The 53,595-nt window shown below is 39.5% G+C and overlaps 3 protein-coding genes and 3 long non-coding RNA genes across 24 annotated transcripts; 2 read left to right on the top strand and 4 right to left on the bottom strand.

The window, feature by feature from the left end:
• Positions 1-2,713: 2,713 nt before the first annotated feature.
• mlh1 (mutL homolog 1, colon cancer, nonpolyposis type 2 (E. coli)) lies at positions 2,714-7,196 on the top strand. Its single transcript, XM_077729521.1, has 19 exons — positions 2,714-2,932; positions 3,008-3,098; positions 3,329-3,427; positions 3,496-3,569; positions 3,650-3,722; positions 3,829-3,920; positions 3,991-4,033; positions 4,100-4,188; positions 4,255-4,367; positions 4,435-4,528; positions 4,612-4,765; positions 4,886-5,193; positions 5,311-5,471; positions 5,559-5,667; positions 5,750-5,813; positions 5,883-6,047; positions 6,121-6,213; positions 6,296-6,406; positions 6,474-7,196. Exons 1-19 carry the CDS (start codon positions 2,826-2,828, stop codon positions 6,627-6,629), a joined length of 2,196 nt encoding a protein of 731 aa, XP_077585647.1. The 5' UTR covers positions 2,714-2,825; the 3' UTR covers positions 6,630-7,196.
• Positions 7,197-7,245: 49 nt separating this feature from the next.
• Positions 7,246-9,782, top strand: LOC144205550 (uncharacterized). 3 transcript variants are annotated; one of them, XR_013328123.1, is made up of 5 exons: positions 7,246-7,609; positions 7,779-7,864; positions 9,193-9,243; positions 9,312-9,386; positions 9,444-9,782. It is a non-coding gene; the product is annotated as an uncharacterized LOC144205550 (long non-coding RNA). The 3 variants fall into 3 exon arrangements; XR_013328122.1 differs by having other exon boundaries at positions 7,247-7,609; positions 9,193-9,248; positions 9,594-9,782; XR_013328121.1 differs by having other exon boundaries at positions 7,248-7,609; positions 9,193-9,248.
• An 816-nt stretch (positions 9,783-10,598) lies between these two features.
• On the bottom strand, positions 10,599-12,329 carry LOC144205264 (uncharacterized). Its single transcript, XR_013328040.1, has 3 exons — positions 12,177-12,329; positions 10,781-10,840; positions 10,599-10,699 (listed from the first exon to the last, which is right to left on the bottom strand). It is a non-coding gene; the product is annotated as an uncharacterized LOC144205264 (long non-coding RNA).
• A 727-nt stretch (positions 12,330-13,056) lies between these two features.
• On the bottom strand, positions 13,057-27,233 carry lrrfip2 (leucine rich repeat (in FLII) interacting protein 2). Of its 13 annotated transcripts, XM_077729506.1 has the most exons (27): positions 27,028-27,233; positions 26,043-26,192; positions 23,099-23,185; positions 22,452-22,517; positions 21,847-21,903; positions 21,705-21,743; positions 21,496-21,567; positions 21,077-21,124; positions 20,926-20,994; positions 20,697-20,780; positions 20,366-20,425; positions 19,483-19,536; positions 19,319-19,366; positions 19,028-19,099; positions 18,768-18,881; positions 18,372-18,413; positions 18,075-18,206; positions 17,631-17,702; positions 16,845-17,015; positions 16,667-16,759; positions 16,243-16,335; positions 15,217-15,318; positions 14,799-14,931; positions 14,469-14,639; positions 14,308-14,387; positions 14,125-14,229; positions 13,057-13,966 (listed from the first exon to the last, which is right to left on the bottom strand). In XM_077729506.1, the coding sequence occupies exons 2-27, from the start codon at positions 26,130-26,132 to the stop codon at positions 13,856-13,858; spliced, it is 2,265 nt and encodes a 754-aa protein (XP_077585632.1). In that variant the 5' UTR covers positions 26,133-26,192; positions 27,028-27,233; the 3' UTR covers positions 13,057-13,855. The 13 variants fall into 13 exon arrangements, with proteins under 13 accessions (XP_077585632.1, XP_077585634.1, XP_077585636.1 ...); XM_077729508.1 differs by lacking the exon at positions 21,496-21,567; XM_077729510.1 differs by lacking the exon at positions 16,243-16,335 and having other exon boundaries at positions 27,028-27,232.
• A 497-nt stretch (positions 27,234-27,730) lies between these two features.
• On the bottom strand, positions 27,731-37,686 carry LOC144205462 (uncharacterized). Of its 5 annotated transcripts, XR_013328097.1 has the most exons (8): positions 37,537-37,686; positions 37,045-37,468; positions 36,101-36,304; positions 34,734-34,777; positions 34,543-34,646; positions 30,096-30,236; positions 29,785-29,908; positions 27,731-28,795 (listed from the first exon to the last, which is right to left on the bottom strand). It is a non-coding gene; the product is annotated as an uncharacterized LOC144205462 (long non-coding RNA). The 5 variants fall into 5 exon arrangements; XR_013328095.1 differs by lacking the exon at positions 29,785-29,908; XR_013328098.1 differs by lacking the exon at positions 29,785-29,908 and having other exon boundaries at positions 34,543-34,641.
• Positions 37,687-40,551: 2,865 nt separating this feature from the next.
• On the bottom strand, positions 40,552-44,932 carry dact2 (dishevelled-binding antagonist of beta-catenin 2). Its single transcript, XM_077730436.1, has 5 exons — positions 44,823-44,932; positions 44,413-44,686; positions 43,269-43,401; positions 42,888-43,178; positions 40,552-42,690 (listed from the first exon to the last, which is right to left on the bottom strand). The coding sequence occupies exons 2-5, from the start codon at positions 44,683-44,685 to the stop codon at positions 40,856-40,858; spliced, it is 2,532 nt and encodes an 843-aa protein (XP_077586562.1). The 5' UTR covers position 44,686; positions 44,823-44,932; the 3' UTR covers positions 40,552-40,855.
• Between the last annotated feature and the right edge of the window lie 8,663 nt (positions 44,933-53,595).

Below are 53,595 nucleotides of genomic sequence, written 5' to 3'. Positions count from 1 at the left end.
AGAGATACCTGTTTCAATGTTTTTTGTAATGTTTGTAGCTATTTAAAATGCATTATTATAATAAAATGGAGTATGTACAGCAGTTTCAAAAACGTCAACGGCTGTACATTGACAGTAGTACGTTAGTTCCACAGCAAAATCCAAACAATGTGCTTTTTCTACCCCATAAAGTGAATTGAGAAGAGAGGCCGTTTCCATGGGATGCTTTAGCGGACACTAATGAATGTCTTTGTATAAAGCAATTCGTTTACAAGACGGGAAGATCAAACCACCAAAGTGGGCGGCATTGAAGCACTTTTAAAACTGTACAATTCCCGTAAACCCACTAATTCACAGCAGTATATGTACAAAATGAAACATAAGACACTAGCATGGAAACCCTTACTTGTCCTAAAAACATTCATAACAATGGCCATTGCCAGAATATCATATAAACCAATGACAATGCATCATCTTAACTTAAACATCTTGAAAGTTGGAATCCAAAGTAAGAACTTGACTGTGTGTTTTGTTTAAACCGTAGAAGGAGAAATGTTTTGATATTGTCTGTGAGGTTTGCTCCAAAGTCCAATCCTAAAATAGCAAAGCCTTGTGATGGACGATGATGTAACTAAGTCAAGGAAGTGATGCAAGTTATCAGATGAAGTGGGGATTTGAAGACAATCCCCCATTGTTTCTGTAGAATCACCACCCAAACCACACAGAAGAGCTATGCATAGGGGCATACTGACTAAAATTAATGTTCAAACCGCTCAGATTGTTGTTACATTAGACTATGATGATTTGAGGATTAGAAAAAAATGTTGATGGTACGATGGTTTGTTTGGCATGTAGGGTATACTACCATCGCATACAAATTGATTAAAAGGTCATTTTTTCAATTGTTTAATAGCAGTAGGCAGAGTTAGGTATAAACCCAAAATCTTAAATTCAATTGAACTTTCAAAAGTATTTGAAGAAGAGGAAACATCTACCTAACACAACTACAGTCATTTGGAGTGACCATAACAAATTCCACACGTGGTTGCATTTCCACAAAGCAGTATTTGGATTTCAGAGAAATAAACTATCTTACTGTCAGTGTGTTTGATATGATTGACTCGATAAAATACCCTTAGCCCCTGTAAATTATTAAAAAATAAAAATAAAACTAGATCACCCTTTGTGGGCTGTAGTTAGTACACAATGCATGTTAACCTTGTACCAATCATTGTATTGTTAAATACCAGGTTGTCTTTAAGCCCCAGGTTACCCATCTCTTGGAGCTAAATTTAATTCTAAATAATTTATGTTTGATAATGCAATATTTATGTATGTGCATATTTTTAAGTACTTGTCATCACACGTGGCGGTCGGCCAAAGGTGTGGCTTTTGTAAGTTCAAGTACACACAATGTAAAGAAAGAAACTAGTTTAAACAATGTTTACAAAAATACAAGGTTTGCCTGAGCCCCTGTGCCCTTCTTAAACTACTTCCATTCATTCAAATATAAATGAACACTACATTGATAAAGAAAGACTGGCTGATTCACCTTTCAGGAATAGCTATGATGTCTTCTTGCATTTTCCTTAATATTCTTCTATTGTATTGTTTTCCTGTTTTCTGGAATGTTTCTTCCTGCACTACGTCAAACACAGGATTAGGATACACATCATTTCCTTCCATTACACATTTGATTACTAAATCTGCTGCCATACATTGTGACTGCAACAAGTTGTCATAGAATTCCAAGATGAACAAAGCAGGCAACTCATCACAATGGAAATTAATTTAATCTGTTACAGTTCAAATTGGTTCCTTTCATACTTCTAGTGACCTTTCAGGTTATGTTGCGCACCTGCATCCCGGCAAAGGCTTGTTTATTGACAAGATTGAAACCAAGGCTCAAAAAGCAGCGGAGCAAGCTGCAGAAGTTGTGGCATGTGCCAAGTTGGCTCTTAAAGCCATCGACTGGAATCCTTATACTGTTACTGCGAAATTGAGACAGTGCTTGTGTAGAGGCTGACTTGGAATGTACTAAGATCATAAATGGCAATGCACTTGAGGCAAGATGGTAATGACTGCAGTTTAGGCAACAGAGCTGAAAAAATTGGCATTCTTTAATCAGAGCAATTTTTAATTTGTCTACATTACATACATTTGCCCCAGATATGCATACGTATGAATTGTGAAAAAGCTCTATAGGGCATGTGCTGAGTCTACAGTGCTGTTGACTTAGCTTCATTTCTTTTTAATTTCATTTTAGATTTCCAATAATATCTATTATTATAATATATTCAATTATATTTAGGTCCAAAGCAGGAATAACTAATATGGGTTGTCTTTTGTGCTCAAAATTCAGCATGCATTAAAAATGTAATGATGGAATTGTGCACATTGTTGACGTGAATTCATACTACATATATAACTATGATGAATGCTCAGTGTAATTTTATTTAGCATTTGTATTTCTTCATTATGACCCATTCTGATTTTCTGCACGCACTATATTTTCAAAGATCGTTTGTATATAGTAACATATCCACTCCGGCACGTCTCAGGGCAACTAACCAAGGTACCTGTTGTGCAAACAAGTTTAAATATATTCATTTAAATTACTTAATAAAAATATTATGATTGGAAAAAATAAAAAATGAATGTGAAAAAATGCAGTATTAAATAAAAAACATTATTGCGACGAATGGTGAGAGTGACACGTCTTCGGTTGCATTCAGCTAGTCACCTACTACGCGAGTTCCTGTTTCCTTATTGAAATATACTCTTGTCAACACAACAACAGCATGGTGACTAGAATTAGCTGATTATTATTAAATCCGCCGTTAGTAATGGCAGGCTTCATTCGGAAGCTCGAAGAAGTAGTTGTCAATCGTATCGCCGCGGGAGAGGTCATACAACGCCCATCTAACGCTGTTAAAGAACTGATCGAAAACTGGTAGGTAAAAACAAAATCAACAAAAATAAACATGCCACTAAGTAAATGACTACATCGTGTGTTTAAATGTTGCAGTCTGGATGCACAGTCCACCAACATTCAAGTAACAGTGAAAGATGGAGGAATGAAGTTGCTCCAGATCCAGGACAACGGGACGGGTATTCGGGTAGGACATTTGGCGGCTTGATCATGCCATGGTTGCCCACATTTTTCATGCTCAAACTGCTTAAACAATCTTCAACCGAATTCCTTTTATTGGACTTATTTCACCTCCAGCAAAAGATAAAATTGCACCAAATATTTGTGCATTGTGGCCAGTATCTCACTGACAGAGTAGATAAGTTAAAAATGTGTGACAATATAAAAGCTGATATTATTTTCATATTTCTGTTGCAGAAAGAAGATATGGAAATAGTTTGTGAGCGTTTCACCACAAGCAAGCTGCAGACATTTGAGGATCTTTCTGCCATTGCGACTTATGGCTTCAGAGGAGAGGTAAGCGCATACACTAATGTACACAAATGTAAACAATATGCACAAATTCTTGGTGTCTGTGTTTGCAGGCCCTTGCCAGTATAAGTCACATTGCCCATGTAACTATAACCACAAAGACAGCTGATGCCCAATGCGCTTACAGGTACAGTCAAATGTGAAATAAGCAAAGCTTTGCTAGATGTACCACAATGAGGGTGCATCTCTAATTCTGGTTTCTTGCAGAGCCAATTACAGTGATGGTATACTAAAAGGCCCATCGAAACCCTGCGCTGGTAACCAGGGAACACAAGTACTGGTGTGTTATGCACTATGACATCTAACCATTTTGATGCTGTCTGTCCATAGGAAGCAAAATGGTTAAATGAACATCATTTTGAACAGGTTACCTGTCTATGTTACAGGTGGAGGATCTCTTCTACAATGTGCCCACCCGGAAGAGATCTTTCAAAAGCTCTAGCGATGAGTACTCCAGAATTGTGGAGGTGGTGAGCAGGTACTGTTGACACCGCTGCTAAAGTTCCATGTTTTATAGGATTTCAAGCCATGCTGACTTTGTTTTGTAGGTATGCCATACACAATTCAGGAAAAAGCTTCTCTGTCAAAAAGGTTAGAGAACAGCTCAATTTTTAGGAGTTTTTTTCTGTCCTCTGACATCTTGTTCTCCTCATCCAGCAAGGAGAAACTATAGCAGATGTGAGGACTTTACCCAATGCGTCAGTGGTGGATAATATTCGAGGGGTGTTCGGTAATGCAGTCAGCAGGTACGAAAGTGGTTGTTGCACTTAGTCACCATGGCGCTGACTTTTCTGTTTTTGTTTTTTTTACAGGGAGCTGATTGAAGTTGGTTGTGAGGACCAGAAGCTGGCCTTCAAGATAAAGGGCTACATTTCCAACGCGAACTACTCCGTCAAGAAATGCATCATGGTCCTCTTCATCAACCGTATGTACAAAATGAGCTTTACTGGAAATGTTGCTCACTCATGAACAGTTTGGGATTGAACATTTAGACCGTCTGGTGGAGTCTAGTTCTCTGAGGAAAGCAATGGAGACCGTTTATGCTGCCTATTTGCCTAAGAACACACATCCTTTTCTATATCTCAGGTAACATCAAAGATTGATCTTTTTAAGATGGTGGTAAAAAGAGTAGGATAGATTCACATTATTTTTTTTCCTGTTCTGTATAGTTTAGAGATCGCCCCTAAGAACATAGACGTCAACGTACACCCCACCAAGCACGAGGTGCATTTCCTGCACGAGGACAGCATAATTGAATCCGTTCAGAAGCACATTGAGGCAAAACTGTTGGGCTCTAACTCCTCCCGAACTTACTTCACTCAGGTACTACTTGTTGCACCTTTTATGAGACTATTTTGTTCATATCTGTATCTCAATATTTCTTTTCCTCCCTATATTTGCACTGCTCCTTCCCTGACTCTTTCTGTCCTAACCATTGTGTAGACATTGCTTCCTGGCCTGTCAGCGTGTGGCGCAGCTGACGTAAAGCCGTCCATCGGCATGTCCGAGTCGGCCGATCGTGTCTACGCACATCAGATGGTGAGAACCGACTGTCGTGTTCAGAAGCTGGACGCCTTCCTCCAGCCCAAGGAAAAGTTGCTTCCTGAGCCAGAAATTGCTGGACCCAGTGGCGCAGATTCCGAGGCTAAAACTGTCGAGCCAGACGACATGGACATGTGGGAGGTAATGGAGCAGATGGACGCGGAGCTGCCGGAAAGCGAGGATGACGAACAAGTGCAAGATATTCAAAGGTGACTTGGTTATGACAGCTTGCTATTGATTTGTATGTAACATTCATGCATTGCTACTGCCCTCAACTGGCTTAAGAAAATTCTGCATGAGCCTTAAAGTGGTGAACATGTCACCAGGGAGCATTCCAGGAAAGAGCAAAACGAGGTGGAAGAGGTGGAGAAGACAGAAGTGGCCAAAGAGGGGAAGGTGACGGCCCCAGCCACGCCCAAAAGACACATGACTAAACTGAGGAGCATTAAAGAGCTAAGAAGCGAGATTAGTGACAAAGCACACAAAGGTGCAAATTTGTGACAACTTTCATTACAGATACAACAAATTCAATAATACCCAAGACCTCAATGATCATTTTCCTTTGACCTTAAAGGCCTTCAGGAGATGCTGCAGAATCACTCGTTTGTGGGCTGTGTCAACCCTGAGTGGACTCTGATCCAACATCACACTAAACTTTACATTCTCAACACAACTGCACTCAGGTATGATACACTCAACAACAAAGTGGATGCTAACATTCTTACCTTCTGTATTTCGTCAATGTCATTTTCCTTCTCGTCACAGTCAGGAGCTCTTCTACCAAATCCTCATCTATGACTTTGGCAACTTTGGTATATACAGACTTTCCGTAAGTAAGACTTGACCATATTGTGACCAAAATTTGCTTGGAATGGACCTTTCTTTTGCTGTATTCTAGACTGCAACTCCTATTTATGACTTGGCCATGGTAGCTCTGGGGTCTGAGGAAAGTGGTTGGACTGAGGAGGATGGACCTAAAGAAGGCTTGGCACAGTACATAGTAGATTTTCTGAAAAAGAAAGCAGAGATGCTGGGGGAATATTTCTCCTTGGAGATAGATCAGGTAGATTTAAATATACTACTACTATCTTTACTGCCATTTACTTGACCTTCAACCTTCTGTGTGTGCACTGTAGGAAGGCAATTTAAAAGGCCTACCATTGTTGTTGGACAACTACACTCCTGCCATTGAAGGTCTGCCCATGTTTATCCTTCGCCTGGCAACAGAGGTAATAGACGTTGGTTTCCATTTGTCACGTATCCTGGTAGCGACGTCGTGTCTTACATGGAGTTGGTGCGGCACACTTCTAGGTGAACTGGGACAGTGAAAAAGATTGCTTTCGAGACTTCAGCAAAGAGTGCAGCATGTTCTACTCTATTAGGAAGCAATACATACTGGAAGATGAGCCTGGAAAGACGCAGGTTAGATCATGCAAAATGTTAAGTGTCTTATAAGGACAGTGGGATGATTATTTTTCTTTCATGTCAGGATTCAGAAGTGAACTCGTGGCGATGGAATGTTGAGCATGTCCTCTGCAAGGCTTTCCGTTCGCTCATCAGTCCTCCCAAACACATAAGTGAGGATGGCACAGTGTTGCAGATTGCCAATTTACCGGATCTATACAAAGTGTTTGAGAGATGTTAGATTACTGGTTGAACCACTCATCTCACATGCTGATGATATATATTTTTTTTCATGGAAGTCTTTGTTGTAAATAAATGACTGCTTTTTAACAATGTTTTGTATCCTTATATATTGTCAATTACATACCTGTCAACTTGTATGTTTTACATGTATTTTATACGTTTTTTTTTACCATTTCAAATCATGTACGCCGTACACTGACTTTTGTACGGGGATTTTTTTTTTTTTAAATCGCCAATATTTATGAAAACCGAGCTCAACTGAAGGATGACATGCACATGCGTAGATATAGAGTAAATATTGTGGAAGCAAGCATGGAGGAGCCACATAGTAAGAAACGAGTTACCGCGAGCAAACATGCGTTGTACGGTGTTTGTACGTTTTTTTGGAGGTTTGTACAGGGAATCATAATCATTTATATGGGCAGTTATCGGCAGAGGTTGACAGGTATGAAGTATCATTTAAATGTCTAGAAGTAAAAAACAAACACCAAAGTGCATGTCATCACAATGTTCATAATGTGCAATACTACTGTATTTTAAAGGATTAAAGGCCAACCAAAAAGCATTTACAGTTTCCCCCACATACGTTAGGAGGAATACAATGTATTTTTTGAAGTATGAAAGCCCAATCAACACGTATTTACAGCCCCGCCCTCGTCCCAGCCATTGACCAATGCATGTTATTATGAAAACAATGTATTTTTCTTTGAAGTATTAAAGTCCAACCAAAAAGCATTTACAGCTCCTCCACACAAACATATACTGACTAATGCACGTTATTATGAAAAAAAAATGTATGTGTCCTTTTTTAATAGGCGTGGCCGAGGCCAGAGTTCAAATAGACGACGTCAGACGCCAGACAGGTGATGATTCCGGAAGGAAGACGGCCGTGCGTGCGTGCACTGCACAGCAGCTCAAAAGTGACAATTTGCCGACGAAATCCTGCCAAACTTCTCACGGGACGATGCTGCACATTTGGTACTTTGTCATTTGGGGATTTCGAACCTCCAGTTCGTCTGAAGAGTGATTTTTGACGCGATGTAGCCCCATGTGTGTGCAGACGGCAAAATGTTTGCAAACAAATGGGCTACATTGCTTTACCGATCGCTCACTGTTTAAAACGAAATCATTCCTTTGTGTGTTTCAGCCCCTCAACGAGCACCGACTGCTGGGAAACAACAAGAATGTGGCCAAAACGACCAGAAAGAAGCAGCTTGTCGACGCCATAACAAAGTGAGTCTTTTTTTAAATAGTTGCGATTTTCTCGATCCGTGTAATCTTTAAACGCCAGCGTTCGGTGTTCAGGGCTTTGCGCAATTGGCTCAATTTTCATCATGATACTTTCATTTTTTTAAAATAACAAAAAACTGTGGATAAGTCACCCACACAAGTCATTAGTGGATGTGTTAGGAGTATACAGTAAGCCCTCGATTATCGCGGTTAATGTAGCCCAGATATGGCTGCGATAAATGATAAACTGTAAAGTAGGCTCATCCCTATTGAAGTAAATTTAAAAAAAAATACTTTAGTGGCAAGTGAAGGAGTAACTTCTGCTTGTGAGTTTCTATGTGGCTTTTCACATCTTTCTGAACTTAGAAAAAAAATCTGCCATGTAGTTGAACTGACCATAAATAAATTATAAACTTTCAGCCCTTTAACTTTTTTAAAGACCTCAGGGCTTGGACCTTTTTTCATATTAGTTTTAAATGTGGTTTCGACAAAACAGATTTATTTAATAATAGTGCAGGTGTCATTTTTGACTCATTTAAACATAATGAGAAAAACTGAAGCTCTTTGTATATTTACTTTTTAAGAATGGATTTGAAATAATTGACTGAAAACTTGAGGCAGAAGTAGGATTTATTTTAACCTTGTAGGGCCCTGTCCAGTGTTTTCAAATTTCCCACCACATGATCAAGATCCTGATATATTTTCAGTCTCTACAGCAGACTGTCTAATATTGCCTTTTAATGTTTTATAGAAAAAAGCTAAATGTAGGAGGTAGTTTTGTCAAATTTTGATGTTTGGCACTAGTCTGTACTTTAATCTATTGTACCTTCTTGCCTATGTTGAGATTGGTTCTGCCAGAGCCTATCTTGACATAGGCAGAAAATCTGCTCCCCTTGGCTGGAATTCTGGAAGAAAAAAAAACATTTCCAAGGTCTTGCCTTTTAATTTGAAAAAAAACCTCATAGATTTGTTCTGCCTGAGCATATCTATGAGTTTTTTTTTCAAAATAAAAGGTAAGACCTTGTGAATGTTTTTATTTTTCAGAATTCCACCCAAGGGGGACCAGGTTTCATGTCTGAGCCTATCTCCACCTAGGCAGGAAACCTGAAAAATAAAACCATTTCCAAGGTCTTGCCTTTTATTTTGGAAACTCGTAGATTTGTTCTGCCTGAGCATATCTGAGTTTTTTTTCAAAATAAAAGGTAGGACCTTGTGAATGTTTTATTTTTCAGAATTCCACCCAAGGGGGACTAGGTTTCATGCCTTTCAAAATAAAAGGTGAGCCCTTCTCAATGTTTTTATTTAACTGACCCCTTTTTTTTGTTTTTCAGAATCCACCAGAGGGGACCTGGTTTCTGCCTATGAACAGATAGCCTCAGGAGGTTAAGTAAGAACCAATCTATGAAGTTTTTCAAAATAAAAGGTGAGCCCTTCTCATTTTATTTTCCAGAATTCCACCAGGGGGCAGAATGCATTTTTCTAATGATGCTGGAGCACCAGTCTATGAAGTTTTTCAAAATAAAAGGTGAGCCCTTCTCATTTCTTTTTTATTTAACTCTGTACTAACCCCCCTTTTTTTCAGTTTTCCAGAAATCCACCAGGGGGTGGAGAAGATTCGATTTTTTACGATGCTGGAGCACCAATGGGAACAGTCTGTGAAGTTTTTCAAAATAAAAGGTGAGCCCCTCTCATTGCTTTTTTAACTAACTGTACTAACCCCCCCTTTTTTCAGTTTTCGAATCTTCTCCACCAGGGGGTGGAGAAGATTCGATTTTTTACGATGCTGTAACACCAGCGGGAACCTATCTACAAACTTTTTCAAAATAAAAGCTGATTTCCTGTTTTTCCAGATTTTCTGCTGGTGACTAGAGGAATTACTTCATTTTATTCAAGTTTTTCAAAATAAAAGCTTTGAAATGTATAGATGTGTTGGTCTTTATCTAACAAAAAATGCAAGTCACAATCAGAGTTGAAAATTTTATTTACAAGTAAATATTTGAAGTTTAGAAAAATTTGTAGATTAACAAAAAACAGCAAAACACTTAGAAAATAAAATGACAAAAAAACAGGGGATAAACACTTAGAAAAAAAATGACGAAAAAAAAGGGGATAAACACTTAGAAAAAAAATGATGAAAAAAAAGGGGATAAACACTTAGAAAAAAAATGACAAAAAAAACAGGGGGGATAAACACTTAGAAAAAAAATGACAAAAAAACAGGGGGGATAAACACTTAGAAAAAAAATGACAAAAAAAACAGGGGGGATAAACACTTAGAAAAAAAATGACAAAAAAAACAGGGGGGATAAACACTTAGAAAAAAAAATGACAAAAAAACAGGGGGGATAAACACTTAGAAAAAAAATGACAAAAAAACAGGGGGGATAAACACTTAGAAAAAAAATGACAAAAAAACAGGGGGGATAAATACTGAAAATGAATATTTAAAAGGTGGATAAACACTTAGAAGATAAATCTCTGACAAAAGCAGGGGGGATAAATCCTTAGTAATTAAATCTTTAAAAAAGGGTGGATAAATACTTATAAAATTAAATTTGAAAAAAAGCAGGGGGGATCAACACTTGGATGATAAATCTTTGAAAAAATTGTGGGGAGGGTAAACACTTATAAAATTAGAAGGAAAAAAAACTTTTCTTGCTCCAATATTAAATGGCAACCCTCTTACCTTAAAGATCTAGTCAAAAAGCTGTGGAAATGAATGGCCAGTGAAATGTCATCATGATTTAGGCTTTTATTTAATTTGGATTTTCAGAAATACAGAGACACCAAATGATGCAAGAGAGACATCTTCAAGTGGGCAACCAAGATACCTCAGGCCTGTTGCGTGCAAGAAAAATAGCAAAAGTTAGAATATATAGACTGGAGATTCAACTTTCTTTTTGTGAGGGTAAGTTTTACCTTGACCAGTCCCAGTCTCCCCTTCAGTGATCTCGGCACACAGAAAGCTGCATCTTGGTGCTCAACAGAGAAAAATTGTACACACAAAAAAGCACAAGTTAGCATATATACAGCCTGGAGAATCAACATGTAGGCTTAGTTTTTTTTTTTTTTTTTAATGGGAAGTAGTTTTTATCTTGCTGCTTAACAGTGAAAACTTGATTTAACCAAGGCATTTGGGGGTTGCCAACCAATTACAGCATAGAGAAATCTGACAAGAATTTTAATAAACCATCAAGATAAAGAATGAAAATAAGTTAGCGAGTGCTATTTCCCCTTTTCCAGACAAGGCGATTAAATATACAGACTTAGGTTAACAGCTAAGACAAGGGTGTCAAACTCGGGTCGGTTCGCGGGCCACAATAAGGTCAACTTGATTTCACGTGAGCTGTACTATTTTTGAAAGTTAGATATTTTTTTTCTATTTAAATCGGATTTAAAAAAACTGCATCAAAATCCCTAAATATTCAGTTTTTTAATAGAACTCAAACAAATGTTTGAGCTTTTTTTCTTCATGAGGGAAAATATCTTGTAATAATTTGTTTTTCATTTCAAAAGAAAACAAAATATTTTGGGGAAAATGTTCAATATTAGCATGCTAAACAATTTTTAAAATAAATTTATTTTTAGATTTTACAATATGCTTTTTTAAATTTAAAAACACAAAAAGTAAAAAATGGATTAAAAAATTATTGATTTTAAAAAGGGGAAGACGAGGTAATATAATATACATGTATAATCTTCATTTAAATTTGATCCTAACAGAAAGTCAGCACTCATGAGTTACTTTCTCCGGCCGCACAAAATGACACGGTGGGACAGATTTGGCCCGCGGACCACAACTTTGACACCAGTGAGCTAGGAGAAAGTTGGCTTAAATTCTGTATACGTGATTTTGTTTGTAAAAACAGAACAATTACAAATCGGGAACGGGTGTTTAGCAATCAGAATGAAAACGATTACATACAAAACAAAAAGAACCAAGTCGTGCCCCTGGATGTCATTCTGGTGTGAACACTTACCCAGGAAACTGTCGCATGATGTCTTGCATTGTTTGATTAAATTTAAAGTCTTGCTACACGACTCAATAATGAAGAGAAAACGGACTCAATAATAGAGAGAAAACGGAGAACATGCTTTTTAAGTCAAATCGTGACACTAACACTAAGGCTGACTAGTAACTTGTGGCACGAAGCCGGTCGAGAAAAGAAGCCCATACTTAAATTGTCGACGGTGTGTTAAACCTGGCATTAAACTAAGAGATTTGTTGGCGTTTTGGCCTCAATTAATTGCTGAAAAATCTCCCGATCGCGTGATTAAAAACGCATTTAGGCCAGGGAATTGCTCGACTCCATACCTATTTGGCGTCCATCATCAGCGTGGGGAAAAAGCGTTCCAAAAAGGAAATGTCACTGCGCATGCACTCAATTATCTCCTCCACGTCAACAATAGGCGTAACCACGCCGATATTGTCCCGTCACATTGAGGCGTAACCACGCCCATATTGTCCCGTCACATTGAAAGAGGAAAAGATGGGGAGTTGCTTACCGCGCTCCTAAGAGGTGGTTTCTCCTCCCACGGTACGGTTTTTAGGGGGTTTGTACGGGGAATCATAATCATTTATAAGGGCAGTTAACGGCAGAGGTTGACAGGTATGCAATCAACACAAAAATATACTGCAACCTACAGTGCTGATACCTGTCAAATCCATGATGTAGAACAGCCACCAGATGTCCCTAAACCAGCAAACAAAAGCCGTGATGAATCTCATGATTACAAACAGTGGCGAAATATTTTTTTAAAGTTACCTCATTGGCTGCCATTGTGACAAATATCCAATACATGTGAATGAGTAGATGAAAGTGAACATTGACACTGAATGCTGTCATTAACAGAGACATTTCTTAAGAAATAATTAAAAATGATGACAGAAAATGACACATTCTAACATCCACAAATTAAACTAGCCATTTTTATTCTATGAATGAAACCTAAAACACCACTACGCTCCATTTTTTTAAAACCACAATCCCCACCCCAAAAACATCGCAAGCAGAGTAGATGGAACTTACTTGTTCATTCCTGGGCTGTAATGCCAAAAGTGTTGTCATTCTTCATCTGTTCCAAATTTCCAAACGACAGGGGAAAAAAACCTGGATATATTTACTTCAACACTTAGAAAATACCTCTCAACCTAACAAAAATGGACCGAAGCAAAGAGATGCATAAAACACAACTCTGTAAATTACACATTTATCTTCAAGAATTCTTAAATATTTGACAAAAAAGTGAAGCAAACTGCAGCAGTTGGCTGGCTATATTTTTCCATCTGCACCTCTTTAAATACATATTGTACCACCAGTTAAAATCATTATTGTTCGATGGAGAAGGCACTTGACTTGTGTGAGGAAAGCTGGAAGGAAGGTGCAGGGCAGGGGGTGCCGTGACAGTCCTATAAAAGCATCATATTACTCATTCGTGCAACCTACACCTTCCCCAGACTACACAATTTGTTAGGGTCGAAATACATGTCAAATAACATGTCAGACATTGTGTTACGATGTCAAAGAGCATCTTAAAATTGACAAGTGCCACACAAAAGACCAGAGCCTGCCTGGCTAACCTTTCTGCGACGTGGCTGTCGGCCTAAAAATGGAGTAATCTGAGTCAGGCATTAGTCAAAAACAAGCAGAAATGAACAACTGATCACTCACCCTGAATGAACTAAAATTATGTGAATAAAAGATTGCAGGATCAAAATGAAACTAAAAAAAATCCTCACATGAATCTCCCATTAATGTTATACTTAATATATTTCAGTCCTGACAATGGGTGGCTGGAATAAACCAAAAACTTTTGGTTTGCAAATAAAGCAGAGCGCTGCTCATTATTTTGTCCAGCGTGGAGATGTTGCAAGTTTTCAATGGAGCTACACGTGTTAATGTTGGAACACAGAATGCACGTCCGCTTCAGTCCAGGGGGCTACAGCGGCGCGACTTTAAGGGCTTTTGTGGTAATGCCGACTGCCTTCACCCCTCACTGTTGAGAGAGGAGAGCGTTCCTGTTGGCCTTCATTTTTTCCAGCCGCTTTACGAGGTGGTTGTTGGTCATTTCCATCTCTTCGATTTTGTCCAGAGACGTGCGCAACTGCAGAGGTAAAACATAAGGATGATTAGGTACAATTGTATTTATTCTTCTCCATGAGTCTTTGAGAAGAATTTGTTTTCAAACGTTTTAGAACGTTTACCTCCTTAAACGGTATCCAATGACTTAAATGAGTCTCCTTATAATTTTTTAGTTCGTACCTCTCGCTGAAGTTTGCGTTTGTCCGCTTTAAGTTCATCTTCTATCTTCTCAGAGTTGTCTGCCGACATCTTGTACCTGGACACTTGCCCTTCAAGTCTATTTATCTAAAGCAGGCAGCAAAGGAAACAAATTTAGTCCCGTTTACATTGCAAAAGTACTGAACTGCAGCAAACCTTACTTACATTTTGTTCCATCGTACCCATTTCTTGCTCTGCCTTTGAAAGCTTGAATTTGTATTCACTAATCTGTCTGTTAGTATCTCCTATAGAGAATAACATCAGTTTGGAAATGAGGAAAAACAAGTGCGCCAAATGATGATCCATTAAGGAAACAGATGACTTACTCTGCATTTCAATAAAGTGTAAGTCGGTACCGTTCTCCATCCTCTCGCCATCCGTGAACACACTGTCCATCTTTGAGTGTTTTTGTCGCTCTTCCTCCAGTTGATTCTTCAACTTTCTGATCTGAGCCAAAAGCTCATCCTTTTCCTCAGCTAACTTTAGTAGCCTCACATCTGGAATGTAGAGGAAAAGAAATAAAACTCACTGTAGTCAGTTTGAAAAGGTTTACATTTAAGCCAAGTGGCACGCCGAGTTACTTTGTTCTGTTTACAAATGGTTGCCAGCAAGAGCAACACCAGGACAAACATAAAAATGCCATTTGTAAGACTCACCCAGCGGACCGTCTCCCACTGACTCCAGAATTTGGGCGGCTTCTTGCGAGACCACTGTGATCCCTGTTGACACGGGCTCGTGGTTTATATCTCCGTTTGGTGTGCCATCTGGGATGATGACTAGCCCATGTGTCTGGCAGGAAATAAGTAAGACTAAATATTAGCTGAATTGTATCCCAACATAATAATACTACCCAGACTAAAGTTAAAATGAAGACAAGTTCCAAAACTACTGTAAATGACTCACTGAGCTGTAGTAAATCTTGCAAATTTTTCACAATCTATTTCCCCATGGACCAGAATATATATTTTTTACCTTTACCAGTAGTTTTTAATAAACCCAACATTTCATTTTCTCCTGAAACAATTCTAAAAGCATGTCTCAGCTTTTTTAAAATCACACTGCAGGACAACCTACCTCTCCTAATTTGGCCTTTCCCTTGAGGTCAGCAAGCTCATGTCTGAGCTCGTCCCTCTCATTCCTAATGCAATCAAAGTACTCTTTCTGCCTCTCTAGAGCCTGGCCACACAGATGACAGAAGACAAGAATGGACAAGAGGCAGTCAAGTTGGACACTGGACAGACATGCACCAGCACATGTTTGAAGTGCGTCATACACAGACAGGCATGCGTTGCGCATGCCAAACCAACAGTGAAAAGGAGAAAGACAGCTAGTGGAAAGAAAAGGCAAAGCAAAAAGGATGAATGACAAAAGGTGTAGAAAAGGAAACAATGACACACCATGACCTTTCGAAACTATCCACACGTGAGGTGCCACCTCATGATTGCTGTCATCCCTCCTAGACTGCAGTGTATGTCTAACACAGTCAATGGTACCAAAAGATGGAGGTTCAATGCCGGTAGTCTCAGTTAAAATGATTATTGTTGTCAATGCCATTAGTTAAATTACATCAAATTTAAATTGTTATAGGTGACCATTATTTTTCTATTATCAATCTATTATTTTATTTATTCATTTAAAAATATATATAATAATAATTGAGCCTTGGCATCCATATATTTGGACATTACATATACTAAGCACAAACTTTATGGAGTTAAGCATTTTGAATTCACCAATATAGTCACTTGCTCTAAAAAAGGATGACATTTCAAACTTATTCACGCATAAAATGCAAACATCATGCTATATTAAAAACTTAAAAGACTCATTTGCATCAGCAGACAATTTGTGGATGTTTCCATAACTCCAGCTATCATGTTTTTAATGCTGCAGGGCTACTTTCACCATGAAATGAACTTGTTGAATCGCAGCTAAAAACCTTGTTAGTCTGACATGCACAAACCACTACATGTGAGAGTGCTGTCAACTGTAAACACATTCCATTTCACCGGAGAACTTGAGAGTCATAAGATAGAAGTGGTTTAACCATCTTTTGCCTCTCAGTCTGAGACTGGATCTTATGTATGTGGGACCTCCTACCCCAATCTTTTTGTCCTTCCAGTTTATCGTTTCCTGCAGGTCAAACACCTCTCTGGTGAGAACATCTAACTTAGTCTGCGAACGCTGGTTCTCCTGGAGATGCGATGAACGGTGACAAGAACGCCAAAGTACAAAATAGGAAAGAAACATTCAATGGAAGACACAATAGGCAATAACACACAAACATAAGTGGAAGAAGAATGTGCTTTTTTTCCACAGCGGTAAGGAAGAAGGAATGTGTAGATAAGTGAATAAATATACATGACTTTAAGGGAGGCCAGTATCAATCAATCCTTATCAAGTTACTGCACTGAGTGTCACCAGGCGCCTGCAGAGAACTACTGCTAGCTAGCACCCTCATTGTGGTGACAGAATTGTAAAGAATGCAGTCGGTCACATGTGAACACAGAAAACGTTGACATACCTCAATTAGTTCATCTCGTTGGCGGATTCCCTCTTTCAGTTCTTCTTGTTTATGCTGCAGGACAGTACATGTGTGCTTTTGCCTTTCTAATTCCTGAAAGGAATGAGAGGATTTTTGAAACAATGCACCAAAATTGACTTTTGACCCTAAATTTGACAGTTTTTTTTTTTTTTTGCACCTTTGATTTTTCTTGTAGTTCCCGCTTCATCTCTGACATTTGCTCCTCCATCTCTTCTATGACATCTTTTAATGTATCCACTTGATAAATGAGGTTGCCTTTGTCATTGTCCAGTTGTGCATTCGATACCATTGCTTTCTTGTACTTTTCTTCCACTTCGGTGAGTGATTCCTGACATTAATTGGAGCATGTTAATGTCACAGCACACTACTGAAGCACTATATGAAACCCTCAGTCAAACAACATTTTATTTGTGCGATGCAATGATAATTCATATCAAGGTTCTTTCAACCTTTTGCTGTAAATTGAATTGAAGTTGTCAGCAAATGAGGCTTCAAATTGATTGGATGTAAATAGCTGTCATTGAGTTAACATCTGCTGCAAAAGCACCTGAAAGAGACGTGCTACTGGTAAACAATGAAAAACAATGCAAACTAATCTATTTTCAAATACTAGATGTCCCTAGAATGGGCATAGTCAGCCAAAGAGGCAGAAATTCAAAACATCTCTGACATCATTCAGCAAATAGGGCATGCCACTTGCTACTTTTCCCCCAGAAATGAGGGAGTGTCCTCATTTGCGGCCATAGACAGTAACTTGGACAAAACGGGTAGTGTGGGAAGATCATGCAAAATAAAAGTCATTGCAATTCAGACAGGGAAGAGGCAAATAAACACGCGACCATGCCGTCTGGGGGATACGAGAGAGTCGACAGGGAGTTAGTTAGTGACGCCATACTGCTCCCGGATGACAAGAAAAGGCATGCCGTGAGTCAAGCCCCTCTACCTTCAGCTCTTTAAGCCCTTGCATGTATCGCCCTTCTACATCCTGAATCTGGTCCTTTAGTTCATAGATATCCTGTGGAACAGACGAAGGGAATGGTTGAACTGGGGGCATAAGGGAGGAAGGGGATGTTCAAGGAAGATAACAAGGCACACGTGCTGCCATCTCTAGAAGACATTCAGGCTGGAATACAGCATACCAGCACGCCCGCATAAAAAGAATAGCTTTAAAAGGTCACACCTCTGGGCATCCAGGAAAAACTAGTCGATGCTTAGAAGGGCAGAGAGAGGTAAAAAAAAGATGCAATGCTTTGGAGATTTGCATAATAGACCATTTATGAAAAGCACAAATCTTTGTTTTATCCTCAAAATCCGATTTTGTTGGAGATTTCTTTCCCTGCGGTCATATATTTGACCCAAGATAGCAAGCGCTGTTTGTTTGCCTTACCCTAAGTTCGCTCAGACTGGTGTCGGGCTCATATATGCTCCCAGCATCTGCGCTACCCCGTCGGGATGAAGTTCCTCCCAGTGATGCTAAAGTTGCAGCTGACAGTCCAGGAGTAGCACATCGAGAAGAAGGCTGAAAGCACAACGTAAAAGGTGATCAGTTAAAAGCACATACTACTAATATGCAAGTCAACTCAATCTGCGGCCAGTATTGCCTAAATGGAATGGACGCCCATTGCCGTCAATGGCAGCCGTAGAGTCCAATAAGTCCACTATAAATAGTTAAGGATAGACTTACCCGGCTGTAATCCGAATACTGCTTGTCAGATTTCTCATCCAGCTGAAAAAAAAAGAAATATTTTTATGTTACAAGAGGAGATCATTTTTAGAAGAAATCATGCTGGTTGCATTTCTCCACTCTGAAAATTGGGGAAATTAGTCCAGGTGAATCAAGACAGGTAGTGCTGCACGTCCACAAATTCTAAATAATAATTAAAAACCCACTACAGTTATTATTCTATTTAACATGCCACACACCAATGCATGATCGCTAAAAATTTCCGTCCTAAAACTTTGAGTCAAAAGACTGCCAAACCATAAACTGTGAGGAATCTTCAGAAAAAAAAATGTTAATGTCAAACCATGCATCAAATGAAGCAATTCCATCATAACTTTGCATTGCCAAGTGACTTACAGCATCCAGATCTGGAATGCTCAAATCATCCAAATCCGACACAATACTGCCCCTTCTGTTGGAACGGCTGAAATAATCAGCTGCAGACTCACTTATGTCAGAGAAGTCAGACGACTACTTTCGAGAGGGACAGAGGATGGAAAACCAAGACAGAGTTGGTTGAATACACATTGAAAACAAATCAGCTAGAGTTGACATTATCGTCCATGGCAAGTGAATGAAAAATCTAGACGCAGCACAGTCTTGTCCCTAAAGCTCACCGCGCTGTCCCTGCGGCCTCGCTTGAAGCGTTCTTGGGATACGCTGCTCACAGTGTCATCATCTGAGGAGCACTGACGCATGGGAATATTCATACAAGAAGACACCATGACATGAATAGTGAAAATTCACACTTTTGTAGGATGACAATCAGCCAATAAGAGCTTTGACTTATTTCTAATAGAAAACTCAATGATAATAATACTGTCTTTAAAATGATTAGGTACCAAAGGGCCATTTTTTGTGTCATGTTAAAGGACATCATGCGATTGGACACTGATTAGAGTGCTCACCACAGGGCTGCTGCGAGTGGAACTGGAGTACCAGCTATATTCAGAAGGCTGTGTGAAAAGGGGTGACGGAGGTGGCAGGAAAACAAAATTAAAGATAAGAGGAGCAGAACTGGAGTTAGCTAGGCTGTTTGTAATGGTGATCATTTTGCATTAACAAGACTTACTGCTCTTGAAGCCACACTTGAGACATAAAGAGGGGGGTCGTCATAAATAGAGGCCTGAGGGCACACATTGGAGACAATGTGGGACTCAGCAAAAAAAGTGTGCAGAGTTGTGTAGTTGTTAGGAAAGTGAGGGTCATGCAAGTACACAGGAGGTACTACTCAGTGCATTGTATTTCATAATTAGGTTGAGCCATTTACTTGTATCACAAATACAAATTACTGCTTGATCGTTAGAGTAAATCTCTGTAAATAGAAAATAATGAATGGAAATGTCAATAACAAATGTGAGCGCATTCCACCAAAATGAAAACTTTAATTCAAATTAAGGTGAAATAACTGTTTTCCGAGTATGTATAGTTAAAAAAAATGCATATTCTGTATATATTCAAAATGTAAGATCAGATTACAACCTCAGAAACTTTTACTTCAAAAATTGTGATTAAGCATGATTTTCTTAAGCAGACTGCAAAATTAATAAAACAGCAGCCACTATAATAACAGAAAGAAAGAACTGATTTGATTAGAATTTTGCACCCAAATGAGTCTCATCTTTGGGTACTTTTTCCAATTCCCCTAAACTTAAATTTCATAAAATGCCTGTACTATTTTGTCCAAAATGTATATGTTTAAAACTGAAAGTCATGATTGAAGAGAATCCTAGTTAAAGGAGATATACGATCTTTTGGCGCGATCGCACACACCTCATGGTGTTAAGCCATAAATTAGTGGCCTTTGCCTACAGTTGAGATTGTCCATGACCTAAAAATAAACAATCTGAGTCACACTACCAAGGCATCCTAACGCATGTAGCCCCACAAGAGAGGGGGGAAGGTCCACTCCTGAAGTAAATGCATGCAGTGAGAGATAGTGTCCAGAAACTGACCATGCTATAGCTACGTGACAGCCCTGTGCCAGTGGTGGGAGTGGAGGAAGAAGTGGTGGCCTGTCAAAGATTAGGGCAACGGGGGAAATGTCAGTTGATGTCAGGAGAATTACTTAAGAGCAAAGTTACACGGAAACAGGATGCATGATTTGCTGAACTGACAAATTTTCCACATAGTTTACAGCCAAAGGCTGCTTTAATGCTATTCGAGCTTTACACTTACAACAACACATAATTCACCCAAGTAATTTTAGCGCATTCCCATCGTTGGCTAATGTTTTACTAAATGGATTTTATATTGAGAAAGAAATATGAGCTAGAAGGGACAGACCCGTGGCACATAGGAGAAAGTGGTAGGAGGAGGTTTGGTCTTCGTAAGGCTGCTATATTTCTTTTGATCGTGGTAGAGTCCAGTCTGAGGGAGGTGGGGTAACATAACATACATCCCCAAAAAGTAAGAAAAAGTTAGGTATAGTTTAATTACCAGCAATCACCAATATGTAGTGTTAATGATACTCAATGGGATGAGTTTGGTTTTGCTCAAATTAAATACTACTGACCAACAAATCTTTCCTGGACGAGCTCGATGAAGACTTTTTATAGCCATGTAGATCATTGTATACAGAACTCTGTTCCACCCAGGAAAGGATTCATAATTTCAATGAGTCTAGAGGTTTGTTCAATAATGTATGACATTGCCAGAATACATACAGTGGAACGTGAACTCTTGAGAGTGGAGCTATTCTTCATAGCATCAGACTAAAGAGAGAAAGGAAGCATGGAGAAACAAACTAAATGTTAAAAAAGAGGTTGAAAAATGTAATGAACCCAAACAAGGCCAATCAATTCTTCAAGCAACACATTCTCAACACACCATTTTCACAACGAACTGCTACTTTCCTGAGGTGAAGTATTTTGTAAAATAAATAAAATACTAAAAGGACAAAACTTTACTTTAGGTCAGTCATAATTAAACTTCCAATTGAATAACTTTAGAATAAAATGTCTAAATGAAATATGAAATTAGGAAACTGTCATGCATAGCCATTCTTTATCTACAGCTTCCACAAAGCTGTATACATAGATAAAACACACACTAACACACATGCACAGATGCAATTCGCACGCACCAAGATGTCTTTTCTACGAGAACTGGATCGACTTTTGTTAGAGTCCAAGTCACGGAGCGCTGATGAGGTTGACTTCAAATGCAATTAAGAAATATGACCATAAATTCCAAAAATATAGGTATTTTACTAATCTTTTGTTTAAAATGATCTGACAAACTATGTTCTATCCAGAAATACCACATAGTAAATGCAACGATGCATGTACGCACTCTGTAACTGCGGACAGACATGACATCATCATCCAGGCCCTGTTGATATTGAAAAAAAAAAAAAGCTGAGATGATGAAAAGAAAGGCAAGCAAGAGAGAGAAGAAAAAGGAAGTAGAAAAGCAGGGGGGGAAATATACACACCCGATGAAGGCTGCTTGATCTACTACTACTAGTGGCTCTAGCTTTTTCTGAGTCAGCCTGGAGTCAAAAAAGAAAGTTGGTAAGGATAACAGAATACAAAAAGCTCAATTAAAGGGGTTGGTAAGCAACAAACAAACCAAATATAGAAATGCTTATTTTCACATGGAGATTTATCAGACTGGGAAATATAGTGGCAAGCGTAGGGTATTAACTGGAGCTGTCACAATCTGATACTCAAATCAGTTTGAAGCGGATTTAGTCACAAGATCAGATCATATCCACTATTCACATGTGCTTTGGGCATTGTCGCACATTTCGGCTTCTGCAAATCAAACATGTCCGTTCTGTGGGACTACAACTTCTCTTTATAAACCAGGGACAGCAAAGAGAATATAGTGTAATATAGAGTAATTACAAGCAGGGCTCGCTTTAAATATTATTTTGAATTTTCTAACATAAGTATAGGATCAGGATCAGCAACAATATACATTAAAAATAAGTATTGTGACTCTAGTATTAAGGGTAAAAAATAAGGGCCAATGACTTGAACTCAACCCCCACACAACAGGACGTGTTAGTGGTTTGCAACACTCCCACTCGCCTACCATCCACTGGTGTATCTGACCCCATTTTTTGCTGTTGCTGCTGCTGCTTGACGAGCGGTAAGAAAGCTGGACAGAGGAAGGAAGTGCCAGGGAAAACATACAATCATACATCACTTAAAAGTGCTGAAATGTCAAAAGTGGCCAAAAAACTGTTTCAGGAATAGAAATGTTGGTATTTCTGTGGACATGCAGCATGTTCATCTTTGCGTTTTTCTTTAACAAGAAATATATTTTGAGTTTCTAAAAACCACATAAGCATAGAATACAATGTACAACAATATTCTAGACATAAACAATATTCCAAATGGGAGACAGGCAATTGCTGATACTAGACACTGTATTCATGCCAAAGCACGAAGCGAGTCTACCACAGCCATTAAACATCCCAAACAGTCTGCATAGAAGAGCAACGTCACTGTGCAATGGTTTGCTGAGTATTGCATGTGACTAATAAAAATAAAAAGGACCAGAACAGCCAATGCTAAGTATGTTGATTTTTCCCTTCCAGAACATTGAATATTGTATTCTACTGTTTGAACAGTGAAAGTATTTGGTTGAAATCTGAATATCTCATGTATAAAAGTACTATTAAATGTGAATGAATTTTAAGGATTTCATTTATAAAACTATATACTGCAAGTATATACCTCTTTCTGCTGACGTTCAAGTTCCCTCATCCGAATATCCCTGGCCTCTGCCCGTGCTGCTCTTTTGGCTGCAAGTCTGGCTTCCGCCTGTAAAAAATATAATGACACTTGTTAACAAATGTGTACCTTTCATAATTACGCTGACATTATGAACTTTTTACCATGGGGCAAAAACGTCTTTGAATGCAATAAACCATTTTGACAGCACCATTTTCAGTGGGCTGGTGGCATTTTAACAATAATATAAATTAAAAAGAAATATTTTTGTTGATTCTCCTACCAAACCACAGTTGAGTTACCTATACAGATGAGGTCAGTTTGTAATGTTGTCCAACAGTTTGTGTTCATTTTGCATGGCAATTTACATAAAATATTTAAGTGTGATTTTAAGCATATGCTTGGGACTGCCTGAATGAAATATACTTTGCCGAAATTCGAATGGAAGTAATAAAGTGATACCAATACTGCATTCTGCACCTGTTTGAGCTGTCTGTCTGATGAGCAGCTTTATACAGCCGCAAAGCTGAGGTCTGACTCGGTCTATCTATAGCTTCAGCTGACTAGCAAGCATGTAATGGGACTGTTTCACTTGCCAGAATTCAGAACAGGGGCTATTCCATTAACTAAAGCTAAATTATTAAAATTATAATGTTGTTATTAAACAGGGTATCAGGTTTAAAGTCAACGATCTAAGGGTCATCATAAACTTAAGTCTCTCCTTCACAAGTCAATAGGAATAAGCACTAACCAAATATTTTTAAATTCTCTATACCAAAAGTGTATGACTGATTTTATTTTATTTTTGATTTTTCCTGAATCAGGAAAGAAAAATCATGGGGAATAATGAATTTTTATATTAGATTTTAATAGGCAATTAAGGCAGAAAAAGGGTAGAATACTGCACATTTGTGTTCAGCTCAACTTTGCATTAATTGGCAACAGTTACTTTGGCAGCTTGGTAATATAATGCTGGTGGTTAAAAAAATGTAATGGAATATTTTCAAGCTAAAAAAAAGTCCATTTGATTTGAGAGCAGGAAGCGTGTTTGGTGATCCGTCGTTGCACCACAAAATGTTTTCATTTGTCATTTCAAATGTCAACCCTTAGTAATTATTCTACCAGGATTTCCCCATGAAGTGAAAAGCAATATGGTCTGATTTGTATCCAAGTCCCAAAAATAGAGAATGTTTTTTTTAAACAAACACTGACCATAAAACAATTACATGTTTCCATGTTTTTACTTAAACACAAGCTGTAAGTGTCACAGTACAAAGTGTGTGTGTGCGTGTGTGTGTGTGTGTGTGTGTGGAGGGGGGGGGGGGGGGGGGGCAACTTTGGATTTAATCATTGCTTGAGCCTTCTTCCTCCGGCAGTAATAACTTCAACCAAAAAATTTCCGGTACTTGCAGATCAGACATGCACACACCAAAAGGGGTATTGTAAACCATTCCTTTTTCCAGAATAGTTTCAACAGCTGAATATTTTTTGTTGTAATTTCAGGACTAAGTATCAATAAGTGCTTTTGTACAAATTGCTATTCAGATAATAGTTCTTTTTCTTAGTATGGATATAATGTTGGCAAATCCTGCAACACCAATTTCAGGCATGAGGGAACTCTGACCTGAGTGACGCACAGAGAACTAAAAAGAAAGTGTGCGCCACACCTAAAAGTAGCGCATAAGTGTACAATGAGTCCCATTGTAGAATTATGTAACCACAAGTTTGTATAGATTGAGCTGTTGTCATAAGTCCCTAAAGAACTATTTTAATTTATGTGGGAAAAATCCACATCAACATTTTTTTAAACAGTGAACTAAATTTTGAAGTGATTTTTTTTTCATTGACGTTAATGATTTTTTGTGATAACAGAAGGCGGTTGCTTTGTTGTAAAGTCAATATTCACCAGGTTGCACACTGACCCCCTGAACTCCCAACAGACGGAGTCAATCTAATCACCGTTTTGTTGCAAAGAGATTCAAATTTAGAAGCTGGTCGGGTGGGTCGGGTGACTCATGTTTCTATGACTGGACTCCATGGCTGTAAAGACAGCAAATGGAGGCCAGTAATGTGTAGCCAAGAACGAGCGAGTGTCTGAACAGCTTTCAGGCAGGATAGTCATTATTAAAACAATGGATAAATTGATTTGAGTTTGTGTTGAACACTTGAGAAATCACAAGTTGATAATTGACCAGTTGGCCAATTTGTCTGGGGAAGAAAAGAAAACTTTCCATGATGTTGCTCTTCCATTTCTAACAGCATTTCCATAGAGGAATGGTAGCCTGCAGTAGAATAAGATGAAGTATTCCTCAGGCAAGTTGTTACAAGAAGGGTAGCTTCCCCTCAGACAAAAACATTGTGCAACAAAAGTGTCTGTCTTGAGCACAACCAGACTATCTACATATTCCCTGGATTTGACATATAGACAATCAGTTTTAATGCAAAAAAAAATTCACTTGTGAATAATTTAAATTGGTAAAATGCATTCCCACGTTAGTATTTATCATACTATTTTGAGTGTTCAATAGAAATTTCAAATATCAGCCGATTGTAAGTACCATCATGTGTTGTATCTATAGTAACCCTTTATTACACTTTTTTTAATAACACTCGGTAGTCCATAAACACATTTACATTATACAGGACAGTAATGTATAGGGACTAATGTAATTTTGAACTCTAAACTACTATCATGACAAGCAAAACATTATTGTGGAATTAAGACCTTCTTTTCATTTGGCAGATGTATATTACTTTCAATCATAGATCAATGTCCAAACATTTTGATAAATTGCTGATAAAGACTTCAAATACTTCCTGGGTTTTAGAATGGGTAATAAATGCTTTACATGTGTGTGGCCTGTCATGTCATAACGCCAATTGCAAGTGTAGAAAATCCATGAGTGTCAACACAAATAATGATTTCAACCAAGATTTCAAAACATACCTCTCGTGCAATACTGCTCAAGGCTTCATCCTCTGCAGAGAAGCGATCTTTGAGTGGGGCACGCTTTCTACCAGTGCCTTGGGTGCCCATGTTGTCCCCCCAACTGTAGCTGTTTCTTCCGTACTGTGCAACGTTGATGAGGGAATCACACTGTAGGGGATAACATTGGACACATTTGTAACTGATCAGCAAATAACCCACACATTTCCCATTTTTTTCCATCATAAACATCACTCCTGTAAGCAACACTCTTGTTTGTGCATGATATGAAACAGCTCAAAATATGAAGTACATTGAGTTTGAACATGCAAGCAGTAAAACAATGAGTCATAATAATAATAGACTGGCTCAAACTAGAAGTTCGAACTCAGGCTGAGTGATCGGACTTCAGTAACGTATATTCGTCATCGAGACGTGTGAGAAATTGATGGATTTTAATTCCAGGATTAAGAAAACCCAGCGACTAGTAAAATGTAAACACAATCTGGCGTTGTACATTTGACTTTCAAAAATGCCTGACGTTCTTCCAACTAGATCTGTTACAAGAATAACACCATTCAAACACATATGTGGCGTGAAGTAAATCTACAATACACACAGATCCTACAAAAACTTTATCATTTGGCAAACGTGTGATTTCATTCGCCAAAAAAAGAGAAAAAATGCATAGGAAAACGTGAAGGAAAATGTTCTGCTAGCCAACACACTGGTAAAATAGCCTGTATCGCTAACTAGCGTTGTCCTCCAATAGCCACTAACTAATAACTACTGGCCAGATCAGTTTCACTAACCCGGAACAAAATCGAGAAATTTGTACAAATCTGGCAATCATGTCAGATCTCTCATCACACAATACAATTATTGGTTTAGATCCATTTAGTTGAGGTTAGCTTGTTAGCTCTGTCGCTAGCCCTCGATTCTCCCAGCAGTGAAATTGGCAGGGCTGTTCCACTTGGAATCTCCACTCAAAAACATGTAAAATTACCTTCTTGATGTCGGAAAAAAACAACTTGCGACAGAGCAAAGATGTTATCCTTCTCCCTCGGTGGTTTAAGGGTCCTACATGAGTCCTCTTATCTGAATTTGGAAGTGTTTTTGTCCACTCTGACAGCTGTCATCAGCCTGCCGCTTGCGCTCCTTTACCAGTCTCCACACTGGATACCTCCAAAATGCCCGGATGAGGGGAAAATGAGGGCGTGATAGCGCATTCAATGCTCGCATATTTCCTCCAGGACTGTCCATTTTTACATCACTTCAAAATATTAGTCAAATATTTCCCAATATTAAGTGATTTTGAACAAGCAAGCCTTTAGGGCGATTCTCGCCTTCTGTGAAACACAGTCTGGACATTAAATCAGGTATCCCGAGCCTGATTTTTCTAAGACTAGACGGTCAGAGGTAGATCCATTCTAAAATTGTTATGAAAAAGGTATTTTCTTTATTTATATTGAAACTACTGTCCTAAAAGCGCACAATGGACCGCCTTTCGAAAGTGCATTTTATGTTTATGACCACAAGTGGGCAGTAGCGGATAGTTTTGCAGGCGCGTCTTTGCTTGATGCGCATTTAACGCTCGTGTAGCCCATTTAATTAGGTACAACCCAAACCAGGCCAATTTAATTAGATTGTAGAGTTTAGTATATAATTTCAGCCAAATAGTTCAGTTTTATTGTGTTATTACATTATGTTGGCGTTCTTACCGGTAATATAACAATAATAATGAATTTTACAGGTGCCTCATTGAACTTACTCATTTATATTAGGACATATTGACTGCTTTATCTTCAGATTTTTTTTTTCAATTATTTTGCTGACAAAGTTTCCAGAAGTCACAACACAAAGATATCCTCATCTGCTTCAAATTGTTAATTTAGTCACAGTCTTTCAAGTGCTGATGATCTGGCAGCTTTCATGGATCTTCTGATAATGTTTCACAGTGACACAAATACACATCAGATGTGCAACACTGGATTCTACCGACACAGCTGTTACAGAGTCATTTTCTCTTTTTTATCCCCGAGTTCATAAACATAATAATTCTTTTTTGAATGAGCGTGTGATTTCACATTTCATGCATATCAGAAAAAGTGAAATTCATTATCGGATTGAAAACTTAACGCAAAAAAGACCGACAAAGTAAAATGCTTTTAAAACTGCCAGACACTGTTGTTTACTGTGTTTGTCTATTTTATGACCCTTTTAACTAAGAAGCACCATCACACTTGGCTGGTTGTCAAGCCGCGTACTCAGCTGCACCCAACATGAAATTGTCACCACGTGTATTTTCTGCCTTTTTTAGCTGTTAAATGCTATCCTCACCTGGTAACCATTGCATTTCAACACAGTGGAGTACAGTATACATTAATGCGTGAGCACAACGGTGGTCAACATGCATGGCAAGTTGGAGAACACTAGCTCAAGGAACCTCCTGCTGCACTAACATGACTCGTTGAATTGTTTACTGGACTGTCTTTAAGCTCTTCTCTGAAAAGGAGAAGAAAGCATTGAGCCTCAACTTGTAATTACCCCATGGAGAGCAATGCATCTCCCTCTCCATCTCCTCAGGAGCCCTTTGAAGGCACCCCATAGGGAGTTGGTTGTTATCAGGACACATGACTCATTGATTACTTCTTTGCAGGCTTCCAGGAACATAACATGGGTTGAATGTGCAGAGCAGGGGGGAGGGTGACGTCTTAAAACTGTGCACATGAAGTCTGATGGTGGTGATTCTGTGTGGACAGCCTGGCCAGGAGCTGGAACGGAAATTAGATGCTGTAAACAACCATATGTGTATTATTGTGCAGTATATAGTTATCCCGGCTGGCTTGTTAAAGTCCTGTTGAGAGCAAATGTAACTAAGCCTATGAAACTGGGACCATCTCTCACAGATTAAACTAATTAGGGGATTAGGAAGAGTGGAGAATGAATGTATAGAAATAGAGAGATGGATGAAGTGAAAAGAGGAACCAAAGACATAATCTTGCATGTGGCATTTTGTTGGGTTGCGGGATGTAGATTCTTCTGTATAATTTCCACAATTTAATACTACATAATTATAGAATACATGTCACATAGTAGTGATGAAGGGTAATGCACAGATCTTTATTTCCATGGGAAAGTGAAACTTTGCAATTGATGACGTTGCTGACTGCGTATAGCAAGGGTGTCGGACTCGGGTTGATTTCATGTGGGCTGGACCATTTTAGGTATGATATTTCGTTTTTTAAAAATAAATGGATTAAAAGAACTGGATTAAAAGCCCTGAATATTCAGTTTTTTTTATAAATCTAAAACAATGTTTATTTCAGCTTTTTAAAATATATTTTTCGATTTTACAAAATGATTTTTTAAACTAAAAATAGAAAAAATGATTAAAAAATTACAATTATTGATTTTAAAGGGGTAAAATCAGGAAATGTAATATACATCTATACTCTTCACTTTAATTTGATCCTAAAACTAAGTCGGCACTCATGATTTACTTTCCCGGGTCGGACAAAATGATGTGGCGGACCATATTAGGCCCCCGGGCCGCCACTTTGACACCTGTGGTCTATAGAGTAAAATTAACCCCATTTTCAAAAAAGTAGATTGGGTAATAATGGATATTGGATTTTAATTCACAATATGAACTTCAAATAGTGTGAAATTGCATAATATGGGGTTCACTAAGCACATGCAAAGGATATCAACGTAATGAATAGAAAAGGCAAAGCAAGTGAACCATGACTGAATAACAAACCCAAAATAGCTTTTGATGTTTCCAAGGCTTTCAATTTGGACACCTGTGGGCTTGATCCCAGTGACTGGCTTCTAAATAGCAACATGTCCAGTAGATAATAATTGGGTCATTTGCTCTCCAAGTGCTGAAATTCATGCATGTGTTGTTACTGTACATTCTCAGATGAAATAGACAGAAAATGAACTCCGTACTCAAGATATTTTGAAGCCCATGTTGAAACAATGGTGCTTTTGGAGGACAAAAAAAGCCTCGGAGCAAAAACAAGAAAAAAAAGAGGTTAGAAAGCTAAGAAAGGAATGTTGTCTACTTACCACAGGCTTGTCTTGAGTGGCCTTATCTTGTCAGAGATGAGGACCTTTTGTTGTGCAGATGATTTGTTAGCATATTTCCTTAGTTTGTTTTTTTTACCTTTCATATTGGAATGGCGTGATAATGGTGATTTTCCAGGCATCCTGAGTTTGCGTGTAAAAAGCAAATCACAAGTAAGATCATTTAGATAGAGGCTATGCTTTTGTTAGCAGGAGTTTACTTGATTACCACCATGTGAGCTTACTGCAGTTTAAAGGTCTATAATTCTTTATTTACCCACATTTAGCATCTCCTCGCCTCCCACCCTGTCTAACGAGATCTGGTCACTTAATCGGGGTCTTTTCTGGGTGTAGGCTCTACTTTATTTGTCAATTGACTTTTGGTGAAAGGGTGTTACGTGGAGAAAAAAAAGCTCATCACAGCAAGAGGTAGAAGGCCCACACCAAAACTAATTTCAGACATGTTTCGTTTGAGTGAGAAAAGGACTTTGATTTGCCAGGAGCTGTTAAAAACAGGGCGACGTCTACACTACAATTTTATTTAGCTATGCATAACTCAAATATGTCTGATAATGGAATGAATGAAATTAAGATAAACTGCATTTGGGAGGAATTATGGGTATTATCGCAGCAGTGGCTGATTGTCTAGTCTATAATTAGGTTTCTAGATGATGTAAATTGATATACATGCATGCTCTACACATTTGAACAATAAAAATGACTACTCTTATCTCTATTACTTACAAACACTGACATTTTTTAACTAGTCAGCTATTAAAAACCATTGAAACTTTAATTTAGATTTATTAATACGCATTAGCAGTGTAAAGAAAAACTATCTCGATGCAGTGTAGTACACAAAATCCCCCAATTCCCACAGTGTTCGCTTTAAAAAGCACTTTAAATACTGATATAGAAAAAAAGGGGGAGTGGCGATAGGCTGGATACATGATGGCAAAGCCAAAATAGTACTGCGCAGTGAAGTAATGGCCCTAAGCCCCTCATTAGACAGCAGACTCGCTGAGGGATGAAGGACGCCTCTCTGCAGGGGGCCACAATGTCAGTTTTTGCTATGAGAAATGGAAGAACACTAGGAATGTGTCATAAAGTCAGCTGAGAACAACTCAAATGGACCACTGTTCGCCTTATGAGTCTTACTTGCCGTTAACGGTGGCCTCGCGTTGTTTAACTTAATTCTTTATAGTGTACCCGTTGGCTTTAAGATACACTTACAGCCTCTGATAAGAATTCCCAGTCAGTCCTCCCAGTCAAAATGAAATTGACTTTTTTCGCCTGTCAGTTATAAGTAATTTGAATCATGTTAGAAAAGGCATATACTGTGTTTTTGGGAGTAGATTTTCTCCCTGCCAGAGAGGTGATCAACTCTATTTCTTCCAAAGTGACACTTTGACTATAGTCTTGCATTTAACCTGACAGTAAAGAGCTTTTCATTTGCCTTCCATTATGCAAAACAGCAAGAATACATTAGAGCTGATCTCTACAAAGACAGACGCAAACTGATGAGAGTTACTCCCCTGCCACCCATATTGTCGAGGTTTTAAGGATTTACACTTGTCAATTACTACTGCCTGGCGAATAGCATCTCTGTCTCACCCATTGGGCACACATTCCAAAACCCCACTTACTCCAACAACCCAAATCGTGTCATGTTGTACTTCTACCCGCTGATGTCAAGCTAAATACAGATCAGATCCTTTGACCTTTACTTAGATCCTCACCTAAATACAGCATAGCTCTCTGCATGACGAATCCACTTATGTTCAAACAAGGTCTCCGAGTCCCCGTGCAACAATGCACCAAATGTTGAATATAAATGTCTTGAAGTGACACGTGACAAGGGGTACAAATAGGCGTGGAGCTAGTAATATCCGATAATAGCATTCTAGCAAGGTGACATAACAACTGGGAGCTCGCACACTATTGTCACCCGGGATTAACTTCCCTCCTCTGCCTGTGTGGATGTGTGCCGTCCCTCCACGCAGGATCCAAAGGACTTCACTGCGGCCATTGTGGAGAAGGCATCCTGCGACCCACTACAGGATTGCCCAAGACGCTTGGTAAACACGGGAAATACAAAGCCCTTAAATGCATCCCTACTGTGTTTGGAGGAGTGCCATGACAACACATAGGGGATCTCCTGGAGAGCTGGGCTGTTTGTTAGCTGGAGACACACTGAGATATGTCCAAGATGTGCCCTCCTGTGCAATAGGGTGTAACTTTACCCTGTAGGCTGTCAGTCAAGTTAAGAAGGGCCTCACTGCAGAGACTGGATTTGTTTGAGGCTTGTGAAAGAATGCCAGTATGAACAAAAATGGAAATACTTGGAGAGATAATGGCGTATTAAGTGCAGCCTGGATTTTGGAGACAGGATATGCTTTGGCATTTGTTTTGCCAGATGACCCTTTTCTTTTTACAGAGGCTAAACTAAGGGGCATCTGAATACCACACACATTCACTCATTACTTTGGACCTATTTTTTCTTCATTTCAGCCAATAGGAAAATGTATTTAAAAACCATTACTTACACTTCTTTCTTAGAGTATCAATCTCAACAGTTACATAATCAGTGGAAGAAGCCACCACAGTCAGCTGATTGGTTGAGAAAAAAAATCCAAATGATCTGTCATAAATTAATGGTAGAGAATAATCGGATTTTGCCCTACAATCAACTGGAAGTGACCCTAAAATTTAAAGTCCTATCTAATCCTGCAACGGATGTCTCAACTTTTATGGATCTCGCAGAGGGACAATATGCCTGCAAACATCATTACGAGCAGAGCGATGAAAAGGGAAAGAAATCGATCCCACTAAAGTGCACCCGAGCCTAATCAATAGGATTGATCTACCAATGGGTGTGCGGGTGTCAGCCAGCATGATTTGATGCTTAGAGGATGCCGTCGAGCAGCCTGATCCAGTGTCACTGTATGTTTATTCCTTCGTTTTATGATCGCAATATTTTCAAAGCAGCGCCGACCGCATAATCCTCGATGAGGTCATATGGAGCGTGGTTTATTTGTGATGCTTTGAACAGGCACATCTAAGGATTTTCATACGTTGTGATGTTAAATCAATGTTTTTTTATTTGACAAATGCTCCCTTTAGAAGATGTTTGTGCTGGTTAATTCTTACTTTGTAGTTCTTCATTACACGTCACAATTTACTATGAATAAACCTGTTTTTTGGTAGATTACTTCGACCTATTGAGACAAGCCCTTCTACAGCACTATACATGTGGTCGCCAACAATTCTTTGAAGTTAAATCATGACCTCATCCAGATCTGTTGAAACTCTCTCACCAGCAATATTTCCTCTTGGGGGGGGCGTACATGCTTTAGTGCAAGTGAAGCTCATCTGTTTTGATTTTAATGTCAAAAATGCCTCATTCAAAATGACGAGGCAGCTCAGTTGCAAGCTGTCTTGTGAGATTCTCTAAGTCCCGTCCTTCATGTGTAAATCCTTCAACAAGCTAGTCAAGAGTGTCTGTCACCCTGGGTTGTCCCGTTCAAAGGAACTATGGGGTCAAACATGCTGGGTCAACCTCCCTAAAAGTAACAAAGTTAGCCTCAAACTAACCCCATTTTCTCTGGAAACACATGGGGCCCCCAGATAGACTCTCATTCTCTTTTGCTCTCCAGACCTGTTGTGATTTACTGCATGGGTACACAGCCCATATAAACATATCATCCACATGTCACCATCCAACCAACCTCTGGGACTCTTCACTGAGCTGTGGGTCCAGATTGTTAAGATTTATCTGCCTCTGTTCTTCCCATCATGGAACATCAGCCATGACCAGCTCACAAAATACTCTCAACAGAGATTCCATCAACTGTGCCAGTAGCCTAATAAATCAAAAACATTAGGGCTAGTGTTTTTTTCTTTTTTTTTTTCTCCAAACACATTCACCGTCAGGTGTTAATGTTTATCTTAGCGGCCGTAAAAGGAAGCTCAGTTGCCGGCCTCTTATTTACCTAATTTATGCCAGGAAGCAGTCTTGCGAACGGTCAGGAGAAGATAAAGGGAAGATTCACCATATGTTGTTTTTTTTATGTACCTCTTTGAAAAACATCCAGACATATATTCTGTCTTCTTTCCAGATTAATTGAATGAATGAAAAACTGCTGTTTTGCATTGCCTTACACTGGATTTAACCAATCTGTAGTCAAATGATTGGTCTTTCTACTGCTTCCAACATAAGATTCATTTTCTTCTATTCCCAGTACAAAAGGTTGAGGCTAGTCCTCGCCCCAAAAGTTTTTTTTGAGTCATGTTTCTAAGAGACATTTTTCAGTGTTATATATACAAATAACAATACCAAACTTTTGACCTCTTCACTTTGACAGACAGAATACACTTAATATTAGTTTACTGTATAGATTGCTACTCCTATCTTATTTGGCATTTTGATTGATTTCAAAATATTCCCTACCTCTGGGTAGATAGACAGAGACAGTTGTCTGAACCTTTGGTTGCAGTGACTCGATACTGTGTGGAGGATCAGCTTGTTCCCTGCATGACCCCCTGACCTCTGCACTGAGAAAGGGGTGGCTTGTCCAAATCACTCAAAAAACAAGACCTCAGGGAGTCCTGTGAGTTGTTAGTGGAGTCGACTGAGATTACCTTTGCATGCTTCACAGTATCATGTTTGCTTGTTTGTTTTCAACCTTGAGATATAAAAACAGAGACATGGACACTCATCAAAACAAGTGAAACATCACATCTGCAATTGTAATTCCGACTCCATGAGAGCATCTTAATTATCTTCTGCAATCTCACACTCTGTGGAGGCTCTCTTCACTGCTTTTGTGAGTGCCATTTTATTTTATCTGGGGAGACCAAGCCACCCACTAACAATACCTGTGGGACAAAAGCAAACAAACCAAGGAAGAATATTGACCCCAAAGAGATGCCACACCTTTTCCAGTCCCAATTTCCCTCAGCTGATTCAATTTAATTGGACAGTTTTCCAAATGCTTTGAAGAAAAATAGTGCACATTGATGTACATCATAGTTTCAAGCATTTTGTAGCACTTTGGTTGTTTTTTTTATATGTTATAATGTGTTTTTTTTTTCGATTTGGGGGGGGGGGGGGTTTGAAAATAAAAATAAGATTGATACTTTTAAATTGATGCTCTTTGCAAGGAATAATAGAATACTTTAATGAGTGTTAGACTTGAGTCAATTAGGCCTAGTATTGTTTGAACTGAGGGAAACTAGAGCTATCAAACAGCCCTGAAAGTGCTTGCTGTGGATTTATGGCAACTTGGAGGAGAGCAGTCACACGTGAAGGAGAGCCAAATAGCGTGGTGGAAGGAAGCGGAAAGATCTGAACACAAGTAAATTGCTGAAAGAAATGCTCATGCTGTAATGCAAAACAGATACCTAAGCACTGTGAGAACCATGCATTTATATCGACTGCTAATGATAATGCTATTAACTGAACGAATAAAGAAAGGGTGTTTACAATGTTAGTTTACGAGCAGACCATTACTAACAAGGTCACTAACAAGGCTAGACAGTGACCTTGCACCAAATGAGACAGAAAATATGTCAAATAATTAAAAAAAAATATCATAAGGACAAAACTTTTTCACAGTCACACGCAATGGAAAGAAAAAACTACAACATTAGGGTCTATTGTACCATCTGATTAAATAGACGAGATTCGCCATGAAGATCTGAATAAAACATCCCGGTATAAAGACATCCTTTAAATTACTTAATTGCCAGAGTTAGAAAATATCAGGCAGAATCCTTTATTATGTTCTTAAAATTTCCAGAATATCAACAATTGCCATTGGCACGTGTCATTTGAGTTCTATTGGATCGTGCTCATGTACATTGGTAAGAATATATTGATCATTCAATGGATCTCAGTTGAAGAAAAAGGTCACAAGTGTCAAGAGGAATTTACGTAGGTAGGTGAGGGACTTGTTAGTGGCCATATGGGGACAGAAAAAAAGTGCCATGGGGCTGCAGGGGGGTACCTGTTGGGTCCCATGTATTCCTGTCACTCTGATCTTATCAGGGGGCCTGGCCAAGAGGAGGACCAGCTGTCACTCTCACCGTGCTTTTGATGTCCTCACACTCACGACTTCAGAGCAACCAAGATTTGTTTTTGTCCGTGATGAGAATGAGTGGCTTTCTTGACGGGTAGGTTAGCTCGTTCCAACCCTCTCAGGACACGTGGGCTGGGAGAGTTGAAACAAATAGTTTAGAGCCTCCAGGCTTGACAAAAGAGATGCAATCCTCTGAACTGACACAGGACATCCTGCTCATAAAACAGTCAGGACATCCTCACAGAGAAACCCAGTCTGATAATGGAGGAAGCAGCATGCATTCAAAAGATACAAACACACATTCACTGACTCCTTCCCCCTGATGAGCTCAAGACTTCTTTCCAAATGTACTTACTGTGCAGTCTGACTAACTTTTGATTCTATTTGCTCACTCAAGCTCAAACGATTGCATCCGCCACATTTAAAAGAAACACCAACAGGTTTCAAACCACTAAAGATGTCATTTGCATGTTTTCGTTTAAGATTACAGAGTAACCTCTTGTCTAATTACTTGTTATTATTCTCTAATTGTACAGTTTGAAAATGACACACTGAGTAACCACATTCGTGCCCTTAAAACAAACCATGACACGAAATGCTCTTTCACTATTAATTTGTGAAAGTGAGCGAAAAATAATGTCATTTAATTAAAAAAAAAAGTCTCAAACTACAATTTCTTTCACAAAAACAACTACCAGAGTAAAATCTCACTATTTAGATCTACCATTATTTAACAATAATTGTAACAGTGAATGTTATGGCACAATTAAAAGGTTTCTTTTTGGCAAAAGTTTGAAACAAACACTCCTTCGTATACATGCGCAAGGATTTTCTCCACCAAACAATTGCTTGGCAGGGGCAAATGCACTTACTTTGCCCTCTGTCACTGTGAGTGCGTGCTCTCCATACACTGCGAACTTTTGAACCACCCCTTGACCACAGCTTGAAGGGAGATGAAACAATGGTAAGCAAACACAGTGGAGTGAATGAAGGGATTAGCTATTAAATGACAGGATGTGCTTAAAGAGGAGCAGGTGGTGGTAAAGGAAGGACCCGCTTAAGCCTAGCGAGAGTGGGACGGCACGAATCTCTTTTGGCTTGTGGTACGCCATTTGCTTCAGCTTTCATGCCTGCACGTCTCAGTGGTTTAAAGTTGCTCCGTTCCTTCACTTTCAATCTCCTCAAATCTTTCTTCTCTATCTGCATTGTCCACTTTTGCAAAAACTTGAGGAGCCTGCTCCTTAACACTGGCCGCAGATTATTGACATTCATGAGAAAGGACATTCCGGTCCAGCCCTAGTCATATGTACAGCACAGTAAACTTAAAGACAAAAGATACTATACCATGTCGTCGTCATGGTTACCTTTGGGAGGTCATTATATCTGCAAAGTCCAGGCCAGGGGTGGGCAAACTATTCCACAATGGGACGCAGTGGGTGCAGGTTTTCATCCTAACACATTGAGAGGGCACCTTTTTACCAATTTGGTGTCCTACAAGGGCAATTAGTGGATTGCAGTCAGGTGCTTCTTGTTTTCTGCAGAAATTTCATTGGTTTAACTGTCTCTACAGTTTGCCCATACCTGGTCTATGCCTTTTTTGAGCATCCTATTTTTTGTGTACATTTTTTTTAAATTAAAAAAGCAAAGGTGGAAAAACTTTCATTTTAAATATTTTAAAATTGTTTTTACCTGAGAAAACTCACAATAATACTAAACCCACTAACTTTATATATATACAATATATGGTTTCATATTGCAGCCTTAAAAAATGAGAATAAATAGTCTATGAAAGCTCATCCTCCACCAACAAAAAGCATGATTTCCATGCTGCTGCCAACAAAAAGCCAGACATTAATGAGTTTCCGAGCTGCTGCTTTTATCAGAATCCACATCTATAAAAAGAGGCCCCACTCCCTTGGCCCAAGTTTTCCCACCAAGGAATCACGTTCCCATTCACGTGACTCAAACACGCCCAGCAGAGAAAGTTACACACACAATAAGTACAGTACAACTATTGCAAGAAAACCACAACGTGGTAATTTCTTGTGAACATTGTTCAATTAAACCAAAGGTCAATTCTAAGTGCATTATTACATTTCCGTGTAACAAAGTTGAAAAGTAAAGAATGGAAGCAAGAGATGTTCCACAAGCCGAAACGAAATCGGATTTGTGGTTACCTCATCCCATGTAAGAAGAGAACCCCCTCCAACTCTAGTGACCCAAGTCAAAGTTTAATTTGCACCTGTTTGCGGCACGCCCTTTGTTGTTCTTAGTCCTCTGTTGCGTTTGTTTGCGATGTTGTTCGTGTTTCACAGTTGTCACATTGTCACCGAATTGTTAAATTGATGTGACTATGTACTCTAGGGATTTTTAATCATTTGTTTTTGCTGTGGTTGGACAAAAGAACTCCGATACTTTGACTGTCGTGCTACAATCCAGCTCAGTGACCTTATATGTAACATGTAATAAGATCACTGTCTAAAGCAGCTCAGTCACGCGCGTTCTCAGTGATCGTTTATCCTTTTAATGACACCTTTGCCTATTTTTATCTCGTTGAATGCAAAGCGGTGATGTTGTTAGCCAACACATGCAAGGGGGAAATTCCTTATGATTTGGGAAGTTTAGATTCTAGTAACCAAAGTAAGCAATTGCTGCTGTAATAATAATAATACAAATAATATTTCTCAACAAACCATCATAATAGAATTAGTCTATTTACAAAGCTGCGTCCGATTACATTCAAATAGATGGTTCTTTGAAAAGTTGTGATTTGTTCTGTCTTTGCTTTGGCAAGCAGCTGAGATATTTCCACCGAGTCTTTGTGGTGTCAGCACAAAAAACGCTATGATATTGATGAGAAGTGACATCTGCCCATGTGTGTTCTCGCATTTGATGTCAGAGTCAGAGCGCCTGAACAGCAATCTGTGTAATGAGATCCCACACAGCATCTGTAGTCCTTTATTATAACTTGACAGGCAGCCATAGAGCATATTTTGGAACACAAACACCTTCTACACAATGTACATTTATACTTGACTTCAATTTCTATAAAATACAAGCCATCCCATGTCAACACCTCCATAAAAAAGGACCCTATGTGTGCTCACCGCTGCATTCACCCCCATGTTATCCACCCCCAGACTATTGTTAAACTAACACACAAGTAAAAGTATTTCTTTAACACATTGCCTTTAAGTCAGAAGGCCGTCTAATTATCTGTAGATCATAGACCATGCTGCGAACAAAAGGGAAAGTGAGACAGACATGCTGAACATGAATAGAAGAGAGCAGCGACATCAAGGATATAAAACACCCCACCAGTCCGACCCCTCTTTTGTAGATATCCTCGGAGATGAGCCAGTACTACAGCTGCAAAGGTCAGCCAGCACGCAAGGTCAAGCTGACGCTGTCCTGCTTTACCCAACATCAAAGTTAAGTCCAGCTCTCTCAAAGTCTTCTTCAAAACAGAAGCTCTAATCCTACCAAGGTCTGGCCATCACCCTCGTGGAGAACACATAGGGTGTACAAAACCCAAATAGTTGATTTAATTCAAGTCATTTGCTGAGTCCAAAATACTATCTTTGATGTGGATGGAGAGCTTTGCCCTTAAGACCCTAATCTCGTGATGCATAAAAAGAAGAGCGCGGCTGAGTTGGCCTTTAGTGTGGACTTATGCTCTGAGAAGTTTTTCTTTTCTTCTTGAAGAGCAGGGGTTTATTGTTTAAGGAGAATAAGGCTAGATCAGAATGAATGAGAACTAAATACTGGTTTCTGTAGTGATTATACCTGCAGGGAATTCAACTTTTAAGTTCTGTAAGCTTCTTAGAAAATTACAGGGGAGAAAGTGTTGTTAGAGATGACCACAGGTTAACTAAAAAAATCTTTAAAATATTTTTTTTTATTTATACTCCATGGAATTCTTTGTGCTTTAGCCAACACACACAAAAAATTAAATAAAACCAAAAGCCAATGATATGTTAACTTTCATCTCAATGTTATGCGCAGTGATTTTCAGTTTTTGGTGCTTTAACGCAAATTTATTTACTTTTATTTGAATGTCTGAGTAGTATTTCACCAAACTAATTAAGCATGACTGTCTGGGTCAAATGTTGAATCTGCTACTTATTAAGCCAACAGCTGGTCCAAGTCAGGAAACCAGATAAGGAGCTGTTATATATATCTGTGCTAAATTGGTTAGCCACAGCAGGATGTTTGTCATGATTAACATGTTTAGTTTTCTTCAAGGATGTTGTTTACTCACATTTAATAGTGAAACAAATCATGTTTTAAAAGGCCGGTACAAACATATCCAATATTCTGTGTCAATTGGCATTTTATAACTATTTTTTCCTGAGCTAGAATAAAATCTGCAGACAATAAGCCTTTGCATAAAATGTTGTTTTTATTATCCATGTACACACTTTTTTTTTTAACAGTGAGACATGCATTGAGAAATGGATTAGAATAAGATAAATATTTACAAATAAGTAAGAATAAATGTGTTATACAAGCATGCTTTTACCACTTCACCCCCACGGAAAAATCCAAGTGTTAGTTTAGTTATCACATTTTTTCCTGCAAAACAATCAGTGCGAAGAAAGAAAAAGTGTTGCAAGAGCTGAGTTCACTAACGATTTGTCTTCTTTCCTTGCGCCAAAACAAATAATAAATATTTATTATCTTCTACACCAGGGTCATGACCTTTAGTGAAGCAGGCTGAAAGCGCCGTATCTTCTTCTTCAAGGCTCGAGAAGCTTTAATTCGGCAAGCGGGGGGCTCCGGTCGTGGGACTTGCTGGAGGGGTTTTCCGGCCACAGTGGGCCCCACAGAAGCTTCGGCCCATACTAGGTCGCCCTCCTCCTCGGGGCCATCCAGATGGTCCCCCTCCTCCATTGACAGGCTACTGTCAGAGTCAGAGAAGGATTGGGAACTCTGGCTGGACTCACTATCGCCAAAGCGGTTGGTGGTGTTATCACTCATTTCTCCGTCACTGCTTGGCGCGATGGTGGAGTGGAACACTGACATGCACTCGGCGGAGTACTCAGACTCGCATCGAGGTGGGTAAAGGCTGGACATGTGGTATGGTGCTGGGGGATACCTAGCATTGAGTTTAGTGTTGAAGGAGTTTGATGAGATGGACGGCATGAATGGGTGATGTGGTGCTATCCATTTGGTGCTCATACCACGGTTTAAATGCATGCTCATTGGCGTTTGGGCATAGGGCTCTTTAGGTCTCTGACGTTGGAAATTTTCACCATCAGATAGCCACTTGGTAGCCAATTGTTTCTTCTTTCTCTGCTCCACAGGATGCTCGTACTCCCCGCATTGAGTTCTGCGTGTTTTGCTAGGTTTGGTTGCAACTGAAGTAAGGTGTGGCTTTGGATGACCTTTGTGGGGGTAGATTACTCCAGGGCTGCATTGGCTTGAGTCAGAGCAGGAACTTTGTTTGAGCTCCTCAGTTGGACAACAGGAGTATTTCTGGATGGGCTTCCCCTTTCCTGTTCTTCTTGGTTCTGCCTTAGTTCCACAAGATTCTCGGGTGCGTTCTCCGGATGAGTAGCTGTGCAGCTGTCGAACCGCTCTGGGCTTCTCCACACTTTTTCGCCGGAGTTTTATGGCTTTGGTTTTCCGGTCAGCTTGTCTCACCTTGATCCTCTGAGTTCCAGCGGGAAGGAATTTGGCGTGGACGAACTTGGGGGAGTCCATGTGGCTATTTTGCAATTTAAAAACTTGACTATCTTCTGCGCTTGAACTTTGGGAAGTGACTGGTCTTTGCTTCTGAACCTTCTTCTCTATCGGTTTTGTTTGTAGGCGTGCCTTATTATATGGATTTTCCGTTTGGCCTCTTGAGACAAAAGCAACATGTGTCTTGTCTTTTCTGAGTGATGAAGTCATTACCTCATCAGAGCTGTACTCTCTTGCCACAGCAGGATACGAATGCCCATATGAAGCCTCCCGAGGTTGCACAGACTGTTGGCTTCCTGCATTATCAGTTGTTTCTACACCGGAATGCGGCATGCGATCCCTCATTGGTGCATTATCAATTGATATGATGTTTGTGGCTTTTGTGAGAGGAGGTTGAAGAACAGATACAGGCTCTTGACGAAACGCAGTCACGACTTCTGGTGGTTTCCTATCATAGTTGGCATTTGTCTGCATCGCATCTGGAATTGTTTGAATTTGCGTTTTGCTGGAGCTCCGCTGGAGGAGCTTGTCAATGTAGCCCAGTGTGTTGGTGTCATAGCCAATTTCAGTACACTGGAATGTATCAGAATCGCTGACTGGGGGCTTGTCCCCAGGTATGTCGGATTCCCCAGCTTGGAAAAAGATTGTACTTTGGAGGGCGACAGCATGTAAGGGGCTTGGGTAATGGTACATTTCAACTCCATTGCGGGACATTAAATTGCTCTGGAACTTTGGGTCTATCGTAGAGATATTTCGATTTGGGCATAAGGGTTGTTTTTTCCCATCCATTTGTTTGTAGATTAGTCCTTGTGTCATCATCTTGTCTAAGTCACCTGAAAAACACAATAAGGATACAAATTTAGCATGCATAAGACAAAGAAAAATCAAGTGGTCCATATAGAGCAAAATATCCTAAAAGGATAATATGTAACTGTGTTCAAACATTGCAAAATTATACTTCAATTTCAAGTACTACCAGTCAACAACTGGATATTTTTCATAACTGAAAAGAACAGAACAGATTGCCTACCTGTTGACACGGGTCTTGGCCTCGCAACTTCAGGGACAGCAGAATTGCCTCTAATTCTACTGCTTCCCAAATGAAGACCTATTCCCCGCGTAGGGTTGGCGTGGCCCGGACCTTCATCGGCAGAACGGCGACGGTACAACTCAGCTTGTAACGCTGGGTTCACTTGATGATTAGATGAACTTGTAGTAGGGAGAAGAAGACTTGTCTGGGATGATGACAGGCATTCACTATACACTGATGTGCAGGAGTTTGACAAGGAGCAAGAGCCAGCATCGCTGAGCTCATAGAAACCTGGAAAGAAGACAATTACTCATTTAGTGTTATTCTATCTTTCGATGTACGTACATACTAGTGTTGGTTGGGTAATGTGAGAATAAACACCTGAACTTGGTCTGCTGTCACTCTCCAGTTGTTCAGTGGAGGCCTTGCTTACATCGAGTTTCAGTTCACTTATTTGTTGGTCAAGCTGCTGGAGGTGAGTTTTCAGTCCTACGTCCTGTTTCCGAAGACGGGACTGTAAGAGAACAAGATTATTAGTATTTATATATATTAACTAACCCCATGTAAAATCTGTGGCCAGAGTTTGGATTTTGGTATGACCAAATAAATAGAGATTTGGGGAATTGCAAAAACAACTTCTTTAAGACACCCAGTGTACAGTTTATAGAAATAGGGGCACTACTCAGCTGTGGCTGATCATTAACAAGACATGGGGGAGAATGGAAAAGCAATGGTGGGTAACTCATTTCTCCCCCACAGCGAAGGCTGGCCATTGTGTAAACTGCTTAAAGGAACCAAAGCCTGGGGGTTGGGAAGGTTGACTGTTTGCTCTGGAGCCAAAACAGGCTTTTTACTGTTACAGTTGTTCAAGGAAACTAACTTTGTAACATTACATGTACTTTCTTGTATCAAGATTGAATTGTTTACGAAATGAGGGAAATTGTGAATTATTTGCAATTAAAGTAGACCATTAATGTAAATGAACACAGGATATTTAGCAAGTTTTCAAGTTAAAGCCTCATATGCATGCCAAGTACTACATTATTCTAATTTAAGGCATGCATAATTAAGCCTCTTCCTGCTAATGATTCTAACAGTAGCACACATGGCAAAGCTTGTCACGGATGGAAAGTCACATTGCCAGTTGTCAGCAACGCTCACGGGCAGCACAGATTGTCACTCTTAAAAAACAGCACATTATCCCATCTTTTATTATTTCCTGGCATTAGTGGGTAATAATTGCGACTCCCCCCCCTGCAGTCTCCGACACTCACCCCCCACACACACAAATACTTTTCTATAGGAGTGAAGCAGATTTATGACTACAAAGCTGTTTCCTCTCTCCAGCTGAGTGCTTGAACATTTGCTAATAAACCAAAACATGCACATCAGCAACTGCAGCATTCATAATCCACATTTCTTTAAAAAACAATCTCATCAAAGGCTTCTTATTTGGTCATTTTTAGTGCAATCTATATATCTTAACAGCTCTCTTTTATGACTTTGAGTTTAAACAACTTCCTACCAGCTGTTGCTTGAGAGCTGTGAGGGTCGCCTCCAGCCGCTGCTCCTCTGCTCCCATCATCCTGGCATCCTCCGATCGGTGGTGCCCACCAGCCAGCGTCTCCTCCCGGCCGACTCCCAGCGCCCAGCTCACCATGTCGCCCTGTCTGTCTCGCAGAAGATGGAGTTCTTGCAACCCGGCCAAAGCGGCCTGGAGCCTCTCTCCTACTCTGCTTCGGTCCATTCCCACTGCGGCGCTCATCATCCCAGCGTAGGAACCCTTGGTGCTCAGCATGCTGGAGGTCAAAAGGCGTGCATATCCGGACAAGTGAAGTAATGAAGAAAAAGTATCGGAGTCCAAAGGGCAATGACTTGTTGAGGCTATGTGTGGATGTTTGAGACTGCTGTTGACCCGCCTGGCTTTTAAAGTACCTGATAAAGCTACCCCGAGCCCAGTGGAGATGGAAGCTCCTCCTACAGAGCAAATGGCCTCGTTCCCTATTGGCTGCCCCCCCTTGGCCCCATTCAACATCTGGTTCTAATCTTCCCATTCAAGTGTTCCCCCGAGCTGCCAGAACACGTAGCTGCCAAATGTACACAGTGCGCCATTATGTGTTATCTTGCATTCCAAATAACACACTTCTTTCTTTCTATCCATTTATCCATCCATCCATTCATTCATCCATCCATCTGTCTTTCAATCAGTCTGTCTGTCATTCTGTCCCTCAGTAAATCGGTCGTTGTTCTTTCTGTCTGTCAGTCGGTCAGTCTGTCTGTCTGTTCAAGTCAGTCAGTCTCTTTGTCTGTCTGTCTGTCCCTATGTCAGTCAGTCTTTTGTCATTCTGTCTGTCTGTCATTCTGTTTGTTTGTCTGTGTCTCTCTGTCCCCCTGGTAGTCTGTCTGTCGGTCTGTCGTTCTGTGTGTCAGTCAGTGTCTTTGTATGTCTGTCCCTCTGTCAGTTTGTCTTTAGGTCATTCTGTCAGTCAAACTCTCAGTCTGTCTGTCCTTTTGTCAGTCTGTCTGTCGGTATGTTTGTCTGCCTGTCCTTCTATCAGCCAGTCTGTCTGTGCCTCTATAGAAAAGAAAGGGACAACTGCGCACTCTTGTGGTGTATCAAAGTGCGTTGCGTGTGTGTGCGTGCGTGTGCGAGCGTGCGATTTGCAGGTGATAAATAAATCACTACAGTATAAATATAAATCCTTCTCACTAACCTAGAACTCTAATTAGCACTTGCCTGTCTGCGCTGCAAGTCACGGCTGTCTCTTTAACACTATTAAATGACCCTTGCAGGTTATAAAAAAAAGATCAGAATTCATTTGCAACTAGAAAATAATGTAATTGTATAGAGACGCACCTAATAATAGATAATAGTTTCTCTTGGCAGTGAATACTTGACACAAATCACAGTATACTATTTACTCATTCACTGCCATTGAAAGCAATGAAGGCATTGAATGAGTTGAATTTGTAGCGACTTCCCAAATACTTGTAAGCAGTGGTTTTCACAGTAGAGGGCAGTCTCCCCTTAGTTTCCCTACACTAGTCCTCATTCTTTATATACAGACTACTATATTGTTTGATTCCCACACTCTGGAACCTTGTGGTTTGCCGAGGCCTTTAATCCAAGGACTGCTATTTTATCACAAACAGTGAATTTAATCTCCTCTTCCTTCCATCACACATTTCTCACGCTGTCATCAAGATACTCTCATTATAGTACATATGCAGTATATTGTGAAACCCGCTATTCCCAGAGATAGCGTCATGTCTGTGGGATGCTGCAGACATACAACGTTGCATTGTGAAGCCTGGATGTCCCCCGTGCCCCCATCGCCTTCAAAGGCTGCCATACAAGGTGACATCAACAGGCTTACCCACGTACTCATGAAAAATAAAATGCATGAATTTTACTCATTCATTCACTTTCTGAACCACATATCCTCACATGGATCACACACAGGGGGTGCTGGAGCCTATCCCAGCGGAATCAGTGGCCAGCCAATTGCAGGGCATGAGGACACAGACCACCATTTGCGCTCAAACTCAGACCTCAGGGTGATTTAGTGTCCAACCAGCCTACCATGCATCTTTTAGGAATGTGTGTACATGGGGAAAACCCATTCAAGCCCACACAGAAGTACTGACAAGGGTTCAAACTCAGAAACCAAAACTATGAGGCTGACATGCTAACCACTCAACAAGACTCCACAATGAGATGCTCCAAAAGAGATTTGAACCCTTATCTTCTGATTGTGAGATCATACCAACCTGAGCTGAATAGATGGGGGAAATCCACATGCACTGTAAGTTACCATCACTATAAGAAGGAACATGTAATGAGATGAAGAACAGGCAGATAGAGAGGGATATAATGGGAGTTACAGCAACAAAAAGGTGGGCAAGATGGAAGAAACCTAGATAAATTAGGGGTGCTGTCACATGGATGACTCGACTAATTAGCCACAAGTGGGAAAAACAACCTTTACATTCAGTCATCGCTACCATAAGGGTTCAATGTTACTTAAACCAGACAGAAGAGTAAAAGTATTTAGTAGTTCTTTCATTCCCATGAGTTTTTTTTTCATGGATAAAGAATTTCAAAGAATGGATGCCTATTTTAAATGGATTAAACAACTCTGAATCCCACATTTTGAATGGCATGCAGCCCTTGATTTGTGTTCTGCTTCGATGTTGTTACTCTCTAAGCTACTACATGGATTCTTACATTGAGACAGTCTCAGCACAATTCAGCATGTCAGCTTTCTATTCTTTGCCAGTGGAGCAGCGCCACCATCAATCTCCTGATGAGATCTTAGATTACAGGCTTGAATATGTGGGTTTCAGCTTTGATTAGAACTTGTAAACCAAAAGAAACCCCCCAAAAGTAGATTGAACTGCACGTTGTCTCTTTTCTTTGTACTTGCTTTACTTTACTTGGTAAAATAGGGATATTGGGTTTGTATGGAATTGCCATAAAGGGGTTAATCTTTTTCATTCATGTGAATTAGTACTAAGAATTGCAAGTCAATTGACTATTCAGCTATTCCAGTTGTGGTGAGTGACTACACACGTCAAGGATTGGTTGATAAATTGAATCATTTAGGAAGGTCTGCCACTGTTTAGATGGCTTGAGAAGGTCACTCTACACTGCTGGACCTGATCAACTCTATCTTTCATCAACTTGTCCCTGGCTTGCGGTTGGCTTTGACGTGATTTGCCCTTGGAGTGCAGAAGCCGGACATATGAGAGAGAGCTTTATGCTGTACGCTCACAAAATTATCTCCTCATCAAATTTTATTTGAGCCGAGCAAACTCTGCAAGTGAGTGAGACTGGCTTCCATGCACTGGAGTCCTGTAAATCATAAAGACATCGGTCTACATTAACAGTGATTTAGCATTGCTTTGCTATTCAAGAGCGTTTGTAGCGTTCAGCCAAATTCCCAACAAGAAGCAAAAAAAAAAAAACAGTAAATGTTCCATTCCTTTTATGTGACAAGCAAGGAAATACTCTGGAAAATACATATACACGCATATAGCATATATTATTGTTTGCAAAAGGAAAGCCTTAAATTAGGTACATACCCAATTAAATATATGTTATGTTCATTTTATGACATTTTTTTTACATTGATGTTTGTCTGACCTAAATTGTTTACATATAATATTGTGATCACTTCATGTTTACATAGGCATTAGATGAAGAAAGATTTACTTTACAGACAATAATGCAGGGATAAGTATAAAAATGATCAAGAGATTGCAAAGGACGCTCAGTCCGTTTTTGTTGTTGTTGTAAATACTTTTTGGATTTGGCATGATTTTTCATATAAAACTCCACCAACCTCTTTGCAGATAAAGTTAGTACTCGGTTTTAGTTGTCAGATACTAAAAGAAGCGCTTTATCTATTCATCTTCATAGATCAAACAATAACATAAATAACTTGAGTTTTGCAGACATGCAATGTCGCATTGGCTCAACCGCTGCCTAAATGCATCAGTGCAGTCGGATATTCCATAACATGGAGTTTGTTATTACAGCCCTGACAGAGCTACTTTTAGACAAAAAGTCTCAGCATGCACATGCAGCAGCTTTTTTTTCTTCTTTTGGCTGAAGACACAAGTCATTGTGCAATTGGATTCGAGTCTACGGTCAAAAAACACAACTGTGGTCCGATGGGACGGCCCAAAGACATGTTTTGGACAAAGGACTTCTGTTTTGAGAATGGATAATGTTTTCATGTCTTCTTGTGGCATGCCATTTTCAGAAATTTAGCTCACTCGACTAAAACGGTATATAAACTATAATTCTTGCCGTAGTAATGCCCACAGTTAGACACTCTTGCTTCTGAGAAGTTTAAGCGAATCAAAGAAATGTGCCTACAAGTTGACCCCATGTGAGGAAACAAAGGCAGTAAATTTAAACCGTTCATTAGAGTACGTTTAGATGTCCATTCAGGATTTGGGGGGACCACATGTAAAAATCATAGGCTGACCCCTTAACACTTGCACCCGAAGGGTTCAAGCTGTCTTCTGGTGTGTTAATCCGCCTGATGTCCTCGTGTGGCCGAGAGGAGATGGACTGGAGGCAATGAGGTTGACAGCACCAACACAGCTGGCCTCCAAAGGGTGAAAGTCTCCCAAGACAATAAAGACGCCCAACACCCACTTTCACCAATCTGAGGCTTCCCCCCAACAGGAGAAAAGCCCAATTATCGTAGCCAATGTCTACCATGTGCACTTCCAGCTAGAAATTGTCCAGGATTGAGGATCATTGGAGTGTGTTTGATTTGGACAATAGACCACACAAGATTGTTTTGTATTCGTATAAATATGGGAAATAATTATGACCAGATTAATGTTTACTGTTGCAAAAACAAAGCTCAGAGTTTGTATTACAGATGCCCGTTGATCCGTGAAAAATATACAAAGTGGAACAAATAATTGGTGCCTCAGATTTGTCTGAAGAACTGACAAATATATTTACGTGGACATTTGTTAAGTTGTTAAGTTTTGGTTGAGTAGTTTGAAATCAACATTTTAAGTACTGTTAAATAGATGTCAGATTAATTAATTACAGTAAATCCTTGCTCTGAGTATGGACGACAATTTCAACAAATTTAAACTTTCAGGTACAATTTATTTTTGTTTAACCCAACAGGGCACCCATTTAACTTTTGGCTGCCAATTACAGTGGTAGAAAACTTTAAAATTAGAGTTACTGTAGCTCAGTTAAATCAATTCTGATTCCCTACTAGCAAAAAACGAAACGTGCAAACTACGTATTTTTGTTACAAGATCATATAAAGCAAATGTTTTTACATTCTAAAACATCACTTCTCAGATATTTGAAGAATGAACGCTATAAACTAAAAGCTCTCTGCCAAGGTCCTTTATTCCAAGCGATATCCTCCTTTGAGCAAGACTTGACACCTTTTATAGCGGAAGCTGCAGGTCAAGCTGGGAACCATTTATTTAATGTTACAATGGGAAGTGGAGGGAGGCGGTGAGACCATTTCACAAGTTGCCTGTTTTACTTTGGTAAATCCCTTATTCCTGTTTCTTCTATATTCTTTTCTGAAGGTTGGGTTTGCATGATGTTTATGGTGGTTGGGGGTGCAGGGCGGGGACAAAGCCATTTCAGTTTGACAGTGAGATCAGCAAGTGATGCTGGTTGATGTCTTGCGTGGGGGCAGGAAGAGGTCTGCTCCCTTTATTGGTCATCCATCTTTTCACTCGTCGTCTATAAAGCGCTTATGTAAATCCTTCTGGTATCAAATATCAGCACAGGTATTTGAAAAGTTACAAAAAATCCCCTATTTCAATCTGGGTTTGAGTCTTGAATTATTTATGTATCTGTGTTTGGTAGGTAAATACCATTTAATTTTTTTCCCGGATGGTGTGACTGATGGATGTATATCTTGGATCCGAATGGGTTGAACTGAGTTGCCCGGATTTTGGAGCCAAAGGCAAAGGCGGGTGATAAGATAGCGACGTTTGAGGGGCCTCAAAACTTGATCCCTGATATTTTCTCCTGGTGAAAAAGTTTTGAACTTGAGTGAAAGAGCAAGGCCAAGGTGCCATAATATAGTCCTTCTCTCCAAGGCCGGGTCTGACGTAGGGAGTCTGACGCTGGGCAGGACGGCACAGAGAAAGTCTGTGTGGAAAGCCAACAACAGAAACTCTGTCACCTCGCTACATTTCGTGGAATCCCCCGCGCCTTTCCTTCTGTCATTGACAGCATCCTACAACAGCTGGATGTTGACTCGGTTAATTGACGAGTGGGCACGCCATTTTGTTTTGGGAGCACGGTGAAATAGCAGTACGTTTTTGTACATTACATATTTTTTGTAAACATTATACTTGGAATTTGGATGGAAAAATGAGGGCTGATTCCTTCAACCAAAAAAAACAATAACTGCGAAGTTCTTTAACTTCTCGGGGGCATGGTTGGGAATGTCTTTGGTTATTGTTATTCATCAATCAAGTCATGTTACGCTCTAATGTGGCAGTTTTATGGGACTACTGTGTAAAAGTGGATTAAGTCTGGAAAACACAGCTCTAGCAGGAATGTCGTCAAGTCAATGTTGCATGGCAATTCTAAGCTTAAAACACTTAACTCAAAACTATAATCTTTAAAGTTCAAGATTGAACTATTTCAGCTATACATTTTATATATAGCAGCAAACTCCAAACATAACCCTTCAATAAAATTGCCTCACAATGGTCGTGGGCGAATAAACATTTTAAATAAATAGGCAGAATATTAATTGTATTCATCCTCACAAAGTGCGTGGGGGTGATGTAAATGAATTGGTTCCCAGCCATTTGCCAATAAGGAAAATATTGAAATTCTTTCATATTTTTGGTCAAATACACAAATCCAACAGTACTATTGGTGGCCACTATTCAAGCCAAGACTTGTAAATTGACACTTTTTCTGACCATCATAAAATAATTGATGCATTCAAAGATCCCAAATCCGTCGCAGCATAGATTCAACTTTGGCTGTGTTTGTGTTGGATGTTTGTAGAGTTGCTAAGAGAGGGCTTGTTGACCGTATAACACTGGCCTGGCTCCAAGGCACCAACCTGTTAGACTCACTTTATCCCTTTGCCGCTGTCACATCATCAAATAATCCCCTCTATTAATTTCACTCCAAAACATACACCACATAATTGATGACGTAATCAGAGTTTGTAACCAATCCAACGTAGTATTTCCGATAAACAAGATCAAATATTTTGAGCCTAGTTTAACAGTGGAGATATTTTAAGAACGCCATCAAGCACCTTCACATAATTCCATCACATGTTAAATGTCCATATGAGCCAAGTCATGATTTCTCTCTTATGCCTGTGCAGAAGTTTTCCTTGGCACTCTGAGGCAAATAACATCAAGCCATCAACTCTTCCTGCCAGCTGGGCGCCTCGCACTCCCTACTGTTAGTGATTGATGAGGGTTGCTTGAACATGACCACTGAGGAACACTCACAACTGACCGAAACCAAACACTATACGATTTGACATGGTGAGAAAAATTTCAGACTCACAAAACTTAAACTGTATCTATTGTCTGTTAAGCTGTGAATACAATTTATCATCTGTAACTAAATACTCATACAATTTAAATATTACTTAGGAATATAGTCATAATTTACTCACCCCAAATCCATTTTGCCTGTACACAATATCCATGCTCCTTTCTTTCCTCCTTCTTTTTGGTCCCTCTTCTGATTGGTTAAAGCAACAGTTATAACGACGCTTGTTTAATGCAGCAGAGCCTGCAGAACTGATTGTGAAGGCCTTGAGGCAGATTTCTGACACTGGCAACAAAGAATGGCTGAAATGTGATTGGTTAAATGCTCGAATATGAAAACACACACATTACAGTTCCCATGTTAGGGTTGTTATGATGGTTTCCTTCATAAAAGCTTTCATGTTAAGTCAATTGAAGGCTCTAAAAAGTGTCCTTAGATATAAATGGTGTGATTTTCAGTGACTAGTGGGCTCTCAGACTCTTACCCAGGGTTCTGTAGTACACCCACAACACTCATGAGGATAAGCGGTATAAATGATGGATGAATGAATACATCGAATTTGTTGCCTTTTTAAATTTGGGGAAATTTTCCTTGTTCATTTTCCAATGACATTAATCTTGGAAGTGGTTTGAGAACACATTTCTTGGCTCGTTCAGGTTGATCTACTACTATTTAAAATCACAAAAAAAAAGGTGATGCTGGGTCACCAAGGCAATGACATGTATGTTATTCTACTTTTTAGAAAGCAGTTTGCCGTCCAAATGGTTTTTTAAGTGTTATCCTAAGCTCAAACATTAGACATAAGGGTGCTATAAAGTTTCAACTTTTCATGTGCAGTGTTCATCCCTAGCCTGGTTACATTTCAACTCCGTTGCCAACTGTGGCCATTACAGCTGATTTTATTGACCGTAACGACAACATTACATTTATTGGATCTGCTGCAGTAAAAATATTGATTCAGTAGTCTATGATCCAAGGTCTTAACAAAGTACACGCGGGAATTTGTGGGTAAAACTGCTTTGCTTTCACTGCAAATATTAGCTTTAATAATGTTGGTAAATAACTTGTCATGCAGAATAATTTGTCCTGGAATTATTTGGTGCAAATGCCTGAGCAAGACAAATAGAGTCAGCTTGGGTACGATAACAAAGAGGTACAGAGTCCCGCTAGGTAAGACAGTGAGGGCAAGTTAGTCATGACGTACTGCAGCCAAGAATAATCTACATTGTTTGAAAACTATCTTGGGGTCTTGACAGATGAGGTATAGACTGGGTTGTGCTTGTGGGTGACTGAAAATGAAAGATTTTGTCTTAGGTTCAGGATAAGGTTGGTCTGGAATCACAGTCCGTTATTGCATAGATTTCTGCCTTTTTTTCAGTGAGCAGAGAGCTACATTTTCCGAGTTGAATAACTCCTTCCCCTCAAGTCTTTTCTCTTCCTAATCCACCCCTCGTAAATGTGCAGCAACTTTTTTTTACGTGACTCAGAACTGTAGTTGGAGTGTCTGTGTTCTAGCAGACAAACTGGAGATTGACGTATAACCTAAACTCGAATGTCAACTTTTGCCTAGAGCGGGGGCGTCCAAACAGGCCGCCCCCGAGGACCGAAGAGGGTGCAGATTTTTGTTCTAACCCATCCGGCTTATTTTCCTAACCTGATTTTCAGAGG

The sequence above is a fragment of the Stigmatopora nigra genome, chromosome 12, assembly GCF_051989575.1.
Source record: "Stigmatopora nigra isolate UIUO_SnigA chromosome 12, RoL_Snig_1.1, whole genome shotgun sequence".
Lineage (NCBI taxonomy): Eukaryota > Metazoa > Chordata > Actinopteri > Syngnathiformes > Syngnathidae > Stigmatopora > Stigmatopora nigra.
Note: the sequence above shows the minus strand (reverse complement) of the source record. Positions and strands in the feature narration are given on the sequence as shown.

Coding starts and splice junctions, on each gene's coding strand:
- lrrfip2 (XM_077729506.1), bottom strand. CDS start 26,132: ATGGGCACCCAAGGCACTGGTAGAAAGCGTGCCCCACTCAAAGATCGC. Junction 20,781..20,925: donor CGTCCAGGAAAGATTTGTTG/GTCAGTAGTATT, acceptor CACCTCCCTCAG/ACTGGACTCTACCACGATCA. Junction 18,882..19,027: donor GAGGCCGCAGGGACAGCGCG/GTGAGCTTTAGG, acceptor TCTCGAAAGTAG/TCGTCTGACTTCTCTGACAT.
- mlh1 (XM_077729521.1), top strand. CDS start 2,826: ATGGCAGGCTTCATTCGGAAGCTCGAAGAAGTAGTTGTCAATCGTATC. Junction 3,099..3,328: donor ACAACGGGACGGGTATTCGG/GTAGGACATTTG, acceptor TTTCTGTTGCAG/AAAGAAGATATGGAAATAGT. Junction 5,194..5,310: donor CAAGTGCAAGATATTCAAAG/GTGACTTGGTTA, acceptor ACATGTCACCAG/GGAGCATTCCAGGAAAGAGC.
- dact2 (XM_077730436.1), bottom strand. CDS start 44,685: ATGCTGAGCACCAAGGGTTCCTACGCTGGGATGATGAGCGCCGCAGTG. Junction 43,402..44,412: donor CAGCTCTCAAGCAACAGCTG/GTAGGAAGTTGT, acceptor GTTCTCTTACAG/TCCCGTCTTCGGAAACAGGA. Junction 42,691..42,887: donor GCCAAGACCCGTGTCAACAG/GTAGGCAATCTG, acceptor TGTGTTTTTCAG/GTGACTTAGACAAGATGATG.